General features: G+C 47.2%; 1 pseudogene; it reads right to left on the bottom strand.

Annotated features, from left to right (window-relative positions):
* Window positions 1-9,425: 9,425 nt before the first annotated feature.
* LOC120840745 lies at window positions 9,426-19,070 on the bottom strand (annotated as a pseudogene).
* Between the last annotated feature and the right edge of the window lie 50,301 nt (window positions 19,071-69,371).

Here is a 69,371-nt window from a genome sequence, read left to right as displayed (position 1 = left end):
CGACTTCTCGGGCGATCTCGTACTGCTCCTCATTCGTCTTCCGCATTGTGTTCAGGTACTGATCTCTGCTAATGACGTCTTGGCGCGTGCACACTGCGGGGCACTGCTTAAACGGGGCATTAGATTGGACCGTACCCAGCGGCGTAGACTTCCCCTTTTCCCCGGGGGGGGGGGGGGGGGGGGGGGGCACGTGCTTTTCCGCGCAATTTTTTTTACACCGGCAATTATCAGTAGTTTATTTTCAGGGCTTACATTTTACAGCGTATGTATATCGCCATGTGTCCGTCGCTGTGTGCGTTATTTTGTTTACATGCCACTACTAGAAGCTCGTTACATGGCACGTAAACAGCGTCTCGGTAAGAATCATCGAACGAAGGGGGAGAAGGCTCTGCCTCCCCTGGATCTCACCAGGGGGGGCACGAGCCCCGATGCCCCCCCCCCCCCCCCCCCCCCCCTGGGGCATCGGGGGCAGTCATGATTTTTAACAATGATGAAGGTGAGAGGCTGAAAATACAGAATATTACAGTTGAGAGAGCTAGTAAATACAAGTATCTAGGAGTATGGATATGTGGCGGCGCAGAATATCTCAGTGAGCATGAAAAGTATATAATAGGTAAGGGCAACAGAAAGGCAGCTGCAATAAAAAATAGAGCACTTTGGAATTACAACAGGTATGAGGTGGTGAGAGAGATTTGGAAAGGGGGTCATGGTCCCTGGCTTGACGTTTGGAAACACAGTGCTATGCATGAAATCCGAAGTGCATGCAAGGCTAGAAATAAAACAGCGCGGAGTAGGTAGGCTGGCTTTGGGGGCACATTGCAAAACGCCAAACCACGGAGTACAAGGAGACATGGGATGGGCGTCCTTTCAGAGCAGGGAAGCGGTGAGCAAGATAGAATTTGAGGATCGGTTGAGGCAAATGGATAGGGACCAATGGGCACGAAAGGTTTTCAGCTATTTATACATGAGGAGCATAGACACAAAGTCTATGCTACTCATCCTCATGCGCACTAGGAAATTAAGAGGAAAGTTTTTAGGCTATAGTGGAGATACGGAACAGCAGGTCTCAGTTAAGAAGAAAGTTAAGGCCACAGAAAAAGATCGGTGGCTAGACGGAATGCAGACAAAGACGGCTCTGGAAAGCTATAGATTAAACAAAAGAGTTATTGCCAAAGAAAGCATTTATGACAATTCTAGGGGAAGCTCATTGTTGTTTGAGGCGAGGACGGGTGTTCTGCTAACCAGAACATACAGAGCGAGGTACCAGAAAATGGATACAGTGTGCACTGCTTGTGAAGAGGAGGACGAGACGGCTGAGCACTTGAAAATCTACTGTAAAGGGCTTCACCTTATGCCTACTGAAGACAACATGGATTTAATAAAGTCATTGGGTTTTAGAGACAGTGAAGGGAGAGTGGATTTCAAGACTGTAGAGATTACCAAGCAAAAATTAAGTGAATGGTGGCAGAAAGCGAGGAAAAACTAGGTACTTTCTTATTAACTGATGGCAAGGGGTTTTTATAGCCCCACTTTCTTTGCAGTGCGGAGTGAATATAGATTTCACATTTAAATATTCTAAGCTTAAATGGTAAAACAAAATGGCTAGGTGGCATAAGCTACCGCCCGATCCAAAGGGCTCAGCCGCATTCATCCATCCATCCATCCATCCCCCCCCCCCCCTCCCCCGTAGTCTATGCCTATGACCGTACCTATGTCTAGGAGATCGGAGTCGTCGTTTGCCATGGCCACCGGGTGCAGTCTCACACCTGAAAGATCAGAAGTGGCAGAATGTTCCCCGTCATTTGACTGGAGCATGAAATTACAAACGGCACAAATTTGCTCAATGTCTACGTCACTGTGGTAGCGTGCTTTGTTTTATAGAATGACGTCGATGTTTTGCTCATACAAACGCTCGAAACAGTTTTGGTCTCAGGTGTCCACTTCGTTGCGGAATGGATAGAAGAGCAGGACATGTTCTCGCTTGAAGTTGACTGAATCGTCCACGGAGTAACCGCGGTAGCGAAGTATCCGTCGTTGATTCCTCTTTCTGCAGGTAAATATGTTGTACTCGGTAGCGAACTCTGCCAGAGTAGCGGCTTCCAATTCGGAAACGCGGTCTTCGTAGCGCTCGGTCATCGCCCGTTTCCAAACATCCGTGCTTGATTCTACTAAGCCTTCCTGCGCCATCTGAGCGTTAGACTTCCGAATGCGCGTCCTCTCCTTGGGCCATGCAGAGTTCACGAAGACAACTTTGCGACTCGCCTCCGACATATCCTGTTTCAGCAAACACCAGGTGGCCTCCTGTACGGGCATTTTCGATGGCATTCAGCATCTTGACAGCTAGATGTCTCAGTGCCTGAGAATAGGCCATGTCCCCTTTCTCTTTGACAATATCTTGCACTGCCCTATTGAGGTTCGAGATACCTGGGTTGGCCTTGTTTACATACTCCACCACGTAGGCAGCACACGCGTACGTGTCGAGGACGATCTTGAGATCCATGTTAGAATCGAGAATTGATGCAACCCATGGGTTAAAGTAATTCACCCACTTTTGCTGCTCAGAACGGGGTAGCATGATGGTGGCACGAGGAGTGGCTGCTCGAAGAACAGAAATGTACTCCGCCTTGTCCGTGACACCGTGATATTCCCAAAACTGCTTCATGGAGTCATAATTTGTCGTTTCCAGGTCCTGATGCATGGCCTCGTACTTGTTTAGGAGGCTCTCGGTTTGCTTCTTCTGCGCTTCATTGTCCACAGTGGGGAAAGGCACAACGACCATACATTCATCGATGGGCATAAAGAGCGCATTAAAGCGGCATCTGGTAGTGTTGTGCTTGTAGCAGGTATGCGTGTGTTGGTGCACCTGAGTCCGCTCCCGCTTCGAGCATCCGTTGTCGATGGAAAGCAGAACGTTGTCCATTTCAAGAGTCTGGGGCATGAGCACCGAGAGCTCCTCGTTGGGCGCGTTATCAAGCCAGAGGAGAATGTGCGGGTGGGCCGACCCGCGGTGCTGAAATTCGATCCGCTTAAAGTAGTCGACGACTATTTACGGCCTAAAAGGCGATACACGGGTGTTGCGGAGAATGTTGAGACTGACACGCACCAATCGGTCGAAATATATGGCACAGACCACGGGTTCGTCATTCACCAGCTAGCTGAGCTCGGTACATGCTGTTCATTTGCTCCAGTGGTACTCCGATCTCGCCGGGCTTCAACCGAAGGCGTTGAAGCAACTGCACAAGGTCGGGCCAGTGCATTTCCGAGGCAGAAAAAGTAAGGATCGCGACCGGCTTACCCAACTGCCGTATTATAGCGAAGAGGTCGTCCTTGCGTTTTGTCCAGTACTGCACGGTGTTGGGTATGCCATGCATGAAAGCCATGTCGTGCTCGATCGCTTGCTTCACAAAATCCTTGTCGAGCAACTGCTGCTTCGCTAGTGTTTCCAGTTCCTTTATGTTACGGAAGGCTACACAGATGTAACCGGCGACTCGGTGCCTAAACACTTTCATGGCCATGTGCAGCGCGTGCTGCGGGGTGGCCCCTTGACGGTCTGATCTGCGGATCTCACTCATCGCGTGCGTGAAGACTGTCGGTTTTGCGCTGGCACCTACTTGGCGCGGCTCACCGAGATAAATCTGCGGGAACGAGAGCTTCTCTGCATGTTCGTCGTAAAGGATGCTCACGGGCCTTTTTCCCTCACCTGGCGCAATCGCTAGAAACTTGTCTTCGTCCCATACGAGAGTGTGCTGAGCCAGCGTCATGGCTTTAGCCGCTTGGATCGGATCGTTCTGGTCTGAGCAATGCGGAAACAACTCAATCTCGTCGTGCTCGTCCACTTCCACGACATCACCCAAAAGGGCAAAATCGCCCTTTATATTCCAATGCTTGTACAACGTGCTATCACACAGCAGCTTAAGCCATGGCAGCATATCACATTTCCTTACTGCCCTGTCAGGTACGTCGCCTTCGCAAGCATACGCCCATTGAGGTCTCGATCTTGTTCAATGGCACGAGGCGACACTGTCACCATGTCATCCACATCAACACAGACATTAACACTACTGGTCCCTTAATGCTGTTGACCTCCACCGTGTATCAGCCGTCGCAGTTGCATGAAAGGCATTTGTGGAGATATGAGTCTCTCACTCACCGCAGTGAGTTGTGGGAGGTGGGCTGGCTTCGGGGGATATACATAACCGTTACTTAAAGAAAGATGAGGAATATGACCCTTGTGTACTGATTTCATGCAGGTCGAGCACAGCTTGAATTGGGTTAGGTCCAAATTTGGAAATGATTTTTCTAGGGGCTCGTGCAATCTGTCCGGTAGCGGTTGCACGTCGTTTTGGAACCAGAGCCGATCAGAGACTAAACATACACTCCCAAACGGGTTGTCTCTAAACAGCCGTTGGAAAATTTTTGTTGCACCGTCAGGCTTAGCGATCCTTGCCCATTGATTGGTTTCCGCTTCGGCGGCGCTCACTCTTGGCTGCTCTCGGCGGCGGCGATGAGCCTCTGCTTCGGCGTCGCGCACTTTCGGGTCCTCTCGATAGCGGCTCCAGGCTTCCGCTTGGGCGGCGCTCATTCCTGGCTGCTCTCGGCGGCGGCGATGAGCCTCTGCTTCGGCGTCGCGCACTTCCGGGTCCTCTCGATAGCGGCTCCAGGCATCCGCTACAGTGGCGCTCACTCCTGGCTGCTCTCGGCGGCGGCGATGAGCCTCTGCTTCGGCGTCGCGCACTTCCGGGTCCTCTCGATAACGGCTCCAGGCTTCCGCTTCGGCGGTGCTCACTCCTGGCTGCTCTCGGCGGCGGCGATGAGCCTCTGCTTCGGCGTCGCGCACTTCCGGGTCCTCCTGGTAGCGGTTCCTGGCTTCCGCTTCGGCGGCGCTCACTCCTGGCTGCTCTCGGCGGCGGCGATGAGCCTCTGCTTCGGTGTCGCGCACTTCCGGGTCCTCTCGATAGCGGCTCCTGGCTTCCGCTTCGGCGGCGCTCACTCTCGGCGGCGGCGATGAGCCTCTGCTTCGGCGTCGCGCGCTTCTGAGTCTTTTCGACGACGCCGTTTAGCTTCAGCTTCGGCGGCACGTACTGCAGGACCTTGGCGCCGGCGGCGCTGCGCCCCTGCTCGGGCAGTGCGTTTAGCAGTAGCTGCTTCATCTGACTCGCTCATTTTGCGAAAAAGAACTGCCTGATTCCATATCGTCGTCGTTGTCGTTGTGACATCACTCATTCTGGATTTTGGCGCCGGCGGCGCTGAGCCTCTGCTGGGGCAGCACGTTCAGCAGGAGCTGCTAAAGCCCCTCTATCCTGAGAAAACTGGCGGCATTGAGTGCTGTGGAAATGCTCGAGACACGTGCTGTGCGCCAATTCTGGAAAGAACATGGCATCTGAAATCTAGCTTGAATCTGCGCTGTGCCGCCATGATCTTTCCAAAGTCTGCACGATGCACGTGCCTTGTGCATCGACGCAACGTGCGCTACTTTTAAGACATGAAGGGGCTTTAGCAGCTTTTAGTTTCTTTTTGTTGTTTTGTTTTCCTGCTGCAGGGTTTTTCAATTATTTCATTTTGGCGGAGAGGTACCGCGTGGGGCGACTGAACGAAAGGGCTCTGGTTCGAAGTCGGCCGAGGGACAAGAGATAAAAATATTTTAAAATCATTTTTCGGAATAATGAGAATTCGGATTCGTCCCCCCTGCTCATCCTCTTTGCTCTCCTCCTTTCTCCTCCTCCCCTCACTGGGGCCATGTGATCTCGGGGGGGGGGGGGGGGGGAGGGGGTCACGTGACCTGGGGGTTTAGGGGTTAAAAGCGCTAAAATGACGGACGAGCAGGAGAGACACACACCACAGAGCGCTACTTGCAACTGGTTTATTATTGAGAAAACACGTACCGCGAAACCAACAAGACGCACATCCGATTTATTTGCAACTTAATCGGATGTGTTTCTTGTTGGTTTCGCGCTACGTGTTCTTTAAATAATAAACCAGTTGCTAGTAGCGCTCTGTGGTGTGTGTCTTTCCTACTCGTCCGTCGTTTTTAACGCTTTTAACGCCTAAACATGTTCAACCAACTAGCCCAAATCCAAACCCTTCTGCAAGACCTGGGGGGGTCACGTGACCTGAGGGGGTCACGTGACCTGGGGGTCATGTCGCCTGGGGGGTCACGTGACCTGGGGGGGGCCACGTGACCTCACGGTTACGGCGACGCCACTCAAGCCGGAGACGGGCGCCTAAGAGCTGCGCTCTAAAAGGAAAAAAAGAAAGAAATGGGGGGGGGGGGGGGTGTCAGTGCCCCTTTAAGTCATTCAAAACGGCCTGCTCGTGCTTGTGGCATCGGGGTCGCTCCAAATTACGGCTGCGGGCGGAGTACGCGCTCTCGTCAAGTGTTGCGTACGTACTCGCGTACCCTACTTCGTTTCGCACACATAGCTTGCAACGCCGCCGCGGCTGCGGACCTGAACATGTGAATATTCAGGTGCGAAGTCATACTGAAACAGAAACGCAAAGAAAAAAAACATTTGAGATCAACCCCAGACTTGCGCCAGCAGCTTTGACAGCGCAAACTTCACGTGCGGGTCTTCGGCAGACTAACCTGGGATTTGCGGACACGGGCGTTTGATGTGGCGTTACATAATGTGCTCTCGACTAAAATCCGATCGCTTCAATCTAATTACAGGACCACTTCTGTACCGACCAATTTAAGATACTAATCATGCAAAACAAAGGAGAGCAAACAATTTAGGAAAGATGCTCTCCCAAACATGTCTTTTTTCGTTACCTCCAACCAATAGAGTCAACCACCACTGCAAGAGAACTGGAATTGTAAATGGTATGTACAACATCTCACAAACCAGATTTCTTTTTTCAGTAAGAGCCATGGCATCAGGTTTACAATACAAATTCGATGCACAAATTGATGATTTTGAATGCCTCCTTTACAAAATGCTGTTGCATTTGTTCGTTTTAGTTAGCTCCCTAAAGTGTCCAAGGCACCTCTAGCAAAACCTGAATAGTACACCGCAAGGCATTGCCCACAGTACTGAAACATCCAAAGGACAGACTGCTGCAACAGCCGCAGCTGCTCTGTAGTTCGGCTTTCCGATACTGTTTTGTGGTCGACCGAGGCACACCTACCACTAGTGCCATCTCTGTCCATTATAGGCGTATGTTTCCTCTCAAGGGCCACCAGCAAGGTCCGAGTGCATGGAGCTTTCTTGTCGGGGAAATCTGCCACAGTGACCGGAGGTGTTGGTGATTTTGGCAGCCCGATACTATTTCCCGGTCAACTGAGGCTCACCTACCCCTATTGCCGTCTTTGTCAATTCTAGCAAGTGTGTCCTCCAGAGTCCCCCCAGCAAGTTCCAAGCGGTGCTTTACAGAACCCAACTTTCCCAGATTCCTCAGAGCAGCATGGTTTGGCAACTCCACCAGCTGCTGGTAAGTTTAGCACAGTGACACTGTTTCCATGTCGACCGAGGCACACCTACAACGACTGTTGTCTTCGTTTATTTATTCTAGAAGTGTGTGCCGTTCCATAACTGCCCGAGCAAGGTCTGAGGAGCGCCCTACAGGCTCTTGCTGCTTCAGCTTGTCCTGGACAGATTGCCACAGCAACAACTCATGAGTTTTCATTTTCAACTGCGGTTTATTTCCTGGTAGAGTTCACACAGTTACACATTGTTACTTACATCCGATCTTATTGCCTCACTTTTAGCCACTTATCAAGGCAAAATAATAATCTTTTTTTTTTCTTTTCAGGAACACTGTTTACACTTGGCATCAGGCAGTATCATCAGAATGCCAGTCTCTCTGATATGCTGATGAATAACAAAGAGCTACAAAGTCAACGATATTCAATGCAGGTAAAGCGAATATTGGCGAAACGACAGGGGTATCAGTTGCAACGCGAAGAGACAATTTATAATTTGGACTTCAGCGATTTCTGGTTGCTGGTGAACTTAAGTGTCGCGAAAAGTCTACTATAAAGAGGACTGCATAGAGTAAAGCCACCCTCAAGAAAGTGTATAGAAACGAAGCGCCCAACTAGATGGCGCTTCGAAATTGCGGCGGTGGTGCCGTCTATGGAGGAAAAAGCAAAATTGGATCGCGTTAGTCGCGTCAGTGAGCATCGGTAAACAGAGGAGTAGTGGGCAGTTATCCTGTATCGGTTGTGGTGCGGTTTTGAAAAGATAGAAAACCTAGGCGAATTCTTTCGGGGGTCAAATCAAAAGAAGGGCGAAAAGCTACGGCAGCACGTGTTCTCCATTGAAGAGGTAATGGACGGCTCTACTAACGAAGTAAAGGCCAAATGTGTGACCTAAGCGCGACAGAACGTCGTTTACGACATCACTTTGCAGGCGAGCCGTGTTTGTTTACATTTTGCGTCAGCATAACATTTTATTTTCTACTCTTTACGAGGGCAATTTGTAGTCACAGTGGTTCATTTTTGTTTTTGTCAGGTAATAGGTCAGCCTCAAGTGCAAAAAACGTGCTGCGGACAGTACGGTCCCTGCTTGAGCTCTAGTTAGGCTATAGTACTGTTTACACGTTGCGGATGACATTTGCGTGCTAAGTTTGGTTGCTGAATGAAGCTACAAGGTCCTTCCGTTGCTCTTCTTTAGCTTTCAACGTCCGCGCGGGCTGTTTCGATTGCCACCTGCACCTGCCGGGCTGGTGTCGAGAGCCGGTGCAAGCACTGCGTTGCAGTATTTTTTTTTATTAATACTGCCAAAGACGCCTCATGCACCAGCCGGCCTCAACAGTGAGGCAGACCAAACCACAAAGCAGTGTATGCCACGAACAAACCCCTCATGGATTTGTTCCCAGGTTATTTTTCTTGTACTTTATTCAGTATCTTACTCGGGGGTGCATTACATTTAAATTTCGAGGGGGCAGCCTGTCGTTCCGTGAGAAATAGTAATCTCCAGTAAGGTTAAAGCATGAGTAAGTAGTAAACTTCGTATGGTGGTAACAAATCAGCCTAGGTAAATTCTCTACAATTGGTTCACAATTGCCTAGGCCGTGTATTACTCACGTGAAATATCATTTCATTTGTTGATACAATTAAATACAGCACTCATTTTAGGGCACCATTGTGTGATGTTCAGTTTGATACCAATATGAAGCCTTTATTTTTGTTTTAGGTCCAAGAAGCACATGTCCAAATGGTCGACCTGTTTCACCTTCAATTATTTTGGAGCATTTTCCAGAGGTGGAAGGTCGCCTTGTGTAAATTCTAAAACTTTCTACCAGGAGTCTTGAGGACGCCATATGCAGAGATGTCCTCAACTCCATGGTCACCCAGGTCTTTCGGGCTGTGGACCAAGAAAGGCTTGTGGGGTACCTTTGCAGCCATAAAGGAACCTCGCCAGGTGTTCCACCACATGACAGCTTCCTTTGTGGGCCTAAGGATCTCTCTGAAAGCGCTTGACTTTTTAGCTGCGCTTAGTGACAGGCTCCAAGAGCGGTACGTCGCACATATCCTGCTTTAGTGCGACGTGGAGGATATGGCCCTGGATACCCAAGGCCAATCCCAGAACCCACGGCATGTTGTAGACTATCTGCCTTTCAAGCATGTTACAGCCAAATCTACAAATCTTTACTGCAATGGGTTCTTCAACCCCTATTATACTATTTGGAAGTTGATTCCTTGCAGTGTTTCTGATTGTACTCTATTGCTCTTCAACATTTAGTCTCATCATTGCATGCAAAGTATTTATGTGGCATGAATACGTTGAAAGCATTCTTCCTCTTGCCTGCCCACTTGCATGCCTGCAAACGGAGCGTTCAGAGTTCCACCGTGATGCAGGCCGTGCTGTGAATGACTTTTGTGGCAACTAAAGTTTCATGAATCATGCCAATAGAAACGAAGGATGATATATTGATCATTCAAATATACTGGTGCCACTGGCTTATGTTAAAATAGAACTATTGCTATATTACCCAAGCATCAAAGAGAACGCAGGGATTGGTGTTCCACGCCCCGCGCGTGCTGGCGTCAGCAGTAGTAACTTTTCTAAGGGAGAAGCCTAGAACAAATGGCATCTTGCACGCTCGTTCGTCAACGCATTATTTTGGTTATTTATTTCGAGTCTTTTATACCGGGAAGGCGTGCGCGTGTGGCGCATGAAACACCAATCACTGCATTCTCCTTAATGCCTTGGCAATATAGCAATAGGTCTTACTTGCCATCAAATGTAAAATTTCTGGCTGAAAATATCTGCTATTGAAGTTGCAATTTCGAAAATTCATGATGCATGTTAGCTACAAATGACAGTATTTAAAGTGCATTAAGACAGCCTTAAAGTGATGCTTTCTGCTTGGCTGTTTGCTTCTTGCCCGATTAACACCTCAAGGTGGCATGAAGAGCGCCGCATGCGCATTAGTAGCACCACGGCCAACCCCACCCGCACCAGAGCAGGCGATCATGAAGCCTTAGCCAAAAGCATGGGCCGGCCAAAGCGCTTCTCAAAGTTGTGCAGTATAGTAATATGCACATATATTCACGTTTCGGCACCAGCCACGCATGACATGACCAGGTGGCAACAAATGCATAGACCACTGTCCGAAGCACTTGCTCCCTGCGATCTCATCCACGTTTCGGCCCACCTTTTTTGTTATATTGATACACAGTGCATAAACTCTGGAGGTTCTCGGTACGAGCATATAGCCTCAGGTAATGCCTTTATCGCCAAGGTTAATTTTCCTTTACATCGGCTCGTGCTGGTGGCATGCGAATGATGAAAGGGGGACTGCGGTTACAATGGTTTTTGCATTTTGCAGCAACATTGGCGTCGGTGTTCTTGGTGTTTCATGCTTATGCATTTCTGTCGTTCCTGCACTACAATCTACACAAAGGTTTAAAAAGCTCATCCTGAATACCTTCCCAGCCCTGCTATCGTCGGTGGTGCCAGCATCGACAAAAACGGCGGCACGAATGGAACATAACAAATTCTGGTCTTTAGAAGCAAAGTTTTCTGTGTAAATTTTCTGACATGGATATTGTTCCGGTTGATCTTGTTAAGCAAGGTAGTAAACTGTAACGGCATGTTACCTTTGGAGTAACCTATGCAGGCATGATTTTGCATTTTGTGGCCCTTCTTTCTGTAATATGCGTGCAGGTATCTAGAAAGAAGGTACCGCAAGAGAAGAGCTGCAGGAGAAGCTAGGCACGCCAATTTTACAGGTAGATGTTTTTTATGATATTCATCATCCTTGATCAATAGTGCGATAAGGTATTCACTGTGTGCAATATCAGGCAGGTCTTGTTGTCATGCCCCAGCAGCCCTGGCTTTGTTGCAGCCCAGACGGCCTCATGATGTTAGACGTTGAGACGGTGCTGGTAGAAAATAAATGCCCAGAAACTTGCCAGGACTGCCCGATTCTGGATCGTGCCGAAAGTCGGTACAATGTTTCCTACCTTGTATGCAGAGAAGGTGATCTGTCACTTGAGCCACCTCACCCGTACTACACCCAAGTGCAGGCTCAGCTGTATGTGCTGAACCCGCAGAAGGCAGTATTTTATGTCTATAGCCCGAAAGGCTCAGAGTCCATCCTTGTGAAAAGAGAGGATGGATTTCTTGCAGAGACCATCCCAAAACTAGAACATTTTTACTTCGCCTATTTCTTCCCAATTATTTGCAATTACGGGTTTCAATGCTTATGAAACAGAGCATGTCGCATTTATTGCACAGATGAAAGTGTAACAGCAGAAAACATGTCACAAGGAAAATTTAAATGCTACATGAACCAGTCTCATTTTTATGTTCTGGCAAAGGTATGTCGGGCCACTGTATTTCTTTTAGAAATAAAGTTTACATTTCCAGTGACAGTGACTTGCACTGCGTTCAGAATTTGCATTAAACTCACTGGATTCCACACTGGAGTGTTTTTTTTCCCTTGATCATTTATATTCAATGTGTCATTCATGCATGACTAGCCGTCGTAACCTTCACCAAGAAAAAATAGTGGGGGGCTTAACATTGGCACATTATATGACGTTAAAAAAGGAGCTCAGACTGGTTGCACTTTAAAAAACAAATCTAACCATTACACATAGCGATGTTCGTTTAAATTGCACGCAAATTGTATCGAGCGTTTAGGCAGTGCAATGTCTGTCTACCTTTAGGAGGTGGTGGTTAATTTCAAGCGCCAAACATATTTTGACCATGAAGCCAGGTAGAGATGAGTGATTCGGGCACAAGGTTACGAACCAATTTCAGTACTCGAATGGGGCAACACTCCCACTAACTAGATCAGCAGTGAGCAAGTGATTATTATATTTTACTCGGATTCTCAAGAAAAAAAGTGTCTTGCATATAGTTCATACGCTTCATGAAGTTTCAAAGTGAAAACATTAACTGTCCCACGGAGCGAGCCGACGCCATCAGCTTTGAAGCCGCGCCAAATGGCACGTAAACGTGCGCTCCGCCGTCGACGCAAGTATGTTGAAGACTAAATAAGGAAGCAAAATAATGACATGCTTGCTTCCGCATTCACAACTCATAAGACGTGCTTAGGTGTACCTCCAGCCCTTTTTCTTACACAATTTCGTTGACAGTAAACGAAAAACAATTTCTTACATTTGAAAGCTGTGTGCCATCATAAACTACGAAACGAAATACACCTTGTATGCCCATAAAAGTGCATAAACTGCCACACAAATAATGAAATTAGTTATGCTGCACGTGGAGAACTTTTTTTACTACGGTTCTTGAGGTGAAAGCGAGTACACACTCTTTGACGATCCGTCACATGGTACTTTCACTGCAATTAGCTTCTGTCAAATAGACCGATTTCACCAAATGTTTGGCGCATGGGTGATGCCGCCATAACTTTAGTTCTCAGGAGGCAACCAGCAGTGCACGATATCGCTCATACTATCTCGTGCTCTGCACATGCAGAGTTTAGGCGAGGTTGTCTCAAATGCAGAAAAACTAAAGTTCCCACTACGCACCGCAGCAGCGTAGCCGAACTGGTTGGTGAGATCAGACTCTTGGAGGCAACCTGGCTACTTTTACTTCACATAAAAACACGGACTGCAAGACGTTTCCGCCTAAACTATGATATGTGGGGCCTACTGTAAACGACTTAAATGGTTGTCTATGTGAGCTTGACGCATATTTTGAGGAAATATCCTGCATCCTACTTGCTTATAGGAAATAAAGCTGAATGTCATAATTTTTGCATGGAAAAGGAGAAATGTAGCTTAGGAATGGGGAACAATAAAGGACAGTCACGGTACAACTTTTAACTAGAGACAATGTTTATTTCCACTGAAGCTTGTCTGTTACTATAAAAACTTCGGTGCAAATAAATACTGTATCTTGTTGGGAAGTTGTACTGCGTCCATCCTTTATTTTCCTTCCTTCCTGAGCCACGTGTACTTTACCAACATGCTCGTTCTGACTTGGAAGGAGACATCTTACTTTTTTATAATGAGTGCCGGCATGTTGACAAGAGCTCAGCAAACTTGAACAACCTGGTTCATCTGTGGGATAAGCGCGAGTGGAACTCTGTGCATCAGAATGTGAAACGTTTTGAGCCTCTGTATTACCCTTTCTACATGAATGCGAACCTGTTCGATGCGGTAAGTACTGTGCATGTCCTCCTGAGAAAACTGCTGACCAGCACTTGAGAATGGCGGCATGACGAGGACAGCACTCTTTTCAGCCACTGTAGTTCGGATGCTTGGAAAGCCCTTGTCGCTTAAAACAACATCACCGGGCTGAACCAGGGACAGAAACCCAGAGTTAACAGTTATGTGGCAGTCACTTTGTCGGCCCCCATAGATCTTAGATATAAATGAAATCATGCCATTGGGAACTAAGCCAATCAGCGATTTGACGGTGTAACCACTTTTGTAGGTAGAGTAGAAGTAGTGTTGTTGCTCAGGGTCAGATGAAGATTCAGTTTTAATTTCTGTGCAATCAATAATGAATGTGCAATCTGGGTAGTGCGTCTTAAAGGCTGGCGGTAGCGACTCCTTGATAATTTCAAGGGCTGGCACAAATACCCATCGTTCAAGCCTCACACTAAGAGTGTCCAGTAGGGTCCTGAAGATCCTAGAAGCTGTGGTCTTGTCGACGGAAAAGAGAGCGGCCATTGCGGTGTAACTGATCCCCAACTTAAGTTTCATGAAGAGAACGAGTTTGTCCTCGGCCGGAATGTCACTACTACTGTACCTGGTTGCGGGTGTCAGACACAGTAGGAGGCTGAAAACAGTCATTGTGACACCGTATAGGTCCTGCAGTGCCTGCTCTGAATCCTTGAGAGACTGGAACCCAAGGAAACCGCACCGCCGTCGCCACTTTCTGTCTGTGCTCTGGGCCGTGCTTGGGGCCGTGCTTGGGGCCGTGCTTGGGGCCATGCTTGGGGCCGTGCTTGGGGCCGTGCTTGGGGCCGTGCTTGGGGCCGTGCTTGGGGCCGTGCTTGGGGCCGTGCTTTTGGCCGTGCTTGGGGCCGTGCTTGGGGCCGTGCTGGGGACCGTGCTTGAGGCCGTGCTCGGGACCTAATGGTTGGAAGGAAAATTGAAATAAAACGTTCCTATTTAACACAGCGGCATAGGATAGAAACTGAGTGATGACATCCTCCCATAGAGAATATTAAATTTAAATGTATTACTCCTCTGTTAAAATCACCTCATCCACCTGCCCTGTGCGAGTGACCTGCGTTGATCCGTTCTGCCCATCTGTAGCAGACAGCAAGAGCCAAAGCGGCCCACCGTCCAGTGCCTCGTCATCAGACTGCGTCGCCTAAGAACCAGTAACACGGAAATTAAAGTAGCACTCTAGATCCTGTGCCGCAAACAAATGTATGAATACTCTGCACTCATGATGGTAGGCACTGAAAAGTAAGAAACGAAGGTCCAAAGCAATATTCTCTATGCTGAGGTAGAACTTGCGTTTACAGTCCTTGAAATGGGGCCTTTAAATGATATTACTTGCAGTCACAGGGTGCCCCCTCCCCCACCCCCCATAAATTGCCTCCAATTATCACTGTAGACGTGCACTTCGTAGGCATAGCTTGGGCTGCCGTGTGGAGGAGTGTCGTAAAGGAATCCCGGTTGGAACTCTCGGCCTCTGGCTCAGAAACCGTGTCAGGGTCAGGAGGCGTCCCCACTGGAGGTGGCATGGGTTTGCAGCGGCTGGATTGTTTCAGCAACCTGAATGGTTGAACATGTCACGTCTTGCACTATATGCTAGACTACAATACTATTACCTCTTTGCCCTCTCCGCATTGGGTGCCTTTTTCTTGTAGACAGGTGGGAAGATCGTGGGGATGTACGAGCAGAGGTCGGCATTTTAGGTCACCCTCACTCATCCTCACCCTCACAGCCACACTCACCTAAGCCCCTCACTCACCCTCACCCTCACAGCTACACTCACCTTCAGCCCCTCACTCACCCTCACCCTCACAGCCACACTCACCTTCAGCCCTTCACTCACCCTCACTGAACCTCACGGCCCTCACGCACTCACCGCCCTCACGGCCCTCACGCCCCTCACGGCCTTCACGCCCCTCACCGCCCCACGGCCCTCACGCCCCTCACTCACTCATGGTCCTCACCAAAGTCACCGCCCTCACGCCACTCACCGCCCTCACGGCCCTCACCGCCCTCACGGCCCTCACCGCCCTCACGGCCCTCACGCCACTCACCGCCCTCACGCCACTCACCGCCCTCACTCCACTCACCGCCCTCACACCACTCACCGCCCTCACGCCACTCACCGCCCTCACGCCACTCACCGCCCTCACACCACTCACCGCCCTCACCGCCCTCACCGCCCTCACACCCCTCACGCGCTGATGGCCCTGACGCCACTCAGGCCATCTTCAGATAGGGCAATTTCGCCCAGAAACTTTACGTCGCAACACCAGCAACACGGGCCCGCCCGCGATCACACGCAGCAACCAATTGCTGCAATTTGCCATTGTCATCATAAAATTTTATTTTTCTTGCACTATTTAGACACAATTACGCGTTATAAACGTGTTTTTATACATTAAAATCTCTTTAAGAATACTAATGCACCTTTCTGAAACAGTTTATTTACAAAAAAAACGATCGATTTCAAACCAGAACCAGGTCTTTCGGTGTCATCATCACCGGCACGAGGTATCACGTGAAACTTTTGCGTCCCTGATTGGGTGCAGTCGCTTCAAACGTATTCGAACTGCTCCGAGTTGCTTGCTTATTTCGAGCCGGACCCGATCTCAGCAATTCGTGTCGATCTAGGGAAAGCTAGAGAACAACCCGTCATTAACACCAAAATTGCTGAGAAAGATGCTCGATCTGAAGGGGGCCTCACGCACTCATGGCCCTCACACACCTCATGCACTCACCGCCCTCACGACCCTCACGGCCCCCACGCCTCTCATGCCACTCACTGCCCTCACGCACTCATGGCCCTCACACCACTCACGCACTCACCGCCCTCACACCCCTCACGCACTCATGGCCCTCATACCCCTTACCGCCCTCACCGCCCTCACGGCCCTCACGGCCCTCACCGCCCTCACGGCCCTCACGGCCCTCACCGCCCTCACGGCCCTCACGGCCCTCACGGCCCTCACAGCCCTCACGGTCCTCACCGCACTCACAGCCCCTCACGGCCCTCACTCACCCTCACACTCATGAATTTTCCTGGTTCAGGAACTCACTCACCCTCACCTCACCTGTGAGGATGAGGGTGAGTGAGGGTGAGTGAGGGTGAGTGAGGGCCCTCATGAGTGAGGTTTGCCGAGGCATGTGTACGAGGGGTGTGCCTCAGCGTCGTTCTTACAGTTGTCCACAAAATGGGCACTCAAATTCTCGTCGCTGGGGACGGCAACCACTTGGAGCCATCCTCGCTGAAAAATAAAATAACCTGAGACCGAGCTCTGGCCTTACCAGCCGGAAATCAGGCCGACCTTTTATTAGCTTCCAAGTCGACATCACATTTCTAAATATCTCAGATGGAATATGTTTGCCAGAGTAGCGTAGCGTCACTGTATAAATGCTACGATACGAGCACGTAAATTGCAAACTCTCGTGACGCCGGCATTGCCACAGTGCTTTACCCCACTTGGCACATCCACATTTCTTATGCTGACAGTCATACTACCGTGTTTTCTTGATTATAGTACGCAAAAAAGATTATGGGGTCAAAAATAAGTTTTTGCTTAGATAGTCCGCACGCGGCGCATATTCCGCACTTAGTGCGTAATCCGAACGTACAAATTATCATACACAACACACCTTGAGAAATGCCTGGTGCATTAGCTCACAAAGAAGCTTGTATCATACATAAATCACTATTAATATACTCTATCCTTTATAAAATCATTCGCTTGTTGTCACAGGGAACGATCCAGAAACATGCAAAACCTTGTATAATCCGCACCTTTAGATAGTCCGCACCGGGTAAAATTTCAACTTTTAAACATGCATAGTCCGCGCACTATAGTCCGAAAAAACGGTAATTCCGCCCCAATTCATTATCGGCGCATTAGCCAAAATTCATGCACTACTAATGAAGTACATACTTCTGTCGGCGCACTGCTGTGATCCAAGCTTTTCGTCGTTGGGTCTCGTACGCTTTGCCAGGGGAACGGTAGAAGTGCAGAGACTTGCTAGTCCGTTCCCTGAGGTTTTTGCTACAACCAACCACGAAACAGTATTGTGTGCCAGACTTGCGTTTCTTTTTTTCTATTCCTCCTGCGTAAATAACTCGTGAAGCGCCGAAGATGGCAGCGAAACGCGTAGCAAAAACCCGCGAGACACGCCAAACCACGCGATCCGATAGTACCAAAACGTCCCGCTAGGGTCTGGGATAGCGCTGCAGTCAGCGGCGAAGCTTGAGCATTCTTGCGTATAAGATACACCTTTTTGTGGTTCCCCTGGTTTTAATGTGGTACTGGGGAATTGGGGTATCTTTTGCCTGCAGAACGCACACTTTATTGGCACCTCCAGGACTTCAAGTTCGTGTCAGACATAATGCACAAGCCGATGGATTCTTCAGCATACCAGGCGAGTCAAATGTGCAGCATATAACACACTCGTGTATCCTTATCTTTCGTATGCATCTGTAGTAGGATACCTGCAGACCTGTCTCATGAAGCAGCTCGATGTTTAACTAAATGTGGTTTGTACAATTTATTGACTTTAGGTCTATCGCACCCGTACCAGAATTAGAAGTTGTAAGGGCTTTAGAAATATTTTATGATATGTAAAAGTGACTGCACCTGTCAGTAAAGCTACCTGCACACTTGTGAAGTTTAAAAAAAAAAACATTTTGATTGTGTATTGTGCTTCTACGTGTCAGTTATTTTCTTTTTCATTCTGTGATTTGCTTTGTTATGCACTCATCATGTGTTCTACTTGTAGTGCATGCTCCTGCCGTGGCTTTTTACTTGGCTGGCACTTTTGTGAAACTGTGACTGAGTTTGTTCTTTTCAACATCATTTGTGCTTGTGTATTTTCATGGAGATTTAGATCTTATATTCTCTTGTTGTGAAATGTTCTTTGGACGTGATTTGAATTTTTTTTTTTTTTGCCTCTTTCGCTTTTACTGAAATAACCGGCAATCGCTCGACTCTTTCCTCAGATTTGGTGTAGACTCCAGAGGCCTTATTTGCAACTACAATAATTAATATGTATGAATATTGACATGTTGAATAGAGAAATTTCAGGTCGTCATTAAAATTGTATAAAAGCAAAAAAATCGAAAGCACTTGATTAGGTGCAGAAACCGAGCGCTGGTTTTCAAGCCTGCACCAGGTTTCTAGCCCTAGGACGCTGGCCAAGGAGTCTCAAAGCAGCGTGAATCGTAATTAAACCTGGATTTGTTTCAGTATGAACGAGTAACAGAAGGGATACAGACACTCTGATAAAACTACGGAGTAATAACACTAAACAAAAACGGAGTTTTCATTTCTAAAAAAGGTTTCATCAGAGAAAATAACGAAAACAGTATTCATTACGCTCGGAAGAGTAGCGAAACCACGTAGCCCCGTAACGAAAGGCCCACGGTGTCGCAAATTTTTACAGCATGCACAGAATACACATGCACAAAAATACGTGTAGAGATTTTCATCATTACTAGTACTGCAGTCAGCTTAAAAATGCTAGCTTAGCGTCAACCACATCACCGCTTCCCAGATTCGAAAGAAAATAGTATCTTGCTTTCTAGGCCGCCAAATTGTTTTTAGATCCCGTAGGCCAAACCCCCTCCCGAAAGCTCACCCAGGACGCGTATTATAAACTCGTAAATTAGTTGCGATCGTGGAGAATATAATTGCACTTTGGCGGTTTGATGTTATGATTAAAAACGACTTGCAATTTCTGTGAAGCCGAATACTCACAAGACACTGACCTAATACAACTCGGTAGGGGCGATTGGGACGATTATCTAAAGCACTTTCGGGATCCACGGTTAAATGAACAGATCTAGAGCGGCTTTAGGACGGTTGGATGCGAATGCAGGCTCTAAATGAGGCCATTTCCAAACTTATATAACGACAAAAGTCGACACGATCGGCCCTCCAGCTGACCGCGATGTCGAGACACTTGGGAAATTCCAGAGGGTACCTCACTCGCGAACCGGAAGTTAGACGCGGGGTTAGGAGGGTTTTTGGAGGAGGAGGGAAGAGAATGCGCCACTTTTCTCAGATACAAGGACTTTATTTGGAACGGCTAGGGCATCCTGACACGTCAGTTTCGCCGCAGCTTTGCTCATCCTGAGACACCCTACGTCACGACTGTTCCGGATATGACCTGCACTCCGCTGGCTTAAAGCCTCTCTATCCTGGGAAAAGTGGCGCCATTTTTTGAACTAGCCGCCGTGCACAATATTGGCCAGTCGTCACGTGATATCTGGCTTTCGGTTTTGGACTTCCGCTCGCCATGTATTTCCCAAGATGTTGCTACCATAGAGTTATTATAATTTACGCTAGAGGTTCAACTGGCGCTAGTGTGCTGTTGCAAATTGAAGCAGACAGCAAGCAGACCGAAATTGACTTCCGGTAATGCATTTCTACGGAAATAATCGAGTCCATTGCCATTCTGCGCTCGATTATAAGAGCAAATATCACGAATAATTAGTACCTACTAGGCACATTGGAGCCTTTCCCAGATACGCAGATGAAATAATTGGGCAGTTACGGCGCTTTTATTTTAAAATCGTGGCATAAAAAACGGTGCTAAAACCGCTTCGTACGTGTATTTATGTGCACTGTCGGACACTGTTTTGCGAACACGGCGTCGACGGCGTCGACGCTTTCCAGCATTGGGGATATACGGGCCAAACGAACGAAGGACATGTGGAAAATCAGGAGAGACGGCAAGAACTACGCAGTAACACTGGATAAGTAACTGCTTGTGCTTGCAGACGATCAAAATAGATTGAAAGCCACGTAATATAGCCCAATTTGCAATAAATAAGTACTGCTTTATTCTTTCTGCTCATAAATATATGCGAAAATGCTTGTTCTGTGTTCAAATCATCACTCGCACGCTTTAATTCTTTGCAAATGGGGGGGAAGCCAGAGAACAGGTGCGCCATAAAAAGTGACCAACATAGGTAATAATAAGGAAACACACCTTTCGTAGCCCACATACTTTATTCTTTACGTTTCGAACGTTTTTTTTAACCACTCGTAAAGATGCACGACGGGGTCATTTTCATATAGTGAGAGGACAGGCGTATTAGCAATATATAAGCACCAACGGAATGCTGGCGAACTTTGAACACACTCTACATTCCTTTCGATTGTTCTTTTGCTTAGAATTGTCGCTCATTTCTACATACCGTTCATGGAACAGAGGTTTGGGCCTGAAATATAGCGAAGTTTAACATCGTTCAGTGGTAAAGGAAAAATGCTGTAACTAAAGGAATTACACTTTCACAATATTAATAAAGGTAGATACTATCCGGTACAACCGAAATAACAAAAGTTATTAATGTTATTTTTCGGCGACGAGACAAAATTCACGTGCGTTTTCCCATAGGAATACACAGGAAGACTGGAAAAGTAGACTGCATGCTGACGGCTTCAATTTGCAACCGGAAGTCCCGTAGACACTAGCGCCAGCTGAGCCTCTAGCGTTTATTATAATAACTTTATGGTTGCTACGCCGCAGCTGACGGGCTGCTGCGCCTGTAGAAAAGTCGGCCGGAAAGCTTTTCAGTGTTCCCTCTGCGGAAAATGAACCTCGGAGGAAGATCTTAATTGCTTCACCGAATCGATCAAAAAGATTTCAACCCGACGGAAGCCGCAAAGTTATGCCAGGTGAGTGCTCCGTATAAAGCTGAGCAGCATGCAAGAAGACAGCTGTTTAGAGCGAGTTATGCACTCTATTCCACCGTAAACGCGAGCGATGTAATAGCGAGCACAACATTGCCACTTGGCATGCACGGACGCTCGTGCCGTGGAAGTAAAGGCCCCTACGCACAGTTGCGTTTGAGAGCGTCCAACTGCGTTGCCTCGAGAAACGAAAGTGAGTGATCGGCACAACTGTGCTTCGTATGAAGCGTGGAGTCCAATTCAAGGAATGGCTTGGCATGTGATAAAAGAAGTACGGATGTCCTGCGTTCTTGCAGTCGAACGCAGTTAAACGCTTTCAAACGCGACTGTGCGTAGGGGCGTTCAAAACGCCCCCACGCACAGTCGCGACTGCTCGTGCTTGTGGCATCGGCATCGCTCCCAATTACGGGTGCGTGCGGAGTACGCGCTCTCGTGAAGTGTTGCGTACGTGCTCGGATACTATACTTTGTCTTGCACACACAGCTTGCAACGCTGCCACGGCTGCGGACCCGAGCATGTGGATGTATCTATACTCCGTTTAAATATAAGTGCGAGCGCAGCCAGTGCGACAAGCACGGGTATGTCTCTGACGATGTTCTTACTGGACAAGCGTATGTGCTTAGCCCGCTCAAAGTGCGTTCGCTCTCGTAGTGTCAATAGGGTCTCCTTCGCTCGCAGTCTTATTGAAACAAACCCGCAAGCAAATAAAACATTTGAGATCAACCCCACAGTCGCGCGAGCAGCTCTGACAGCGCAAACTTTACGTGCAGGTCTTTGGCACGCTAACCTGGGATCTGCAGAAACGGGCGTTTGAGGTGTGCTTTCGGTGATGGGCTCTCAACTAAAATCCGATCTCTTTAATATATTATAGGACCACTTCAGTATCGAGCAATTCAAAACACTAATCATGCAAAACAAAGGAGAGCAAAAAATTGAGAAATGATATATGCGCTTCTAAACATTTCTTTTTTCGTTACCTTCAACCAAGGGTGTAAACCACCACTGCAAGGGAACTGGAAATGTAGGTGGTATGTACAACATCTCACAAACCATTTTTTTATTCAGTAAGACACGTTATCTGTTTTACAATACAGATTTAATGCACAAACTGATGATTTTGGATGCCTCCTTTACAAAACGCAGTTCCATTTATTTGTTCTTTATGTTGGCTCCCTAAAGTTACCGAGGCACCCCCAGGAAAAACTGAATAGAACACCACAAGGCAATGCCCACAGTACTGAAACATCCCCAGAACAGACTGCTGCAGAAACCGCAGCTGCTCTTGAGTTTGGCTGTCTGATACTGTTTCTTGGTCGACCGAGCCACACCTACCACTAGTGCCATATCTATCCATTCCAAAAGTGTGTATCCATTGGAGGGCCCCAACCAAGGTCCAAGCGGAGCTTTTCCCTCGGGGCAATCTGCCGCAGTGACCGCGGCTGTTGGTGAGTTTGGCAGTCCGATACTCCTTCCAGGTCAACTGAGGCTCACCTATCACTAGTTCCATCTTAGTCAATTCTAGGCGAGTGTGTCCTCCTGAGGCCTCCCAAGAAGTTCCAAACGCTGCTGTACAGAACCTAACTTTCCCAGCTTCCCTAGAGCAGCCTGGTTCGGCAACCCCCCCCCCCCCCCCCCTCCCAGTTGCTGGCGAGTTTAGCACAATGATACTGTTTCCAAGTCGACCGGGGCACACCTCAGCGACGGTCGTCTCTGCTTATTTATTCGTTCTAGAAGTGTGTACTGTCCCATGGCTGCCTGAACAAGGTCTGAGCAGCGCCCAATAGGCCCTTGCTTCTCCAGCTTTTCCGGGACAGATTGCCGCAGCAACAGCTGATGAGTTTTCATTTTCGACTGCTCTTTATTTCCTGGCAGAGTGCAGACAGTTACACACTGTTATTTACATCCAATTTTATTGTCTCACTGTTAGCGACTTGACAAGACTAAATAATAATCTTTTATTCTTTTTCAGGCACACTGTTTACACTTGGCATCAGGCCGTTTCATCAGAATGCAGGTCTTTCTGGTTTACTGATGAATAACAAAGAGCTACAAAGACAACTATATTCTATACAGATAAAACTGATATTGGCGCAATCAGTTGACACGTGAAGAGAACGAATTGGACTTAAGCGCTCTCTCGTTGCAGAAAGTCCACTATGAAGAGGACTGCGTGAAGTAAAGGCATCTTCGAGAAAGTTTTTTAGGATATATCTTTCTTGTGTTTCCCATGGTTTGAATGTGGCACTCGGGAATTAAGGTAGCTTTTGCCTGTAGAACGTAAACTTCATTGGCATCTCCAGGACTTCAAGTTTGTGAAAGACATAATACACGAACTGATGGATTCTTTACCATACAAAAACTTGCAGCATATAACACAGTCATGCATCCTTATCTTGAGTATGCATCTGAAGTCGGATACCTGCAGAGCCGTCTCATCAAGCAGCTCGATGTTTAACCCCATGTGGTTTGTACAATTTCTTGTCTTCGGCTATACCATACCAGTAACAGAATTGGAAGTTGTAAAGGCTTTAGAAGTACTTTATGATACGTAAAAGTGACCGCACCTGTCAGTAAAGCAACCTGCACATTCGTGAACTAATAAGAAAGTATTTTGATGGTGTATGGTGCATCCCCGTGTCATCTATCTTCTTTTTTTTTTCATTCTGTGATCTGTTATGTACCCGCCATGTGTTCTACTTGTAGTGAATACTCCTGCCGTGGCCTTTTACTCGGCTGGCAGTTTTGTGAAATTAATAAAATTGTGACTTTTTTCTTCTCTTTAATGTCATCTGTGCTTGTGTATTTTCATGGAGATTTCGATCTCGCATTCGCTTGTTTTGCATTGTTCTCTGGATGAGATTTGAAATATTTTTTTGCTCACTCATTCTCTTTTACTGAAATAACCTGCAATTGCGTGACTCGATTAGGTGCCGAAACCGAGCGCTGGTTTCTAAGTCTGCACCAGGTTTCTAGCCCTAGGACGCTGGCCGAGGAGTCTAAAAGCAGCGTAAATGGTAATTAAACCTGGATTTTATTAGTATGAGCGACAAACAGAAAAGAAACAGATACTGATAAAATTACGGAGTAACAAGCCTAAACGAAAACGGAGTTTTCATGTCTAAAAACGGTTTCATCAAATAAAATAACGAAAATAATATTTATTACACTCGGAAGAGTAGCGGCACCGCGTAGCCCCGTAGCGAAAGGCCCGCGGTGCCGTAAATTTTTACAGCAGGCACAGAATACACGCACAGAAATACGTAGCGATTTTTATCATTACTAGTACTGCAGTCAGCATACAAATTCTAACTTAGCGTCAACCACATCACCGCTTCCCCGACTAGAAAGAAAATAGTATCTTGCGTTCTAGGCCGCCAAATTGTTTTTAGCGCCCGTAGACCAAAGCCTCCCGAAAGTTCGCCAAGGTCACGAATTATAAAGTAGTCAATCATTGGAAATCGCTGAGAATAAAATTGCAATTTGGCGGTTTGATATGATGATCAAAAGCGGTTTGCGATTCCTGTGAAGCCGAACACTCACGAGACACTGATCTAATGCAACTCGGTAGGAACGATTATCCAAGCACTCTCGGGATTCACGGTTGGACGAACAGATCTAGAGCGGCTTCAGGACGGTCAGATACGAATGCGAGCTCTAAATGAGGTCATTGCCACACTTATATGACGAGAAAAATCCACACGATCGGCAACTCGCCCGCTCCAGCTGTAAAGACGAACACTCACGAGACACTGACCTAATGCAACTCGGTACGGACGATTATCCAAAGCACTTTCGGGATCCACGATTTAGACCCCATGCGGTGTCTAAATGAGGTTATTGCCGCACTTGTCTGACGAGATAAGCCCACACGATCGGCAACTCGACCACTCCAGCTGACCGAGACGTCGAGACGCTTGGGAAATTCCAGAGGGCGCGTCCGTTACAAACCGGAAGTTAGAGGTGGGGTAAGGAGGGTTTTTTGGAGGAGCTGGGAAGAGAATGCTCCACTTTTCCCAGATACAGGGACTTTACGCTGGCAGCTCTCTGAGCTCTAACAAGAGTGGGCCGTTTTTAACGAAAAATACAGCCACCAGGCTCATATTACAAGCGTGCGATTGTCATTTACGGATATTGTGGATCATAATCAGCCTATTTCAGAAGACGACGGTATATTTTAAATTTCGTTTAAGTATCCCTTTAAGATGGGCACAAATCTGGTTCTATGCCAATCGTGCCTCCGGTTAGGGTCTCGTGACAGCAAACTACAAGTCGTTGATAAGGCGTAGAACGCGCAGCTGCCGGGGGGACTGGTTGGTTGGCCCAGAGCCTTCTGAAACGCACTAAGCATCCACTGCACTATACACTTTTGGGACGAGTTTACGAGAGTAGAAAGTTGGGTATTTTGGTGATTCATGATGATTAAAAAGCGCAACAAGACGACGGACACAGATAGCGACGCAGACACAGAACTGTGTCTCTGTCTTGAACCGTGTCCGTCGTCTTGTTGCGCTTTTAATCATTAGGGACGAGGCTACAAGTGGATACGTGTGACGCGTCTTCTCTTGGTGCTCGTTTTTTTGGGGGGGATAAGCCCCTCCAAACTAGCCCTTTGCAAGCGCATCGCCATTCTGATCTCGGAGGAGGTCTTGCCTTTCTAAGCAGAAAGGGTAGTGTACTCCGACAAACACTGAGTTCACAGTTCAGTAAGGGGTAGGCGCTCGCCGGACCAATCAACGGCCTCCCTCTCATCACATGACCCCGCTCCTCTACTCATGGGTATGGATAAGGAGAGTGATCACATGGCGAAAGGTGTACGGATGATTGAATCCACGAGCATGTAGCGTCCACCGCATTGACAGCTTGTAGGTGAATTGAGCATAAAAAGTGCACCCTCGCCGATCCAATCAACCGTCTGCTCTTTATTACTGACTACGCTCTGTGCGCTGGTAAGGGCAGAAGCGTGATTACGCGGTAAAGATGACGGATGACGCTGTAGCCGTTCAAGGAATGCCTGCTTGCTGATCTAGTTTCGTGTTCTTCGGGGCTGCCGTGGTTATCGGTGATAAATGGAATATTGTAGTTGACAACGTATTTGGAGTATACCGAAGCTATCAGGGTTCAAAATGTCCAACGGATATTCGCGGCGTACGTAAATTACGGGGGGCGCCTTTCTACCAATGTTCATCATCGTTTGTAACGTTACGGGTAGGACAGACTGGTACAGAGAGCGCAGATCATTAATTCTTCAGCTCGACAGCTGGCTTCATGCGCTGTTTTGGTAACGTATATCAACGCCAGTTTCACGCATTGCGTTCACGCAAGGTGAAGTGATATTTGTAGAAGGACATTTTACGAAAAGCTTGAAACCACTGCACGCGTATTTGTGCTAACAAACACTTTTGGCGCCAAGGTATCGAAGCGCTAAGATGGCGACTTGCTGTTCCCTTCCCCACTAATAAAAGCAGGATAATGAAAATAAAATATTCAGCGCCTTACCCCACTACAACTACCAAGGCGAATAGGTTTTTTTTTGTTTTTTTTTAGTATAAGTCAGGCAAAATAAAACTGCTAAATGAATGTTTCATCAAACTGAAAATAGGTAATTGAAATTCTAGAATCTTTCGCTTCTGTAGTAAACACCTATGTGAAAACAACTCCCTGTATCCTGTTTGTTTCAATGTGATCTGTGAGTGCTGCTATCTTATTAGTTCCACAAATATTGCTTTTTTTTCAAATTTGTAAACTACGTAGTAAAATAATAGTTTTCTCAAATTATCTTCCAGGAAAAAGCGGTGGCTGGCTACAGGAGTCGTTTGAATTAAATCCCCTGCTTATTCACCCGGTTGACACGAAACGTGCGAGAATCCCTCGGTATCGAAGTCTTTAATCTACAGGGCGAAACAAGGAGACGGCAGGCTTTTTAAATCGACTGGAAAATTCGGTTTCTTAACCTATCGCGCTACGACTTTGTGCACCGTTGCCCACAGATGGTGCATTTTTTTTTTTTTTTTTGTAAAATTTGCAAAGAGCGAACTTAACTGAGGAAAAAGTAAAGAAAGAAAAAGGCCTAGCTCCTATGGAAACGCGGCGACGCCACAGGTCTGCAAACAACACGGCGCCGTTTCGCACGGGAGACAAGAGATGGCGCAAGCGGTCGCGACGCCAACTGCCGCCAACGAACGAGCAGACGACGCCGAGAGCCGGCGTGTTTAGCAGACAAGGAACTGCAGTTCCTTTTTGTTACCGCGCCTGGTTTTGTTTCTGCGACTGTCGCCGTCTGCGGAACGCGAGCCGCTTTTGAATCGAAAAGATCGTCTACTGAAGTGCCGGCTCTCGGCGCCGTATGCTCGTTCGTTGGCAGCGTTCGTTGCGCCATCTCTTGTCTCCCGTGCGAAACGGCGCCGTGTTGTTAGAAGAACGGTGGCGTCGCTGCGTTTCCATAGGAGCTATGCCTTTTTCTTTCTTTACTTTTTTCTCAGGTAAGTTCGTTCTTTGAAATTTTTACAAAAAAAATGCACCATCTGTGGGCAACGCTGCACAAAGTCGTAGCGCGATAGGTTAAGAAACCGAATTTTCCGGTCGATTTGAAGAGCCTGCCGCCTCCTTGTTTCGCCCGGTAGTAATACGCTGGCACTTCAGCGTCCAAGAAATTATGCCTACACCTTCTGCAAATTACTACCGTTTGAGTGTTTAATTTTGCGTCCCAAATGCGCGTATTGCTTGATGCGCTTCTCAGGGAGCGATTTTATATTTTTTTAAATAATTCTTAGTAAAAATTTGATAGAACGAACTGAATAATTGTCGAAATCATGGGGCTGTTTCCGACAATTTAAGAATTTGTGAAAATGTCATATTTTCTTCCGATTAGACGTCGCGATTTGACAAACATGCTTGTCACGCATTCGATGCGGAACGAGCAAAGCGTCAGTTTCTGAAGAGAATTGACTCGTCAGTAACTGTCAAGTCACTTGGGTAGAAATGTCGGTATTGAGAAGCACAATGTAGCTAAAACAACTGGGTGGTCCTTTTCTACGTTTCTTAAAGTGTGGACCACTACTGATAATCGGAGGAATTTAATGTGTGTAATGCCTTATTGTACTTTACGGTCATGGAATGGTACCGTTCTGATCCAGATCAAAATTGCTACGGCAGAACGAGCTTTCACTGTTTGTTCTATAATCTGGTGAGCACCAAAGTACTGTAAAATCGTCAAACGATTGTATTTCCTTTTTATATATTATTCCTGACGAATCAACGAGAACGTTTTACTAAAAACCAAAGTAAGCATGTGCATTTATATTCTTTATCTAATGTAATTTTTGTCAGGTCCAACCAGGTTTATAAATACGCGAAGGGATTCTAAATTATGTTTGATTGTTCTCGATTCCAGACCTTTTTCCCCAGAAAGCACATAACTCTATCCGTACCACGAGTTTTGCCATTCTGTTTTATTGTTCTTGTTTTTGATTGCATGTAGTAATCAGGGAAGTAGAATAATTATCATGACTGCTGCCGTAACCACTGTTACAATAAATTCCAAAATGTATTCAGCGAAACAGCAAGAATTTCAAGTAAAGTTCGCTGCTTGTTAATCCAAGTATGTCTAATATTTAACGGTGTGTAAGCAATAATTCTACGGTATGGTCATATTTGTAACATTGTGTCTCAACCGGTATTGTTTCTCCACCACATCGTAATTTTTATTAAACAGGCCTAAACGAGAGGGTAACTAAATATATTACACAAGAATGGTTAAGCGTCCTGTTCGTCTTTTAACGTTACGACTTTTATTGTCAAGAATAGTGCAAATGCACAGTCTTGCGAAATCGGCAAGTATTTCGGAGGAAGCAACAAAGCTCAGAGGGCGTACCTCTCGCTCTAGAGGAAACGTAACGAAATTACTAACCCCATGACTGTAGCGAGCGATAACGTTTAATTGTAAACTTTCTCTTTGATATTCCATGCTCTTGAAATGCACGCAGTTCCTGCCAACAAAGGTAGCAGAAAAAAAGGAAGGGTAAAAAGAGGATACAATTAAGCACTCTCTCACAACCTGCTAGCAGGATTGTCTAAAATCAGAAAGGGCGCCTATGGAACAAGCGGTGGCTCCAAAAACGATTTCCAGATATAATAATATTATTCCTCGACAGCCGAAACACTCTCAGCCATTCTAGGACTCTGGTCAAGGTTAATCCTCAGTGACACCAGTATAGGCGGCAAAAAGTTGTTTATTATAATTTTTCTACGCAAAGGGTAGAAAAGCAGCGTAATTTTACAATTTCAAAAATGAAAGGCACAACTAAAGTTTACTGTTTTTACTGCTATCCTGGCTGTAAACGTACTCATATTACCGCTAACGTTGACGTTGTGGGCAACAATTCCGCATATAAATTTGCAATCTTTGTGTATAAAATTAAAAACATAACTTTTTAACATAGAGAACCTTCAAATGAATCTACACCGCACCAAAATATATGTTAAAAATTGCATACCAATGCACTTTAAATTATTACATAGACTTGAAATGGCTGACATTTTAGTCGTATTTATTGTCGTCGATATCAGGGGCGTCTGAAATATTCGCAACAACAAAATTCACTTTCCATTTTTTAGGGGGGAGTACCATATCAACACGTACCGGTAACCCTTATGAAAAATCAGGCAAAAACTCCCAGCAAAAACGGGTCAAGTTTCACCCGTCTTTCTCTGCAACGAGCGTAGTTTACTAGTACGATGGAATATTCGCCGGCAAACAGATTTCGCTGGAACTTCACCGGCAGCGGGTAACCGGATTTCGCTGTGGCAGCCACATTTGAAGATTTTTTTTTTATTACCCGAGCTTTACGCTAACCGGCATAAAACTTCGTATCTCCTAACTCAATATAGTTATAAAAAACGGAATATGAGTGCAGAGAAAACACAAACATAATTTTTTCTCGAATCTATGTTGCTTCAAGGGATTGTCCGGTCAAATTTTGTATTCGAGAAAACAATTGAATATCACTGTTATTGCCTCGAGACGCATCGTACGTGCAATATCTGAATTTTATATGCACCCCTGCCTGAGTAATCGAATTTATACTGCTCCAATCGCATTCTAGCGTAAACGCTGCTTCCGTTGGCAACATTGAAGCTCTGATGTCACAAAACACAAAGCGAGCATTTTTGTCTCGTTGTTTGCCTGCGAGTGAACGCCTCCGCGTGCTTCGTTTTTGTTGTGCTCGACTTGTTTTGTGGTTGGGTGAGATTTTTGTTGCGCGGTTGGGTGCCACAACCACCGGGCAGCAGATGCGAGCCAAGACATGACGTTCCACACTTCTCCGCGAAACGTGCAGTGACGAGCAAAGTGGATCGTCGTCGTGCGTAGGGACTGGGTTCCCGTCAAGATCGAGATCCCGCTTATGCAGCAATCATCTCACAGAAGAAAGCTATGAGCTGAGCTTTAAGCGGACAGAAGGCTTGTAAGCTGGGGTGTGATGCTGTGCCAACGATATTAAACTACGTCTACCCACTCCTCGCCCAAATCGGATCAGTCAATTTAGGTCTGTCCGATTCGCCTGAAGTGGCTGAACTAGTTCCAGGAACTGGTGCATTCGATTCAACAGGAAGTTGCACGACCGCTGCACTGGCGCGTTCGATTTATCCCGGTTCTGAACGAGTTCAGACCCAGTTCCTCAAAAATCTTGCACCGGCTCCGGACTCAGTTCAGCGTCCGTGCAGAAGCAGACGACAAGAGCAGACGGCAATAGCAGACGACACTCCTCGTCCGTCTCTGCTCGCGGTGCAATTTTTCGCAGCTCTTGCTCAAATGTCTGGGATGTTTAACAATAACTCCGATACGGAGGTTGTTTCCTCTCATTCATGATAATATTGTACCCGCGGTGGACGCGGAATTGAGATCATATCCGAAGGTAGGAATTTGTTTGATTATGATATTCTGAAAGCGTTTTAGGCACCTGCTCGCGGAGGTTTGGCTCCCTGTGGTGAGTGTTGAAATATTGGCTCACGGAAATTGTTTCTTTTTGATGCTATGCGGGGATCCACAGTGTTGATATTCTTACTTACAGACACGGGGAAGGTATTGCCCTCTTGATAGTCCCCGCCTTCAGTTGCTCTCGGATGCATATTGACGACTCTGATACATTGCAGCGGTCTGGGATTTAGTCCCCATAGCGGAGCATAATACTGCATGCTTTGTCCGCTGGTATCTGTGGACGACCACTAACGGGCCTGGGAAAAACGCCGAGAATCGGCATTTTTGCCGATTCTCGCTTCAACTTGACGCCAAAGTTACGGTCGATAACTGTCTTGGCCAAGACGCTATCGTCAGGCCTTCGTCTTCGAGGTGACCTGTATACCAAACGCGCGCTGCCGCCAGTGACTCCCGACGCAAAATCATCCTGATGCCGCGAACCTATCGTCGAAAAGCAAAGATTCCCTTTGAGGGGCATTCGCCTCTACCTTCTTGACTCGTACTTCCTGGCCGAATCGAACAGACCTTGATTATGCAGCGAGGCCGAAACAAACACCGAGGCCATCTCGAAATGATACCAGAAGCTGTATTTAGCACGCTAACAGCCCGATATCTGTTCGACCCGCGTGTGAAAATGGAGCGTGACTACGATTGACCAAGCTCGTCAAGGTCAAGTGACGACATGCATTTGAACGGTTCGCCGTTTGCCTTCGACCCGCGGACATCGCCTCTGAAAGAATGACCCGCAGCTTCATCACCGATCCAGTGGATACGCCGAAATGTTTACCCAGATGCCGCTTCGTGTACCTAGGTGCCGCTTCAGAGGCTAAATCTGCATTCTTTGCTTTGCAAGCGCCCCTAGTTCGATCGGCGTCCGTCGCAGTTGTGTTTGCGCGAAACGGCATACGTTTGCTCGAAGCTTATGGCTGTCTGCGAGTAATATCCTGCTAAAAGACGTGACTTTTTTTGCACGTGCTTGGGAACTGCATTAAAAGAACCGTATTCCAGTTGGGTACTGCCTAGGACTATATAATTCGAAACAAAATGCAAGAAACCCATCGACCAACGCTTGTTATCCCGACCATCCGACAAACCTTTGCGTTTTGTGACGTCACGCAGCACCTACTGATGTCAGCCATTGACACTGGCGAAATTCGGGGTGCAGTTTCGTACATACGCTCATTAAAGGTTTAATTAATAACGGGGGATCATATATCAAAATAAAAATAACGTTTGCCCATATGGAGGCTCCCTCAACATAACGAGCGCAAGAACTTAAATACTTCCGGTTTCGACCGGACAATCCCTTTAACGCTACCGAAACACTAGGTTCCAGCTCGAGAAGGGACTTTTGAAAGGGAAGTATGCCGCGAATTTGTTTTGCGTAACTGACCGATTTAAAAGTGAGCTTCCGTATTAATTTTTGCATGCCAACAAACTTCTTGTAATCGCTTGGGAACAAACTTGTTGTGCAGGCCAAACAGTGAGTATCCGTCCGGCACTTGCAATACTTTTTCTGTGTAGCCAGTAGAGACTTCAAGATAAAAAAAAATAGAGCAAAGACACAAATGTTGTACTCTGCAATAAACTATCTATACATTTCTACATAACCTTTAAGCTTCAAGTTCAACCATGCATAATAGTGTGCAAAGAAAATTTTGAGGATAATGAGCAGTATTTAGGTTTGGGATTTAAGGAGTTCTCCAACAACTTAGGCTTTATTGCCGTTTATTTCATTCAAAATTGGAAACCATAGAAAAAAATATCGAGGAATACCTATTTAGAGTCAGCCAATAAATTCTATTGAGTTTGAAAGCTATACAAATAGGGCTCTACATAAAAAGCATGTTCCCCCCAAAAATCATATAATATGATCAACACTCCAAGTAGATCAGGTTGGACCGTTTGAGGCGGTATATAAAAACATGGCAGTGAACTTTACCCTTAACGTCCTATTTCGCTTGAAATGCACCATAGAGAATTCGTGAGGAAATCGGTGTGTCATGTGACGTACATTTTCTCGCTAAATTTCGAAGAGATAGAGAATGGTTATATAGGGTCATACGAGGTCAAGTCACGTCACATCAATTTCCCCCGCTACATTTAGCGGGAAACTGGGTTGGTGTCCAGGTCACAAAACGGTAGTTTTCCCGCTTAATTTAGCGGGTAACTGATTAGGTGTATAGGTTAAGTGACGGCAGTTTCTCGCTAAATTTAGCGGGGAAACTGAAAGGATGTTTTTACCAAAAGACGTTAATTTTCCCGCTAAATTTACCGAGACAACTGCGTTGACGTATACGACACGTGCCGTCAAGTGACGTCAGTGACGCCACTTTTCCCGCTAAATTTAACAAAAAATGCGAGGACGGACGGACGGACAATGTTTTGGGACGCGTCGAAAATAATTTCCTGCATTAAAATGAACTCTTGCCCTTTTGGCGATATTTTGCTTGAATATAAAAGCGACTCATTGGTCGAATAATTCATCGATTGCAAGACGTCCGGTAAACGCATTGAAACATTGAATAGATGTCCAGCAATAAGTTTAACGTATGTGCAAATTTTCCTGATTCAAGTTCGACGACTCGTTTAAATACCGTTGTTACTAAATCGCCTATTTTTGTTTGCTGTATGATGTAAACAGGAAAATCCCATATTAATGCCAACTGTTTCAGTACTCTTTGTCGGATTTAAGGCCATCATCAATTCAGAAACAAAAAGAAGACACTGGAAGAAAACTGTCCAACACTGTCTACATTCTCAAAAGGAAGAAGCTGCCGCAGACGAGAGTTAACTGGGGGTCGTGTTAGTGGCGCCATCTCCCAATAGTCACTTGACGCATGCAATGGTATTATCTGCCTTGAACCAAGTGCCTATTGGGAGGCGCAATCACAAGTACAAACCTCAGCTATCACCGTCATCTTCGTCACCGTTGAAAATGTTTTCATTGTTGATATAATTTCTCAAATAAGCGAACCGGTGCTTTTAATTTAAAAAAAAAATTCACTAATATGCGTAGTGTTTTTTTTTTTTTTTTTTTTTTTTGTGGTTACACAACCTTTCGTGTGAAAACTCCTATCTCATATTATTAAATACGTCAGTCATATTCGTTTATGGGAAAATGCCGGAACTATCTCGCAACCTGTCGGTTTCGCGGAATGATTTCTTTGCTTCCACTAGCTTGCAAACACCTTAATGAACATTTGTCGAAACGTCCTCGTTTTTATTCTTAGACGGTGTACCTTATTCGGGCACCTTTACGTTTTACGTTGCTAAGAAACAAAAGCAATGCAAATGGTTCCGTCGACGACATAATCGATATTTTTTAAATATATATATATAGATATATTTCTGATTGCCAGTAGTATGTAGGCCACAGCTAAACAAAACGAGTGAATAGATTTTTATACAAACATAAAACAACATTACTGCTGAACACCAGTGGATCCTTTGTAGACTGATTCCAGGCACCACTGGTTCTTAAAATTTTGTAAAAAATAACACTGCTTCGACTACATAGGTCGATAACGTTTCTCGTCAGAAGACAGTCTGTATTAAGTTTGATGACCGATCGTGGCTGACCGAATATTTCAGTTTTGTTCGTTAGATAAAAAAATGACAAATAACATTTGGATCAGCTCTTGGAGATCTTCCCTCTAACTAAACGTCACCCTCATCGTGTCGGCTCAAAAAAAAAAAGGATCTTTCCGGCGTTTTTTTCTGTTTGTTTTGCAAGTGCTGAACTCGCCCCATGGTCGGACTCCAGCTCCCTCGCCAGTGGCCCTAAGCGTGTTTTTCGCATCATGGTTTGTGATTACCATAACGAGCCGATAGTAGTGTCACGGTTTTATTTCGCATCATTAATACGTAAGAATATTTCACACAATGGGTTATAACATAAAGCAACAATAATATCTAAGCTATATATTAAATAAATTTGCTTAGAAATTGCACGAAAGAAACATATTTATAATAAGAACGCTTCTAAATTTAGTGTGGGTTTCTCTTTTGGTGGAGAGGAGCTACCATGTAGGAACACAAGTATGGCTCTGGGTCCGAATAACGAGGCGTACATTTACTTCAATGTCAACACGTTTGACCGAAGGCGCGAGATAACTGCCCTGCCTCTATAGACCGTTTCATTAGGGTCATAGCAGAGAGGGTAAAAGGAGAAAAAATGCCCTTTCCCTCTCAGCCGCATGTCGTCCGCTCCGCCGAGTGGGCTGTACTTAGCATCCGGCTGGCGTACAAACTCTGTTTCAAATCGCGTCACTTTTCAAATTTCAAGCGCAAATGCGCAGATTTTGGTATGACAGTTACCGTATAATACTATGCTAGATAAAACGACTAACAGGGTCCAATTGCGCTGTAACCTGCGTGCAAATAAAAAGAAAAATATAGGGAAAACTGTGTCCCATTGGCCGGTCTCTCCGGCGAACAGTAAATCCGGTTACTGTACCTTTTTTACTATACAAAGTTTGTACTGGTGTAGGCCTTTAGCGACCATGAGTGGAAGTCTGAAATAATAAATAAAAACGTGCTCTCCTGCCGCAATGCATGCAGTAGTTGAGGGTAGTACAGCCGGCTGGCTCAACTGCTATTTAAGTAACGTAAAAAAGATATCGAAATAGAACAACAGAGAGCTCTAGGCTGATTTTGGAGTAGCCATAACTATTCTAAGAATGCGAACCACTTCACAACGGCAGCCAGAAGCGAGAGTTCGATGTTCCGTACAGCCCGCCGGTACAGCCCAAAGATGGAGAATGGCAACCTCCCGGTTTGTCGTCTGCTAGCGGAGTCGGCGCGTGCCCTCTCTCTCGTTTTACCCCGCCGAACCTGCTAAATTTCCCGGATGTATGGAGAGGGCGCTGCTGTCGAACCAAATGGTGCCACCCAGAGCGCGCTAAATGGAATGGTCTATTTGCAGTATCGCCGCTCGGAGTTTGGGCTGCCTCTATTGGCAGGATCACGAAAAGGGAAGGGGGGGGGGGGGGGGGGGGGGGGTTGCGAAAAGAAAGCAACTCTCCGTCGTGTAGAGTCTTCCTCAATGAGAGCTCCCGGCCGTTGTTTTGGGCCGGCTTATATGGCCTGCGGGGATGGACGCGCACGGGTTCTCGGAGGAAGATTCGCTCCCGCGGAGAGGCGGACACGTCCAAACATCAGTGGTGCCGAAGGGTGAGACAGTGGCATTCATTCGAAAAGGGCAAGGGAGAGCCGTCCACCAAGGAGTACGGCCTGGCCTCGCTTACGGAAGGCGCCCCGACATGGCGACGCACCACGGCCTGCCAGAGCTGGGCTGAGATTGGGATGCTGGGAACACGTGAATGGCCATAATAGCTACAACAAGTGTACGTGAACTTTGACCACGGTATATCTGTTCGCATCGGTTGTGCATGTTCGCTAGTTGTACTGTGCACATCCGGCAAAATTCAAAGCACGTGCCATGATTAACGGGTCGCTCATTTAATGTGAATAATGTACCATAAAGACACTAAATACCATAATATATCGTTCACATACGTTAATTGCACCCGGAAAGGTAAAAACTTAATTAGACGCTGCGGGACATTCGTAATAATTAGCGTAACATTGTCAAATGTATTATATCCGTGAAACTTTTTCTCATGACAAGTTTCTAGTGAGGGCAACTTGTTTGTTTTTATTAATAAACACCAAGCCATTCTTTATGAACAACTCAGGTGGAGTGTCATTACTTTAGACGCAAGCGTTAGAACGCAATAACTTGCGTAGTTCGTCTTGTTTGTGTACCTGTACTTTTTTTATTTAAATTAGTCGCGCACCGCGAAATAAGGAACGCCAAATGCGCCACAATATACAAAACAGAAATCGAGTTATATACGCGTACATCACGCATAAAAACTCGTGCAAGCTCTGAGAAGAATAAGTTATACAGCTCACAATGCTGTAACACGTTGTCCGCTAATAACAATTCCTATGTCGCAGGATATCTTTGTGGATTCTGCTCTCTCCATTTCTTCAAGATTTCAGCGCAACTCTGAATTGCCCAGAGCTCAATCCAAAGCTTTAAATGCACCCTGATATATCTTAGCCGTGCTTTCTCCGACGTGAGTGTATCAGCTAGTCCAAAATCAACAAAATTTTAGAAGTATAAAAGTAATTGCCAGGTGAATTATTTCCTTTTAAGGACTTTAATCTATTGCTCCAGATTGTCTATCTGTATCCCTACAAATCAAATTCAGGTAATTGCGTTTAATATGCTGTTTCTTTGTTAAAGGGAAACTCCGCTTCATTCTCGGTTGTTAACAAAGAATTCAACTCTCTTTAGTATCATCTAGAACGACGGCATGTCAAATATTGAAATATAATACCACCTAAAAGGTCATTATATTTGCCAACAAGGACTGAGATGCCCGAAGTCACCGAAATTCGCCAATTTAGCGGTTGACATGCGGCGCAGCCAACGTTATTTTTCCGTTGTTGCTGACGTCTGTTGCACACGAACTTTTTTTCTTGGTATTTTATTTTCCAGGGAGAGCTTACCAGGCGGGCGCTACCGGCGCGCTCCACGTATGAGTGAGCGAAGAGGCGAACGATAGACAAAAAAGAACGAACGTGAACAAGAAAAAATAGAAGAGGAAGAGGGTGGTACGGGCTGAGTTTCGCTGACATCCGTGTCGTCAGATTAGTTACCTGAGTTGCCGCCTACATAGCCCGCTTCGCCGCCGCTTGCGTTGCCTTTTCGCAGCCGCTACTTTGCCTGTCCTCGCTCCTCGCCCTTCCCCGTGCATCCGCATCATTTCTGGGTTACCGCAGGTACATCACGTGGCCTCTTGTAACCCACGTGGGTGCGTATGCAACAGACGTGTAGAGGACATTGTTGCTCGGCTGTGCCGAAGTTTTAGTTTCGATTTGCGATTATTGTAAATAACATGATCGCAAGAAAAATAATTTGGTTTTCATGAAACGAACGGGTCTAGGGCTGTTTTGGAATACTTTTCAGGTTTATATTACGCACTATCTCAAAATATTTGAAATCGAACAGAGTCGCCCTTTAGTTAATACGTTTTAGATATTCAAATATTCTTAAGAAGGGTCATCTTAATAATACATTTTAAATAGTAAGAATGTACTTACAATGACGTTGTTTTTTTATTTTCTGCGCAGTGTCCTTCGTTTTTTTTCCCTGAACTTAAATAATAGAGAAATATAATGGATACTAACCAATATACTCCAAGCAAATCGGAGTTCTTACTCATGAGCATGTTTCTTCCAATGTCTTTCCAGGGGCACCCAGTGAGTGAGCCGTGGTACGCTCTGTACAGGGACTACGAGGAGTACTCTGTATTTATAACTTCTCGGTATTTAATTTCCACCCAGGCGAAACCCAACAATAATTGTAAATATCCTACCTTAGCTCAATACGGAGATGAAAACCAGTTCTTGTAAACACAATCTCTAACAGACTGGCCGATTCTCTCAACGCCGTTTACGAATGCTGCCTTGAGACAACAAACGCATAATATTTTTTTTGTTAAATATTTTTTGGGTTTTATCCCCATTTTTTTACCTGAAAACAGTTTTGAAGATTGGAGATACACCGCCATCTAGTGAAAAAAAAAACGCAAATAGTTTACGAAATAAAAGAAGTTCGGCGCGCAAATATGATGCGTCAGTGAACGGCGTTTTCCCAGATTTATTTTGAAAAATCTGGATAAAATCTGGATAAGTGTTTTTCTCATGTCGCTAATATTTTGCGATATGTGACCGTTTTACTTCAGGCTGTCGTATGTGAAGTTATTGTTGGCAATTCATAGAGATCCATAGAAGCTTTGCAAGGGAGCCACCTTCGGACTTTTACCTGGTGTGGCCCACAGCCATCGAAGCTATAGCGTTCAAAATTTACCTAACTACGTTTTTTTTTAAATTTTAGATCTGCGTTTTTATCTTGTTAAACATTAATATTTCAGAAATAAATGTTTTAATAAAATTTCACATATGTTGTCATTAAAGCGTTAGATAAGTTTGTCCCCAAAATAATTATTGCACAAAGAAGAGAACGATATTTTGCTGTCGCGAGTCCATCTGTACATTAAGTGAGATATACTTAAATGGACGTTATTCATATATTCGAATAAAAACCTGTATTTCATTTTGTTTCGAAGCCGTTTTTATCGACAGATTTGAAGAAAGTTAGAGAATTCTACTTGATTAAATTCTTTAAATTAAACGGTCTTTGTTTTGTTATCTTAAGCATATTTTAGAAGTCCCAACCTTCCAGTTTTGTCTATGCAGCAACACGTGAGAGAACGACTACGGGTGTATATCCCGCAGCTAGTAGTGCATATGGTTAACAACGTCTCACTCTCTAGAAAGTCTAGTTTAACGAACATACAATCTGCGGGAGATAAGGCGAGAGATATATGGCTTTTACGCGATAGGGAATCTATTTATTCTAGTGCATACGTAAATTGGACCCAAAGAATAATTTCATAATGTCCCGGGTGGTTACCGAAAGAACAATAAATAAACAGGAATAAATAAACTTTAATGGGGAGAACTTGTGCCCAAAACAAAAAGGGAATAGAAGATAGTAACAGAGCATCGCGGACGTCGAAGTCGGCCCAGCCGCAGGATCGTACGCTGGGCGAAACTGACCCCGGCTCGCCACACGGAGCACCTTTTGTGCCGGCGTGGGTTTCTGGAACATTCGGCCTAGAACGTTCGGCGTGTGAAAGATCCGTAACTCGATGAGACGAAAAAGTTCTCGAACTCGCGAGAACGACAAGTAGAACGAATATATAAAAGAACGTTCCACTTCCTGTAATCGTACCCAAATCCTTGGGGCGACACTCAAGAACGGTAGCCATTCGGCCACGTACGGGCTCGCTCTTCGACGCAAGGTTGAATTATGCATATAATTGTCTTACCTCTATGAAGAAAAAATTGTTTCGAGCCATATAGCTTTGTCCGAATGACAAGCGCTCAAAATTGAGATCAGCTATAACAAATCGGTCACTAAAATAGATGTACCCATTATTTGGAATGCCTTTCTGCAAAGTCATCTGACTTTTTTACAAGAGATATTATGAGGAATGCATGAATATACAAGAGCTTATGTGATTTATATTAAAAAAAAGGTCAAACGGATATAAGAAGCATATATGGAGCACCTATGAGGAATAGAAGAACTTAACAAGGACATATGTGATTTATTTAAAGAATGCCGAAGTGATATAGGAATGAGAGGACGGAGGCTTGGGCGAGTTGGTTCTTCATGTTTGGGTGAAACGGCGCACAAGATATACACGCAGATGACAGGCACACAAAAAAAAAAACAAAAAAAAACACGTACACTGCGCTTACTGAAAGCTCAAGTTTGTATTTTTTTCTCGGACCATCTTCTTATCTCTGTTAAACTAAACATTACAGAAAATTATCCAGTGAGAATTTAAGGGTAAAAGTTGTTGAAGAATAAAAAGTATTAAAAATATTAAGAAATGCTACGCCTAAAATAAGCAAACTAAAATAAAACGAAACCGTCGTTCCTTTCATATTTTCGCAAGATAGTTCATTTCCTTCTGTGATAACTCTAAAGAGGGGGTGCTAACATAGGCTTCTTTTGTCCTAGCTATCTTCTCAGCTTTAATAAGTTCCCTTGATAGTTGTTTGCCACTCCTGCTGATGACAGCGCAGTTGGTCATATCCACCGAGCAACAGCAGTCCTGCGATAGATCCCCAGCTGTCCAGAAATGACTTTGTGGATATGGTATTGAATTTCACGCAATCCTGTTGAGATATCTGACGGTTTAGCGTATATACTTATCTCCACATGACAGGCAAATCGAATACACCCCTCCTTATGTATATGGAATGAATTTGTTCTGGATCTTTTTCTTAAAACTTAAGTCCCGGTTTGAGGAGGAAGAAGAATTCACCTTTCCGCATAAACTGGGAAGCTTGTACAGAGCAGAGAACACAACATCGATGTTTTTCGCGGTTACCAACCTTCTTTAGACCGTGACAGATATTGTGGATGTATAGCATTACAACAGGCCTTCGAGTTTTGTGGCTTGCCTTGCATTGAGTAACTTCCCTCCTCTTGATGGTCTTGAGGAAACGAATGCGGATGATGAAACGAACGAACCTAGGTTATCTAAGAAACAAAAATATTTCAAATACACATTTAGCTCAGAACTTGTGGGAGCCGGGGGTGAACGACGAAGCAGAGGGCACGTGACAGGCGGCCGGCGGAGAAGTCACGAGCTGGCGCGAGACAGTGCGAGCTGAGCGAGGCTGGTTGCTGGACAAGGAACGTAAAGCCAAGGTGCCTGGCCTGGCCCATAACGAACCCCGGAACGGTCCACCAGCGAGGTCAGGAGCAAGACCGGTAGAAACGGCGAGCCCGGGCCATATGACCTGGGCTACGACGATCCCGGGGTGGTTCCGCAGCGACACTCGGGCATTGATAGCCCGGGACAGCCAGCCTACGCAGCGCTGGCGTGGGAAAGGCGATCCGCAGGCCTGGACACGTACTCCGACTGTGAGCTCTGATCGACGGGCGACAACAAGGGTCGGCGTGCCTAGACTGGCGGCTCTCGACGACGGGTAACCGAGAGGTACAGTAAACCCATTCGCTGTCTTCTCGTTGCAGTGTGTCACTCCCTGGGTGACGGGCGGAGCGCATACCGATCGGGCGGGATTATTAGTAGAGGGATCTCTCCATAAAGAACCCCAGATGAATATTTCAAATTGAATAAGCATCACAACGTGTCGATCTACTTCCCCAGAACAGCTGTTCACCCTGCTACCACAATACACAAAAGTCTGTAAGTAGAAGTTGCAGTAACTCGACGTAACAAGACTTTTCCTTGGACTCTTCTCCCTCGCGCCATGCTGTCGATGACTGAACTGAAAGCGAATATTCGCGGAGAAAAGCCGCCGCCTTCTCTTTTTTTCGATTACACTCTCTCCGCACGAATGGGACGGCCGGAGAAGCGTTCGCGCGCTTCGGGACCTCGTAGGCCATGACCTAACACTTCTTCACACTTGCATGGTCAAAAGGTAGCTTCTGTGCAGGCAGCTTTTTGCCAGTTTGCAAACTGATAAGGTACTTGTGTTACGAACAGCTTCTCACAATAAATAGACATGCTGGAAGTTCGCCCCTTATTCTTATGAATAAAACTCGCTGTGGACACCAAACGAAAAACAAAATATTTGTAAAACTTTTTTCCATACTCTTTCTTCATTGCGGCTCTTTATTTAATACAGCTCATATTTATGGCTCTTTGGATATGTTTGTCTGGCCACCCCTGGTGTAGAATATAATGCTAAACTGAGTAGCTTTTCTCACAAAAGAAATTTTCTATCAAATGTATCAAACAACCACGCCCCTTGGTTGTTCTCGAACCATGATAATTGACATGATGACAGCAGCAGCATCAATTGATAATGAAACTAAAATCGGCCCGATAACTAGAGGGACAATAACCAACCACATCGCAACCGACCCGCCGAAAACGGAGACGATTAGAACATATTAGATGACTGCCTCCCTAGAAGGTGGTTGGAAAACAACTCGTTCTGCATGGTTTTGGTTTGCCTTGGAGCTCGTGCACGCAAGCTGTCCTCCGTTCTTCCTCTTCTCCATTCCCCGGTGCTTCGAAATGATGGAAGATGACAGTGTCCCGTTTCGGGCCACGGGGTTGGTGTCGGACGTGTCGCCCTGTAGCATCTCAAGGGATAGCGTCTGGAGCTACCTGAACTCGGTCACACATACAGTCCGTCAGGCACATCGTGGTTGGGCGTTCAAGGAAGAGGGATACGTTCAGAACGTCATGCTCAACCTCGACACCGCAGACAAGGAGCTCGGTCTTGTGCGAGCGACGTGTGCGCCGTCCATGAAGAGCGGTGTGTACGTCGTGTCGGCGCAACACAGTGGGCTGGCATGGCGACAAACAAATCGAACCGATTCCGCGCCTGTTGCCGCCTAGGAATAGCCGTCACGCCCATTTGTTTTCCAACCGAGCAGGGGGCGCTGGCAACAACACACTCTGCTCGCGCATGCGCAGCAGCGTTTTTGCAAATCGTCAATTGTAGAACTTGTATTCGCGTACTCGGGGCACCCTTGGGCTTTTTTCCGAGTGATCATGCACGCGTGGTAAAGTGGTGAATGACGAGCAAAAAGAACACGCCAAATAAGGAAAAAATATTTATTCAACCCCCCTGCCAAGAAAAAAAAAAAAAAGAAACAAAACGCAAGGAAAAAGAGGCGCTGGCTCAGTTTGGGTGGCTAATATTTTGTCATGTTTCCATTAGCCTGAATCACTTCTGCCACACGGCGTGGCATAGAATCATGAAGTGAGGCCACCAACTCTGGCTGTTTTTAGAGAAAAGCGACAGTTTTTAACGCGTTGCCGAGTCTGGGGAGATATGCGCGAACGGCGCGTGGCGCGGAGCACGCGAGCTCGTCCAGAGCGGTGAGCGAGGATCTCGGAATCTTGGTTCCCGGGGCGGCACCTAGCTCCCAATTAATCGCTCAGGAGCGCATCGCGTTGAAGCGAGCGTACGAGTGGGCGAGCAGATCAGAAAGGACGCGCGTGCGCATTGCGCGGGTCTCGGCACCAGGCGCCGCGCCGTTAGGTAGCGCGGCGATGCAATTCGGTCGGCGCTCCCGTGTTGTCCGGACTTTTGCTCACGACAGTACTTCATGTACTTCTCAATGCATCACAGTGACCGCGGCAATTTACAGTGAGAATCTAAGAGTACAAGATGGGGCAATTTAAACAAAACGGTTGCATGTTGTCCTGCAAGAGTGAAAAAATACCTGGGATTTCAGAAAATAAATTCCTATTTTAATTCTGAAAACATGAGTAGAGACCTGAACAGAAGATCTAGCTTATCAAACTGTTCCTCTACGTTTACTGGAGATGGACGAAAAATGGGACAATCACAAAACGTCTTGTTATCAATGGCAAGACGCTATGTGTTTGTCCCGTTTTTGGTCCGTCATCTTCGGTTTTTAAAAATGTGCAAAGTAAATTAGCTCCTCTGTGTGCTCCTTCGATGTTGAGTGTCACTGCTACACTATACTTTTGATTTTTCATGTGCTTGTCAGTTTCACTTCTGCCCCAGAACAAAATATTGAATGTGATGGACAGCTGACAATGCTGAGTGCCGAATGAATTTCTCATCAAAGAAGACAAAAAGACAGTTCAAAATCACACACACTGAAGAGTATGTATAAATACATTACTGTCGATCCAGTATGGTTAACTGCTCGGTGATAATCGTTCAAGAATCTGAAGAGACTACTGGAGACAAGCGCCGGAGTCGCAACGGCAGTTGCAATGCACGAGGCTCGGATAAATACAATATGAGTTTCTCTATCTAATGCCCTCGCCGTCCCACAGTAAACACCGCTACTAACTGCTCTCCCCTGAACTATATTCCCTAGATATAACAGTGCCACGAGAACTGATACGATGTCGACAGCTGCATTCGAAGCCAAGACGAGGGCGGCTGATACTTTCGACTACTGAACCGTCCACCGACCAGCTGACGAAGAAACGAGGAAAAACGCAGTAGATGAGAATCGATTTCATGATTGCCTTGCTAGAAGCAAAGGAGCAGGTAATGAAAGGACGGCAGTCAATCAAATAAATGCACTGAAATAAAATAATATACATTCTTGAGGAAATGTCGCAGGACCATTTTTTGACAAAGTGCCATGGTGTCTGCGGAACGCTTGTCGAAGAAAAGTTGTCCAAGAGGCTCATTTCCACGAGTCAAGCTTTGACGGAACAATACTAACCCCCATTGTTATACTTCCGCCTTTATACTTATAATAATCTGTGTATGCGGGGCTTCTTCAACGGAAGTACTACCAATGTCTGGTAATGCTTTAATGATCCAGAAAAGACTTGTGAGTCTTTTGGCCCCGCAGATCGGAGATTTGGGGCCCTAATCTGGACACCTGGCGAGAAAGACGGCGAGAAATCTGACGGCTATGATTGGCCGGCGCCAAGGTCAAGTGCGGCGTCGGCCAATCACAGCCGCCAGATTTCTCGCCGACTTTTTCGCCAAGTGTCCAGATTAGGGCCCTTGTTCTCTCACTGTACCCGTCGGGCTCGTGATGAGCCCTGTCTTGGGGTTTCTTCCGCAGTGTCTGCGAATAAATTGACACAGTGTATAAACAAACTTACACACTTCTTCCACTAAATGTACAAGTGAATCTTACTGCACGTGGGAAGGCAATGCATCCTGACGTTTTTGCCCAAAATACACGATCTATGCCTCTTGGCCCCGGGCGGGCGAGACCGAGGCTAAAGAGCGGGAAGCGACGGGCTGTCCTGTGATGACAGGGAAGAATCCTGTCTAAAAGGAGACATCACAGCCGTAATCGAATAAATGAGATCGTGTCTTGCGTTTCTGCAGAAGGCAGCTCGAGCGTGCTCTTAAAATAACAACTCTCTCGGTAACTGTGTTTGCTAGATTCTATTTAACTAATATTGATTATATTCCAAAGTAAATATATTTATCGCCAGCAGGGTATCGGAACAAAACGAAGACCAAAAACGAAAAACGAAAAAGAAACTTTATTTTTGGACGGAACGGAAACGTAATCGAAACGTTATTTGATATTTTGTTCCGGAGTGAAATCGAAACATTTTCTTATCGGTTTTCGGTTCAAGGGAAAATATCAGGTATTTGAGTAATTCGTTTCACGCAGCGAAGAGACAGCCGTTGGTTTGTACCATAATTAAAGAGAAGACAAGCAAGCCATCGCCCCCGCGTCTAAACTCCGGGCGAACAAGCATAGCAAAAACAAAGACAAAAAATATAAAGAGAAACAAAAAACATGACGCAAGGCGCCATTGCTTCCCAGCAATGAGAGCGCGGTGGCGCGACGCCTCCACACGCTCGCAATGCTCTCCTTGGCTCTTGCGCCCTCTCCCTCCATGCTTTCTTCGGACGACACAGACAGACAACAGATCACGGCAAGCGCGGGAAGTTTGTGACCCGGCGTTGTAAAAGTCCATCTTTTGTTTTTCTACGGATACGGCAGTCTGAGACTCTGTTGCAAAAGTGTAATTCTTCATCCCTATGGGCCTTCAGGGCCTTCTCGGCGCTGAAATTTATTTGATCGGACCAGAGGTCTCGCCTTTCACCGAGCACACTTGATGACGTGCTGCTTGTGAGATCATGCTCTGTGCCTTGAGCATGATTTCATTCTCAAGGCAATGAACATGCTCTCAGAAGCAATGCCGTTTCCGTGGATTCCTCTAGAGCGCCTGAATTATCTATTCTTGTGTGAAAATAAACGTTACGTTCCTTTTAATTTTTGTTGCGATTTTTTTTCATAGAAAGAAACCGTTACGAACCGTTACGGAGCATTATTTTTTCGTTCCGGAGCGGAAACGGAATGGAACGTTTTTGTATGGAACGAAAATGAGCACGGAACGACAAACATATCGTTCCAACACCCTGATCGCCAGTGAATTCACCTGTTTTATGAAGGGGAACGCAATCTCGTAAGATAAAGCGCCTTGACGGTACCTGAGGGCTTTCTCCACGAGCCTTGTCTGTGCTTTGAAAAAGAGCACGAACTTAAAATAACGAGCGAGATTGCAACCAAGGACAGACCAACCTAGAAATTGTTATGAACACTCGAGAAGACGCGCAACAGGGCAGGAAACGTTATCAGTATTGGCGACTCAGTACTCGGCCTACATGCCATTGGTAACGGCAATAACTGTCTTCTTCGTAGGGCGACGATCTTGGGCTGCTTGTGCAACGGTCATTAGACGTTTACAGCATTAATGAGTTTTGTCTTGCCAGCTTTGTTTACACTAATGGGTCGATCAATTGCATGTCGGAAAACGTAGAGTACTGAGGTGAAAGTTGAATATTAGTGAGAGACATTAACAACAGCTACTGCTTCAATAGAGCGGCGCCACCTTCGCGCGATTACGGAAAGTAGACTTGAGTAGGGCCACTGTATGCTGTTTTAATGTGATCAACTCCACGACTGCACGACTAGACTCACACCGACAACCAGCAGCCTACGGCTAGCCATTCTGTCGTCTTCTCGGCTCTCGTTTGGTTCACAAAAGAAAAGAGGGGGAAGTGTGGGTGTGTGTGTGTGTGGGGGGGGGGGGGGGGGGAAGGGGGGCAAATTTTTTTTTATTGAAATCAAAGCATAACGAATGCAACAAGTCACCCGTCCGGCAGGGACCTCTGTCGACCTCAGCGCCGTCGCACCAGACCCACCGGTGACGCCTGCAACTCTGCTATAAAGAGACAAAAGAAAAGAAGGTGCGGGCGCAACAAGGTATGATATATATATATAACGTATGTTGAGAAGTTCTTGGAGGGGCCTTTATTTCACTGATGTATCCAGCGGAAACCGCTTTTCTTCAGGGTTTGATGGTGTACCAAATGTTCTTTCCTTGCTGATGTTCGTGGGGAAGAGGAAGAGTTGCTGTGAAGAGTGCTTAAAATATTGGAACAGGAGCAAGAGAATGGTTAGTAAATAAATGAATACAGTAATTATAAACAATATTGATTACATAATATTAAAACTAAATAGGTTGATTCGAAATTTTTTTCACACACTTTGTCACAGTCTGTAGGCACAATGACCCTCGAGAAAGCTAACAAAGAAACAGCTATCAGGATGTGTTCGGGATTCACGCCGCTTCGAGAGAGGAGATGTAGAGAGTGCAAGAGTGATGTGGAGGTTTTGCGCGAACGACTTATGTCAGTATTTTTTCTCCTTACGTGCCAAGGCATTTCAGGCAGCGGAACAGAATGGCCACAGGGCGCATGCTCACGAGGATGTTCACGAGAGCAGTTGAATCAGTTCTACAATGGCAGGCTACTTGGGCTCAACGATGTGATAGACGCACCCGCCTACCACAGTCCATGCAGAACCTACACTATTGTGTTGCTTCGGCCCTACACAGACCGTGGCGCAAAGTGAGTACCTCTGGACTTACTTTGAAGAGACAAGCAACCTAATTGAGTTTGTGAATACAGAAAGCCTCCTTCAATATCCTATCGAGATCAAAGCTAAACCGGATTAAAAAAGGATGATACTTTCTTTGTCACTGCTGTGTTCCTTGAGATTCATATGTTTTGAAAGCAGGAGCGTGGGTATTGACTTGACATGAGACTTATGGTCGTTAAACTGCCGCCGAAATGAAGTACTGCTTCGTCCGGTATAATCCATGCTAAGGCCTGACCACATTAGTTCGAACGGCGCAGCCGGTCGGCGCCGGCGGGCGGCACCGCCGTCCGGCGTCCCAACGCGAGGAGTCCACATTGGCCTCAGTTTTGCGGGCGCCACGTGACAGCACTGGCTTTCGCGATCGCGCCTCCCGTCGGATTTCCCGCTCTTTCGTCATCGTCTCCTCGTAGATACTTCCGTTCTGGCTCTCATCTTTCGCATATATCAGCATCGAAACCGCATCGCTGCTTACATGGTAGGTGTCCATGACGACCTGGCGATCAGCGTGAATGTGATTATCCTAGCCTGCTCGTTGATCTTGTGACGTCGCCGCGCTCTGAAAGGAAAAAAGGCACAGGTTTTGGGTCCGGCCGAGTTGGTTCTACCGAAACACCGAAGGACAGGTCAGTGCTTTGCGGCCCCGGCAGCGCGCCAGTGATGAAGGCTACTTTCGAAAGTGTCACCAAATAAGCGCGACATCCGTCACAACACAGACGACATGCAACAAGTGCCATGGAGAAACTCACTTGTAATTCCGAATTCCTCTCCTATAATTTCCCAGCGGTGGTATTTAGCGTAATTATCTCGGTAGTCTCGCTGCGTCTTGTCATATAAAAAGCGAAACAGTCGCACACTTACAAGGAACCGCTCCGTTGGGGAAGGGATCGGAGGGAAATAGGGATAGCAGACGACACGAAACAACGCTGGATCCTTCGGAACGTGAAAGACGCGCGGAGGACCGGCTTGAGCGTTGCCATGGCATCGCAACGTCACTATCAACGCCACCTCCCATTGGCACCTCTCTTCTGTGGCGGGGAGCGGCGAGCTCTGAACCGCGCAAGGAGCGGTTGGCTCTGCGGCGCTGTACGTCGCGCCGCTGAAGCCGAAAACTGGTTTTGGTCGGCAGCCGGCCGCGCCGACCGTTGCGCCACAGGCCTCCGCGACGCCAATGTGGTCGCGCGTTTACATAGTTTACAGCGTAAAAAGTAAATAAAGTTACGCCTACCACAGTTTTGGCTTCCAGTGATTTTGAAAGAAAAGTCAAAGCTGGCTCTAATGATGTGATTAGTAGTTTCTACATATTTACAAATCCCATACTTCGGCGTCTGGCAAGGTCGACAACCAGAAATGTCTGGTCTTGTTTTTTGAGTGCACCAAGATGCCCTTAAGGGTGCTACCTAGTCGGTAGACCACTTGTGGCAATACGGGAAAAAACATGCTTAATTTATGGCTTTGAAACAAAATACTTTGATGTTTTCTAAATATACTGTTTAGATATGAAGGAGGGCTGAATTTGTAACCGCCATATTCGCGTGCCTGTATTGTTACAATTTGGGTGGGGGTTGATTAATAAATTGTTCTAGGTCGAGAGCTCGTGTTCTTTGAATGGCATTTTCGATAATGACTGGTGGATAATTCTGCTTAGACTGCAGGAGTTTCATATTGCTGGCTTTGAGTTTGAATTAATCTAAATTAGAACATATCCTCCGGAATCTATGCTCTTGAGAAAAGGAATACTTGTTTTGCATTAGTTAGGGTGGGTGCTATTGAAGTTTAGGTACTGTTGGCGATCGGCTGTGTTCTCAAAACGTTTTCTTGAAAAGGCATTTCCACTTATCTTTACTGTAACGTCAAGAATATCATTGTTCGTTTTAGAATAACTATACGAAAACATAACATTGGGGTCGAAACCGCTGAAGTTCTTATTGAAGTCTAGGAGTGCTGACCCCCCTTGTGCCCCAACCCTAAATATATCATCAAAGTAGTGCGAATAAAACGGAGGTTCCAGTGAGCGGCGAGACAAAAAATCCAAGACTCTAGATCGGCCATAAAAAGGTTTGCATAATTAGTGGCCATCATTGTACCTTTTGTAGTTCCCCGAGTCTGTACAATTTGCCTTCCCTCAAATTCGATATTGTGTTCTAAAAGCAACCTGATAAGATTGTGAGGACGTCGTTGCTCACACGAATTGTGAGAGGGTCATTGCTCTACGTGTTTATTACTGCTTTGATGCCACCTTGGTGATGGATGTTTGTATATAAGGACGCCAAACCCATGGTAACTAGGATTGTTTCAGAGGGAATTACAAGTTCTGTTATTTTTCGGAGGAAGAGATTTGAGTTCTTTATGTTTTGAGGCCTCGTAGGAGGAAGGTTCTCTATAAAGAAAATTACGTAGGTAGAAATTCTCTTCCACTATTTTTAATGAACATCTGCATAATGGTCAATTTGCCTCGTCTCTTAATACTGGCTGCTGCAGATCTGGAAAAACAGTAATTTTGAAGAAAAAAAACATTTTTTAAAGGTTGGTTTGGATGGACATCTTAGTCTTTTAACTTTGATTTAATACGCTGAAGGCGACACGTACTGCATACAAGTAGCGATTGAAGGGCTGTGGCAGATTTAGAAATAGGCAATATTTATTATTAGCTTGACCGCTGACTCCAACTATGTATTCTTAGTTCCAAATTTAGATTGAACGGAAACGTATTACCAGCAACACGAATCGCTGACGGTATCTGCCAAATGGCCCCACGACATCTCCAGATGTCTACTCGAACTCATTTTTGAGAGGAGCTATGATTTTTATTTCTGGGTTAACATCGGTTTATATTCGTTAGCAGTAAATATTTTACTGTTACGGTTTTCATGCATTTCATATAACGGTTTCGTTCCGCTTATGGTTACAAAAAAACTTTCGTTCCTAAACGGTTTTCGGTTTCGGCAACTGTTACGGTTTGAGTCCCTGCTTTGATATCATCTGATTTGCTCCGGATTAACGGCAAGATAACGTGCCGATCAACTAAAGAACATATTGCCAAGAATAAGTTCAACTATTTCCGCAAGGGGGGTATGTATGCTTTTCACAATATAAACATCAACAGTGTGTTTAAGTACAGTCTCCGGCGATATGAAAGACCCACTGGGAGCACGTGGCCGAGGCAGTGGCTGGCGGTGGCGCTACGAGCGCTCCGGACAATTCCATTCTGCTTCGAGGGAAGGACGCTCACTCGGGGCTCAGCACAAACTGATAAGCGCGCGCTTTAGGTGAGCCCCGAGTGAGCGTCCTCCCCTCGAAGCAGAACGGAACTGCCTGGAGCGCTCGCAGTGCCCCCGCCAGCCACGCCGGCCACGCGCTCCCAGTGGGTCTTTCATATCGCCGGAGACTGTACATCCAGAATGTGATTAGGTTTTCATCCCCTATCACAGAGGCCTTTGCATTCTCGACAAGAATATTTAGCTTACTTTACACATAGTCTCTAGTACGTGAGCCCTTTTTATTTCTTTCTTAGAGATGTTAAAAATATGTGGCGGTTATATACATTAATTTTAGTGTGGCTAGCGAGGATCGGTGGATTTTAGAAACGATTATAACCGACGCGTAGTTTGAACAATTTTATCAAATCTTCAAAGACACTCTTTTATTAAAGGATTCATAGGTGAAGTTGCCACCGAATACTAAAACCAGGCGTTATTAGCAGCGAACCAAATGTAGCCGGTTTGCGAAAACTCAAGGCGTCTTGATCAACACTAGTCACTTTCCGCGTCTCCTCGCATAGTTTCGTGATAGATCGAGAATAGCCCACACCGATGCTTGTAAGATTGACATGGTGCTTTAGGGACCTTGTCATTATTGTAGTAGCGTATTTTGTTTAAGCATTGGAACACATGACCGACATAATAGTGACGAGCTCAAGCGCATTTTAGTGCGCAGCTCCTAGGCGCCCGCGTTTGCTGCTTGAGCGGCGTCGGCGTAACCGCGTGGTGCATTATGGGAAACGTCCCATAATATTAACACCGCAGCTCGGGCTAGTTGGCTTTCCATATACTAGTACTGCACAGTGCATAAAAATCTCACAAAAGCCGGCAACCACTGAATTACAGACACAAAAAGGTACACACAGCGCTTTGTGTACGTTTTTGTGTCTGTAATTGAGTGAGTGCCTGCTTTTGTGAGACCTTTATGCGCTGTGAAGTCCCATGATGCGCGGGTCTCGCTCGTGACCCGCGCGTTGCATTATGGGATGCTTCTCATAATGCTCCGCGCGGGAAGGAGGAGGAGGATGAGGGACGAGGAGGAGGAGGGAGGGGAGGGAGTACGAGAAGGAAGAAGGAGGACGGAGGGAGATGGGGGAGGATGAGGAGGGCAGGACGAGGAGGAAGGAGGAGAAGGAAGAGGGAGGATGTGGAACGGGGAGCGAGGAGGAAGGGGGAGTAGAGAAAAGGAGAAGGGGGAGGAGGGAGGGAGGAGTAAGATGAGGAGGGTAACGAGTACACCATGAAAACATGATGTACTCGTTACCTAAGCGGTCATCTATATGAGTACGGGTCTGTGCTGTACCCATCGATCTCTTTGGCTGTCAGACGAAGTTGGTAAAATGTGTGCCACCAAGGTCGACATGACTAATTCTGAGAAGATCAAAAACGCCGAGCCGTCTTGGACACAGCCGACAGCAAGTAGTTTGACATGGAGAGTAGCACGTGTTTCGTCAAAGTGTTGACTCTAACGCTGTCTCGTCCTCCCGCCTTGCTCCTGCTGTCCTGTCTCCTTGCACCGGCAGAACTTAGACAGAGTGGAGCTTCCAGATGTTAGAAATATATTTCCTTTCTCCGGACGAGCAGAGAGGGAAAATACAACAATATATATATGTTTATCATTCTCAGATTGCTTAGGAGGGTATATCGCAAAATTGAAATACCTCAAGAGAGGAGGACGAGGAAAGGAGGGGAGGAGGAGAGGGTAGGAATGAGGAGGGGGCATACCCTCTCCTCCTTTTTCTCTAGAGCTGTGCTCTAATTCAGCGTTACAGGGAGTTGTAAACGTCTTTAATTTTTTTCTTTGTTTTATTAAACTGGTTAACAAATAGAAGCCTTGCGTGTCACACCGCCCTTGAGGTAACTAAAAAGTTACGAATGGAGCCGTATTTGACGGATGTAAATATTACCAGTAGTTTAATAAACACTTCTAGTAGTAAAAGTAAAGAAAGAACATGAGTTATGGTAGCCCAGCTGCCATGGCGGTCTCGTGCGTTCGTCTAGCGATGCTCGGGCGTCGTGTGCTTGCTCGCGCTGTCTTCGCAACGAGCAGGGTTTATTGTTGACAGCCACAACAACAGAAGCGGTACGCTCCAGTCTGTACATATGAACTTTAGCGGACCATAACATATCTCCCCTCTTAGACTTGTGTCTGGTATCTCTGAGGTGGACGTCCTTCCCGCTTAGAACTTCGCAGAACCGGTGCGTCTAGTTGCCTCGTCGCACTTGGCGTACATGGTGTAGAGATGTAGGACCGGTCAGTTTCTTTGACATGTATACCCTATGTTAGAGTCGCCGACGCACAGTCATCTGTATTTCTTTCGCAGCATCGTTTTCTAATCTTTTTCCATTGTCGGCGGACAATTCCTAACCCACACTGAACATTCCACGAGTGGAGTCGTCTTCGTTTCATCAGCACACCTAAAACCCAGTCAGTTTTTTTTCGGAATTGTCGGATCAGGGCTGTATCTCCCGCTCGCAGCTGACATTTTTTTGGGTAGCTTCTCTGTTGCTACCATTGACTCTGCTTCCGGCACTAGAAGATTCATGTAATATGCAGTTCTCGTCCAAACGTTGCTTTAGTTGTTGTGATGCCAGTTGTCTGGTGAACTGTGCAGTGTTGTCGAAGCAAGAACCGTGACACTTTCAGGTTCACGGATCCGGACGGCTCCCTGGCCAGCGCTCTCTTCAACTTGCCAACGTAGCGTTCAGATTGTCCGTTGGTAGCATGATATTACTGAGCCGACGTCACCTGTCGAATTCCGTTATTCTTGTAAATTATTTGTACCTCGGCAGAGACAAACCCTGTTCCATTGTCAGACATAACCATACGTGGAATGCCAAACGTTGCGAACAATGATCGCAGCACCTTGATGACTGCTGTCGACGTGGGATGGATTACTCCTCGTACCTCCACCCATTTAATGAAAGCGTCAACCAGAACTAAAAATGTAAGTCCTTCCACAGGTGCAGCAAAGTCCACATGTAGAGTGTACCCTGATGTCGTTGGTTGAGTCCACCATGGTATCGCGATCCTTGTTGGATTTGTTTGTGTGCGTCAGCATGGCTCACATGCTTCGACTTCGGTCTCAATATTGTTATCCAGTCCAGGCCATCATAAGTAGCATCACGCACAGGTCTTCATAGCCACCACTCCGTGATGTCCTGCGCTAATCAGGGTCATGGACTGATTCCGTGCGGCTGTTGGTGTGACGACTCGAGTGCCCCAGGTGATAAATCCACGATAAATCGCCAGATTTGAGGCTCTTTTTTGGTAAGGACTGATGTCTTCTCCTTTCAGTTGCTCGAGTGAGCCCTCTTGTATTGCTTTGTATAGTGCCGTGAGTGTTGTCTCTTCTTGTGTTAACTTGGCCACAACCTCCGCTCTCAGGGGTGGTCGTGGTAGTGACTCGAACATCAAAATGTCACCGGGGACATAAGGTTCCTTATTGCGGTGTGGAAGTGGCAACCTACTGAGCGCGTCCACATTTTGAGGTAGTTTTCCGGCCCTGTATTTCAGCTCATAGTCGTACGCTGCGAGTTTCAGACACCAGCATGTGAGGCGGAGAGAGAGCATTTGTGGTACCTGTTTTTGAGGTCGGAGAATCCCCAGTAGAGGCTGATGGTCAGTCAAAAACGTGACGTGTCGTCCTGCAATATATTTGTGAAAATTATCGGTTGCAAACACCACTGCAAGGCCTTCACGGTCCAGTTAAGCGTAATCGAGCCCAGATGTACTTAACGTCCGGGACGCAAACGCTATGGGAGCCTCCCTGCCGAAACTGTTCTGCAGTGCCAACAGTGTACCGACACCATAATTATGAGCGTCACACGAAATGAAGAAAGGTTTAGTTTCGTCATAGTGTGCCAAGACAGTCCTCTTCAGGATTAGCTGCGTGAGCTTGTCAGAAGCTCTCTGGTGACGCTATTCCCCTTTCCACGGGGCGTCCTTCTGTAATAGTTCATATAGCCTTGATGCTACCGTAGCCCTTTGTTCCAGAAACCGGTCATAAAAATCTCTCATTTCTAGAAATGATTGGATGGTCTGCTTGTTCGTCGGTGCTGGTGCCTCCACAATGGCTTTCATCTTGTCATTTGTCGTGTGTACTCTCTTGACATCGATATTGTGACCCAGGAACTGTACCTCAGGTACGGTGAAGTGGCACTTTGTCTTGCTCAGGCGCAAATTCGCCTGGGAAAGTCGCTGCAGCACCTTCGAGAGTCTGTCTCTGTGCGCTTTATCCGTGGTGCCACTGACGATAATGTCGTCGAGGTACACACAGACCCCGGGCAGTCCATTCAGTGTAATCTCCATGAACCTTTGGAAGATGGCAGGAGCCGCTGCTACACCGAATGGAAGACTCTTTACTTTGTAAAGTCCTTTGATTGTGTTTACGGTGAGCAACTCTGCTGTAGCTGCAGTCACGTGCAGTTGCTGGCATGCCTGCGCCAGGTTCAGGGTGCTGAACGTTGGTCCTTCCCCTACCAAAAAGAAAAAAAAAAACATTTGAAATTTAAACGGGTGGCAAACCGGTCGACCTGTTTGAATCAAACGGGTGGCAAACTTGTCGATCCGTTTGGATCAAACCTGATTATGGGATTCGGGTACCGGTTTGAAACGGTACTCGTTTGAAACGATGCCCGTTTGATACGGGCATGGGTGTCATGGGTGCCCGTTTGATACGGGTCCCCGTTCGATGCGGGTGCCCGTTCGACCTGGCACGTGACCACACATCTGAATGCGCCATTCGGATAGGCAAATTATTCGATAGCGTTATCTGAGTCTCGTCAAAAAATCTGGTTATTTTTAACTTATTTAAGACAACTCGAACCTCATAAGCCTGTATGTAACAGGGAGGAAACACCTATAAAAATTGTGCTCTCGCAGGTGCTTGCAAATTGGCAGGAAAGCAGACACAAAATATTGTTTTCAATTCTCGTAGGAGTTTATTACCACTTATTCCGTAGCCAAGTGCAAAGGTGCAAGCGATCTGTGAAATGTGAAGAGGCACTCTAAGCTTTCTTTCATACAACTGAGAAGATTGCAAAGAAAACAAGAACCGAGGTAATTCTTGGATATAATGGCAGACTTTTGGGGAAATTATTCTCCCGGCCGCCGCGAGAATAGACGCTGCATAATTCTAGAGATAATCTGGAATGTATGCGTAGAATCGTTGCCAACAATTAGGTTGCACTGCTCTTACCATAATAATAGCGGGCTTGAAAGATGTAATGCAAGGTATATTGCAGCGCGCGCAGCTCGCCATGTAGGCAGCGTGCGTGTGGCCTAACGGTTATCGCGCCTGCTTCCCACGCGAAAAGCCAGGGTTCGATTCCTGAAAGCGACACATCTTTTGTTATTCCTGCATTTAGTTTCCTGGTAAATTCAAGAACCCTGTTGGCTTGTTCGAGGTCCGAATGTTCTACGCGTTGAACATTCTACGCCGACTATTCCAGAAGCTCACTCGTGTACATAAAGGGCTTTGCGTAGCGAGCCGGGGTCAGTTTCGCCCCATTGTTCGACTCTGCTCTTTCGCCGACCTCAACGCCCGTGACGCTCTGCTCTTATCTTTTGCTTCCTTTTGATCTTTGCGCAGAAGTTCGCCCCCGTTAAACTTTTCAGTTTCCCCAGTTATTCTTTGTTTCCTCGCCTGTTTATTCGTGACGTTTTGGTGGAGGTGCGGGGTAACGTACGCCCCTGCAGCGTACCCCTCCGAGGGCCCGCAGTGCAAGTCCGACAGCGAGCCCCCGACGACCCGACGAAGACACTACCAAGACCTGATTAAGTCGCCTCATTCAAGGCCTACACCGGGAATTTGGACCTTTGCCAACCAAGACCGAGCAGTCAAACAGGACGACGATGAACAACCAGTCGCCGCAGACCTCGACCGCTCCATCCGTCGTCTTCATGCCTGTCGCCCCACGCAACCCGACGCCGTTCCATGGTGAGGCCCATGAGGATGTGGAGGATTGGCTACAGCATTACGAACGAGTGGCCCGCCATAACCAATGGATACCAGAGCAGCGCTTTCAGAATGTCTACTTTGATCTGGAAGGCACGGCGCGCACCTGGTTCGACAACAACGAAGCATCGATTTCATCGTGGGAAGAATTCAAGGCCGAGCTGCGACGCACCTTTGTCAACCAGCAGCGACGACAGCGTGCCGAAGAAATTCTCCAAGCAAGACACCAAGGGCCAAACGAGAGCGTCACAAGCTTCGTCGAAGACGTTCTCCGCCTTATGAACCGCGCCGACCCAAACGCTCCCGAAGAGAAAAAGTTGCGGGTCCTAATGCGGGGCGTGAAAGAAAACATCTTCGGGGGCCTCGTGCGGAGCCCGCCTTCCACTGTCGAAGGTTTCATCACTGAGGCCAACAACATCGAACGTGCCCTTCACGCACGGGCCTCACATTACCAGAGACTTCCCGGCTTCGCTGCCCTCTTGCCGTCCAGCTGCAGCATCCGGGACATCCGCGACATCATCCGGGACGTCGTCCGGGAGGAAATCAAGAAGTTCTTGCCTGCTGCCCACCAGCCTGCTTCGCTGTTTATAGCCGAAGTTGTCCGCGAGGAAGTTCAGCGGGCATTCCAACCTGAGGCTCCTGCCAGCGCAGCAGTACCCGAAGAGCCTTCACTGACCTACGCCGCGGTAGCTCGGGGACCGGCTCCAGCTTCCCGGGAGTATTCGACGCCATCTCGACGTGACCTACCAGAGCCGCAGACTTTCCGACGTCGGGAACGGCAACCCCAGCTCGTTCGCACTGAATAACTGGCGCGTAGGAAGACATATGTCTGGCGCACAGCCGATCGACGACCGCTGTGTTATCACTGCGGCGAGGCCGATCACGTCTACCGGAGGTGCCTGTACCGACAAATGGGCCTGCGAGGCTTCGCGGCGACCGACCGGTGACCTCGCCTTGGGGAGCGACCAAGAGACATCGAGGAGTACCTCCGACGACCCTTGTCCCCGGTGCCGACTCCACCCCGAGGTCAGAGATGGCAGTAATGACATTACTGTAATTAAATTACTTTTGGAGTAATGAGTAATGTAATGAATTACTTTTAGACAGTAATTTCGAAAAAATACTCATTACTTTTGAAATTACTTTTGTCCTAATTTAAAAAATTTGTTTCCAAGCTTTAAGAAGGCAGAGAAAAATTATTTTGCATAGTGAAATGTTATAAAAGAGCATCAGAGGAAATAATCGACGGTCGCCTGAGCGCAAAACTTTGTACGAAGAGCTGAACAGACGCACGTAGGAGGGCTGAAAAGGCGAAGGAGAAGAGCTTGAGTGTGGACATCGCTGGAAGGCAACGGCTTACGAACTTTAGGCATGATAGATTCACGGCGTCGCGCCATCATGACGATACTACATACCTCGTTCATCCCAAAGCTGACAGTGCTGTGGGAGCTGCAAGCTAACCAGAACCAATCAAACACCTTCTTTTAATCACGTGTCCCGTCCCGTTCTCTGCGGGTGGGTATGAACGAGAGCGTGGTTACGTGGCGAACGATAGACGTGTGACTGTTCCAACAAAAGCGAAACTTCCACCGTTCATTCTTAAGCTGACAGCGCGTCAGCTTAGGGATGAGCGGCTCATAGGCTACAAGGCGACGGGCATATCACCAGTGAGTTAAACATAATTTAAAACCTGAGAGGACAGGAGAAACATATCCCCAGCCTTGTACTTTCGTCAAACAAGGTTAAACCCTAAACCATCGTGAGCAACAAACGACAGGATTAAATATTTCATTCCAAATGCCTTGTCAAAGCCCCAGAACGTTTCGTGCGTCCTCGAGCAAAGCAGGTGCCGCTCGCGGTATGCCTCGCTGCCTTCCCTTGGGAAGTTTATTCGAGAATAAGCCTACAAGCAGATATCACCCCCCGTTTGTTGGGAAAGTACACAATTTAGGAAGCTCGCGCTATTCCTCAATTGGCGACACTTCTGCTGAGGGATTATCCGGGCCCTTTGTTTTACAATGCGCAAAAACTTGGACTTTTTGGGTGTTTTAAAAAAATGCTCCTCGAAAAGAATGACCAAGGATAGGGCAACTATACTCGGCGGCAAGTTTTCTTCACAATGCAGTGGAGGGTACAGGCACGCATTCCCTCTCCCATTTTGATCGCTGAATAAAGCTGTGTGCGGGCTTTGCTCCTCTCCCCGGAAATGCAAGTAAAGCTGTCACCGAGTATAGTGCTCTTGGGATAATAGAATTAGATTACGTCCGAGGCGGAAGGGAAACGTTTCACGTGAACACTCCTTGTAAGAACGAGCTGCCATTGCCCGACTTAACAAACTGACACGGACTATAATACTCCTAAATCAGGTAGTCGGAAATATATTACCTTTTTAGTAAGAGCCTTCACCGTTCAATGAACAGCGAAACCGGTGAATCGACTGTCCTTCTGAGTTACACCTTAAAAAGCTATTCATCATGCTTAACACTTGTGTCGTGTGCGCCAGAAAAACCACTGTTCAGTATGGTTCGTTTTGAGACACATAAGATTGTTGCTGTGTAAACAGGAAGATCTGAGTTTTGGTACACATTGACACACTCAGCTCTTTGACGTGACATCACTGTGGTGGCGCTGCTGTCGGTACTGCGCATGCGCAGTGCCTCACATGTCCCGCATCTGGTTCCTGCACACGCGCTGTGTGGGCGAACGAGGGTTAGTTTTGTAAACACTGTGTTGGTGTATACGGTTAATAAAATGAGCGCAAATTTCTGCCTCAAGGTATTCAAAAGAAATGTCAAAGTAATTTCAAAGTAATTTCATTACTTTTGGAAAGTAATTGTAATGTGATATCATTACTTTTAGTCTGCGGTAATTTGTAATGTAATTTAGATACATTTTTGCAGTTTTCAGAAAAGTAATTACTAATGTAATTTAATTACTTGTTGAAAGTAATTTCGCCATCTATGCCCGTGGTTCCCGTTCCCCTTCGCCTCAATGTGCGCTTTCGCCCTTCCGCCGCTCTCGTCGGGACAGCCTATCCCCCCTATCTCGTAGGGAAAACTAAGTGCCGCAACGCCTGGAGGTGGCGTTACCGAAGACGACCAAAGTAAAGAGCCTCCAAGAACGCCGGAGAGCTCCCACTCTCCCGACGCCACGCATCGCAACGAAGCAACTGCAACGGTGTCCAACAACCTAAATGTTGTTATCGACGGCTACGACGCATCGGAACTTGTGGACACCGGAGCAGACTACTCAGTCATGAGTGGGAGGCTCTCTCGCCACCTGCGAAAAGTTACGACACCCTGGGGAGGACCACAAATTCGAACCGCCGGAGGACACCTTATCACGCCTGTCGGAAGTTACACTGCTCGCGCCGAAATTCACGGCGAAACGTGCCCTGTGAAATTCGTCTTTCTCCAAGACTGTTCCAGAGATGTCATTCTCGGCATAGACTTTCTGTGCGAATACGGCGCCGTCATCAACCTGGGTGAGAAAAGTTTGACGCTGCGGAAGCCTGTTCCGCCTTCAGAGAAACCCCAAACAGCGTCACCCGCCGTGCGAGTCGCCGCCAACCACGTGAACCTGCCTCCGCGATCAAGTGTTGTCGTACCAATCGTGGCAGATAGAGCTACTTCCGGAGAAGTTGTCCTGGAAGGCAACCTTAAATTGCTTCTGGGAAGAAGAATAGGCGTCGCAAGAGGAGTAGCTGAACTTTAGGTGGGCGGACTGTGGACCTCGTGACGAACTTCGGTACTTCCGAAATGAAACTCAACACCTCCCGAAAGGTGCAGCCGTGGGCCACGTCGAGGAACTTCAAAACGCCGCCGAAATCGCACTGATTACTGGCGAAACCTTGCAACCTCAACAAGACGGTACGTCGCCAGCGCAACTCGACATTGACTCTAAGCTTCCGGGTCCGAAACGACGGCAGCTGCTTAAACTCCTCGCCGAATACAGCGACTGCTTTCCGACGTCGTCGAAGGTATGCGAAACCGCCGTTGCGAAGCACCGCACCGTTACCGAGGACGACGCACGCCCTGTGCATCGATCGCCGTACCGAGTCTTCGTTAAAGAAAGGGAGGTAATCCAGGAGCAAGTTCAAGAGATGCTGAGAGACGACATAATCCAACCCTCAAATAGTCCGTGCCCTACTGAAAAAAAAAACATTTGGCACCTATATGAAAATAAACGGGTCCATACCGGTAACAGTTTAACCATACCGGTCACCAGTTTGTTAAACGGGTCGCCCGTATGGCTCAAAGGGGTCCCCCGTATGAGCCATAACGGTCACCTATTTGGACAAACAGGTCACTCCTTTGGCAAACGGGTCTCTCTTCTGGGCAAATGGGCGACTCGTTTGTGCAAAGTTGGCGCACGTTTGCTCAAACCGGTGGCCATGTTGCAAACTGCACCGGTTTAATCAAACGGCTCTCCGGAGCCCGTTAGATACTGAACGTACAGATCGGCGGCGCGGGCACGCCTAGCGTTTCAGCCGTGGCAGCCAATGTTTCCGAAAGGCTGGGAGCGCCGGTTCATCGATTTCAGATCGTCCGCGTAATGCAAGTAATTATATTTATATTTCAATTGCGCTGGGGTTCGCTTATACTGCAACTAAAACTAACACCTTTTTTTGTTGTTGTTGTTTTACTTAAACGCGCGACGTTGGTGAGCCGATATTTTTGACAGAACTTTAAAACTTTGACCATCTTTGTTGCCTCAATTTACTTATTCAGCTCGAATCTCTCTCGCAGAAGACGCGACCGCGTGAAAGAATGTATGTCCAGACTCCGTTTCACTTTAATTCAAGACGCACCGAAGGTAGCACGCGTACACGCGGCTGCAAGAACATCGAGCATTGCGAGAGCACGCCCGCCGTTGCAGCACTCGAACTACGAGCTCGCGCTGACTATTTTCTTCGCTCGGGCGCAAGCCGAGCTTCTAGGCCGCCCCGCCGCCATTTCCAAAGTTCAAGCGTGCTAAAATGCGCGCGCGCGTGTTTTTTTTTTTTTTTTTTTTTCAGTGTTACAAAAACACATCTTTGTGGAATGCCTGGGGAGAGGGAGAGGGGCCTTCCCCTGTGGTCCTCGCCCCCTCCCTCCTCTCTTGTCACCCGTCACGTGACCCACAGCCGCGCGCGAGCTACACGCTGATAAGCATCGAGATCCGGAAGGGTGCGCCAAGCAGCCGCTTTTTTCTTTGTCTGCTTGTTGTCAGTCCCAGCTCGAACTTCGCGCGTCCACCTGCTTCGATCTGTCGCCTAACACTGCGGTCTCATTAGGACGTCTCTTGACAACGTATTGGATGTGCACCAAAGCTATCAGTGTTCGAAAAGTCCTAGGTCTATATCGGCAACAAGCGATTCTTCAAAGAAGTCAGGAATTCTTGCGGTTCGGTTGGGTTCGGCAACTGGACAGCTTGTGCGCCACATCGTGTTGAAACTTCCAAGAAGCCGTTCCCTCTCATTTGTGTTTGTGTGGTTGTCCTGCTTTGACCGTGTCGACAAATATCACGGATTACATCTTTCAAGTCCGCTATTTTTATGGTAAGTGCACTGCAACCTACTTCTTGGCAACGATTGACCGTTCTTCTGCTCGTACTCTTCCAGATTATCTATTTAATTATGCAGCCACTATTCTCGCAGCAGCCGGGCGAATACTTTCCCGAAAGCCTACCTTCATAGTCTAGAATTACCTTGGTTCTTGTTTGGTTTGATATCTTCTCAGTTGTATAAAAGCTTAGAGTGCCTCTCGCATTTCACAGATTGCTTGCACGTTTGTACTTGTCTACAGAAGACGTAATAAACTTTGAGGAGAATTGAAAACAATCTTTTGTCTGTTTACCTGTCCATTTGCAAGCACCTACGTGAGCACATTTGTTCTACGTGTTTCCTCCATGTTATAAATAGGTTCATGAGTTTCGGAACGTCTTAAATAGGTAAGTTTAAGATAACCAACCTACCAGACGATCCCCGTTTAGGGCTAGCGCATAATTTCCCGATTTGAATGGCACGTTCAAACGTGTGGTCAAGTGCAAGGTCGAACGGGCACCTGTATCAAACGGGCACCTCTATCAAATGGGTACCGTTTCAAATGGCTACCCGTATCCCATAATCACGTTTGAAACGGGTCGACAAGTTTGCACCCGTTTGATTTACCAGTTTGCCACCCGTTTGAATTTCAAATGGTTTTTTTCAGTAGGGTGGGCCTCTCCAGTCGTGCTGGTCAAGAAGAAGGACGGAACGCTGAGGTTCTGCGTGGATTACCGGCAGCTGAACGCGGTGACGTAGAAAGACGTCTACCCACTTCCCCGAATCGACGACACTCTAGACCGGCTGCGCCACTCTTGATATTTCTCATCAATGGACCGGAAGAGCGGCTACTGGCAGATCGAACTCGACGAACGGGACCGAGAAAAGACAGCCTTCGTCACTCCGGATGGACTGTACGAGTTCAAAGTGATGCCCTTCAGAATTTGCACGGCGCTAGCAACTTTCCAGCATGTCATGGACACCGTACTGGCAGGCCTGACGTGGCAGAGCTGTCTCGTCTACCTCGACGACGTCGCCGTGTTTTCCAGCGACTTCGACGGGCACTTGCGACGACTCCGAGCAGCTCTCCAAGCCATACGAACCGCCGGACTCACCCTGAAGCCGTCAAAGTGTCGGTTCGCTTATGACGAACTGAAGTTCCTAGGCCACGTGGTTAGTAACGAAGGCGTCCGCCCAGACCCCGAGAAGACTCGCGCCGTCGCGGCATTCCCAGCACCGAAAGACACGAAGGCCGTGCGAAGATTTCTCGAACTTCGTGCCTACTATTGACGCTTCGTCCAGGATTTCGCAAGGGTTTCTGCACCGCTCACAAACCTCACGAAGGACGCCGAGAAGTTCGAATGGGCCGAGGAGCAGCAGCAGGCATTCGACGAGCTGAAGCGAAGACTCCAGACTCCCCCTGTCCTAGGACACTTTGATCAGGATGCGGAAGTCGAGATTCACACGGACACTAGTAATCCAGGACTTGGAGCGGTACTGGTTCAAGTGCAAGAAAGCACAGAGCGAGGCATCGCCTACGCAAGTCGGACACTTTCCAAATCGGAGAGAAATTACTCCACGACTGAAAAGGAGTGCCTTGCGATCGTCTGAGCAATCACGAAGTTCCGCCCGTACTTGTACGGGAGCCCGTTCCGCGTAGTCACAGACCACCACTCGCTCTGCTGACTTGCGAACTTCAAGGACCCTTCAGGACGCCTCGCTCGATGGAGTCTCTGACTACAGGAGTTCAACACGACTGTAGTTTAAACGTCAGGCCGCAAGCACAGCGACGCCGACTGCTTGTCCAGGGCCCCTGTCGAAACACCTTCCGGCAGCAGCGACGACGATGACGAGGAGTGCTTCCTAGGAGCAGTGACCAACGACAACCTGGCACGACGTCAACAAAACGATCCTGAGCGGCGCGCATTAATTCAGCACCTAGAAGGGCGTGGGAGTACCGTGCCCCGTGTTTTCTCACGAACCCTGCCGACCATCGCCATTCGACAAGGTGTACTCTGCAAACAGAGCTTTGGGGACAGGAACTCGCCGTGGCTGCTGATAATCCCGGCCCACCTTCGAGAGGAGGTCTTTCAAGCATGTCACGACGACCCTACGTCCGGACATCTTGGTTACAGCCGGACACTGGCCCGTATTCGTGAACAGTATTACTGGCACAATCTCCCCAAAACCGTCAACATCTACATCCGATCCTGCCACGAGTGCCAGCGACACAAGAAACCGCCAACGAAGCCGGCAGGTCTCCTGCAGCCAATTCCTCCACCAGCTGCACTGTTCCACCAGATCGGAATGGATCTACTTGGTCCTTTTCCGCCGTCGCCCCTGGAAAACCGGTGGATAATCGTTGCCACAGATTATCTCACGCGGTACGCAGAAACGAAATCCCTTCCTTCAGGTACTGCTGTTGAAGTGGCGAAGTTTTTCATGGAGTCCATCCTCCTCGGGCACGGCGCTCCAGAAGTTCTGACAAGAGATCGCGGATCATCGTTCATGGCACAGCTGACCCAAGTCAGCCACACCAGCCATCGTCGCACCACGGCGTACCACCCGCAGACCAGCGGGCTGACGGAAAGGCTCAACAAGACCATCGCCGACATGATTTCCATGTACGTCAACGTGGAGCACAAGACATGGGACGAGGTGTTGCCGCACGTCACCTTTGCCTACAACACGGCCTTGCAAGAGACCACCGAAGTTACACCCTTTCAATTGGTTTATGGTCGCAAAGTGACGACAATGCTGGACGGGATGTTTCCCCACGAACCGGCTGTTGACGGAAGCGGCGACGCCCAGGTGCTTGCCCAACGGGCAGAAGAAGTCCGTCAGCTCGCCAGACACCGGGTTAAAACCCAGCAATGTGTCGACATGGGCCGCTAAAACATTCGTCGTCGAGACGTCCACTTCCAGCCCGGAGACAGAGTATGGGTCCGCACACCGATTCGCCGGCGTGGTCTGAGTAAGAAACTCCTGAAGCGGTATTTCGGACCCTACAAGGTACTTCTTCGACTTGGAGATCTGAACTACGAGGTGATGCCCGACGGAACAAGAACATCATCACGCCGCCCACCACGACCTGAAGTCGTCCACGTCGTGCGCCTGAAGCCGTACTACGTTCGATAGGACTGTAGACCTTATGTGTTCCAGATGACTCTTTAGTCTATCGTTCTTTTTATTTGCTTTGTTTTGTGTTGCATCGGGACGATGCGCTTTTTAAAGGGGGAGTAATGCCGCGCGCGCAACTGGCCAAGTAGGCAGCGTGCGCGTGGCCTCAGGGTTATCGCGCCTGCCTCCCACGCGAAAAGCCAGGGTTCCATTCCTGGGAGCGACGCATCTTTTGTTATTCCTGTAATTTAGTTTTCTGGTAAATTAGAGAACCCTGTTGGTTGTTCAAGGTCCGAATGTTCTACGCGTCGAACATTCTACGCCGACTATTCCAGAAGCTCACTCGTGTACATAAAGGGCTTCGCGTAGCGAGCCACGGTCAGTTTCGCCCGAGCGTTCGACTCTGCTCTTTCGCCGACCTCGACGCCCGCGACGCTTTGCTGTTATCTTTTGTTTCCTTTTTATTTTTGGCACAAGTTCGCCCCACATTGAACGTTGTAGTTTCCCCAATTATTCTTTGTTTCCTCGCCTGTTTATTCGTGACAATATGTCTGCACGGTTAAAGCAGGACAACCACACAAACACAAAAAGGAGAACCCTCCTTAAAGTTTCAACACGATGCGGCGCACAAGCTATCATTTGCCGCACCCAACCAAACCGCAAGAATTCCGGACTTCTTTGAAGAATCACTTGTTGCCGGCATACGCGTAGGACTTCTCGAACACCCCTATTGAAAATGATTCTAAAGGGCCCATCAGCCTTGAAGGATTATGGGATTTCACAGGCCTTCAAAACCCTTCAAAAATACTCTTCAGGCATACCCCTCAGAAAAAACCTTCAGACCCACAGCCCTTCAACCCAAACTCTTAGCCCATCAACCCTTTAGACGCCCAAATGACTGTGAACCATAGACAAAGATTCAGCTAAAAACGTTATTGAAAATGTATTGTGGACATGGAGTTTTACATGCGTAATAAAACTAAAAACAAACTATAAGAAACCAACGCCTGTTCAAACCCGGGCGCAAGCAGCTGTCGACGAAAGAAATCATATCAAATAGGAACAACTGACTTCTTTATCACAACGAAAAATATCTTTCAAAGTACTTACAATGCCGTTAGGTAAATTCCTGATCTACGGTAGTTCAGCTAATAAAACCGAGCAGGCGCACCTCACGTACACATACACAGTATCAGTAAGCACGTTTAGCGAAAACCACGAACTCGCAAGCATATCCCATCACCGTTGAGAAATCCGGAGCAGTCACGGTTTCGTCGATGATGTCGGCGGAGCAGCGTCTTTGGAGTATTTTTCGCTCGCTAGATGCTTCTGAAGTCGGTCGGACGAAGAGGCGCAAGGAACAAGGCGGTAAAGCGGCCGTCATCTACCGTCTCAGGACCCACAGTGCCATGATCCCAGTGTGCAGGCACTGCATGCGGTTTGACACTGATCCCGACTGCCAAGCTTGCTGCGAGTAGGCCGACACCGGCCACCATCTCCTTGAATACCCTGAACACGATGGCGCTCGAGCGGTGCTGAAGGCGGCCAACGCCGAACTGGGGTTCACCTGCTGAACTAAGGAAGAAACGACACGGATCAAAAAAAGACCAAGGGGTGAGCCCTCAAAGCAGTGCTTACCTTTCTGGATGGAGGAAATGGGTCCGTTCCAGATCTCCACGGCGGTGAGAGACAAACCGCCCACGAGTGGAATGAAAATGGCTATAGCAGCCTCCTGACTTCCTCCGCTTCCTCACACCACTATCTCCCGCCGACTATTGGAGAAGCGTGCTGTCCGGCCCTGGCGGTTCTGCACCCTCTCCCCATTGCCGGACGAGAAGAAGCGCAGTGTGTGTGTGTAGGCGTAGTAAAAGAGGCGGGGGATTTGAGTGGCCTGTTCGTGTTTTTGACGACGACGAAAGAGGACTTCAGACTTTGGTGAAAAGCAAAATGGTTTTGTTCATTTTTTTTTTCTTTTTGAGGACGTCCCCCGCGGGGAAACCGGTTCCCGGGACGAGTCGCTGGCGCTTCGCCCTCGCATCCTCCCCAGCGTCCCTGTTTTTCGGCAACGCGCTGTTCTCGGCTTGCCCTTTTTTATTATTATTAGTGCAACAGGTAAAGCTTGTTCGCCTCAAAACGCCGCTCGGCCAACAACACTCGGCCCGCGCCTTCTCAATTCTCCACATGGGGCGATCGCACCCATAGCCCCCTTGGCGACCGAACACCAGGCCAGTAACAGACGGGTCGAGGAGCCCAGTCGTGTTTAATAGAAGAGCAGTAATAGAAAACTGACCGTACACACACACAATCTACATTCTCTAAATACTTATTGTTTTCCCCTTTGCGAACAATACGTAGCTATGTTATAATTATGCGAAATGTGTTTTCTCCACCTAGGCCGTGGCCCCACAGACATCTCAACAACCTTGAAGGTTTCCCCCACCCCATTAGAAAAGTTCGTGACAGGCTTTCAGACATTTTAAGGCATTGTAAAGGGCACTTCAGACATTTCAGGTGAGTCTCTGACGAGGCCAACGAACCCACCAGGAAGTATCGGTGCCCCCTTCAAACATCACAAGAATTCCGGAAGTCCCCTTCACAGCCTTTAAAAAATTCTTGAAGTCCCCTCAGAGCGACTTTCAATAGGAAATCATAGCTTTCGTGCACATTCAATACATTGCTGAGAGGAAAAGGCGAAAGATCAAAGGAGGTAGGACGAACGAAGTTCGAACTGCAACGAACAACAAGCAGACAAAGAAAAAAGCGGCTGCTAGAGCGGGCACTTCCGGATCTCGGAGGCGATGCATATCAGCGTGTAGCGTGCCTTCCTTTCCCTCGGGTCACGTGACAGAGCTGACCAAAGAGGAGGGAGGGGGCGAGGTCAAGGCACAGGACACTGGGACCGGGACACCTCCTCACCCTCTCCTCAGGCATTCTACCACGACGCGTTTGCGTGGTGGCGAATGAGGGAGAACCGCGCGCATTTCAGCACGTTCGTTCGCTGGAAATGGCGCCGGCCAGAAGCTCCGCTTGCGCACGAGCGAAAAAAAGCACCCAGCGGCGAGCTCGTAATTTGACTGCTACAATGGCGGGCCTGCTCTCGCAATGCTCGATGTTCTTCCAGCCACATGTTCGCGCGCTACCTTCGCTGAATATTGAATTGATGTGAAACGGAGTCTAGAAGCATTTTCCATAACGCGGTCGCGTCTTCTGCGAGAGAGATTCGAGCTGAATAAGTAAATTGAGACAACAAAAGACGGCAAAGTTTTAAAGC

The sequence above is a fragment of the Ixodes scapularis genome, unplaced genomic scaffold, assembly GCF_016920785.2.
Source record: "Ixodes scapularis isolate PalLabHiFi unplaced genomic scaffold, ASM1692078v2 PGA_scaffold2__306_contigs__length_199485367, whole genome shotgun sequence".
Taxonomy (NCBI): domain Eukaryota; kingdom Metazoa; phylum Arthropoda; class Arachnida; order Ixodida; family Ixodidae; genus Ixodes; species Ixodes scapularis.
Note: the sequence above shows the minus strand (reverse complement) of the source record. Positions and strands in the feature narration are given on the sequence as shown.